Source organism: Mercenaria mercenaria, chromosome 15 (genome assembly GCF_021730395.1).
Source record: "Mercenaria mercenaria strain notata chromosome 15, MADL_Memer_1, whole genome shotgun sequence".
In the NCBI taxonomy this organism is placed as follows: domain Eukaryota; kingdom Metazoa; phylum Mollusca; class Bivalvia; order Venerida; family Veneridae; genus Mercenaria; species Mercenaria mercenaria.
Window position 1 is genome coordinate 16,398,708 of NC_069375.1, and position 61,973 is coordinate 16,460,680.

Sequence of the window (61,973 nt, forward strand, 5' to 3'; positions counted from 1 at the left end):
TATCTCCACAGGTGGCACTGCTGAGTAAACAATGCTACCAGTCTGCTGACTACAATATTACACAGTATATTCAGGGAGTATTTGGTTTAAATCAATGTTTTTAACCTGTTATTATATGAAAATTATTTAACAGAAAGAAATGTTTATGGATAATTTTGTTTTTATTACAGAACAATTATATCGAAATTTTAGCAAAAACACACATATTAAGTAGCTTTTTGTTATTTATAGGTACTTTTATACTTCTTCTTTTGTTAATTCTGATATCTTTAACTACATTTATCTCTTAGTCTAATTCTTTTCAATTAATATGATTTTCAAATTTTCAAAAAAAAAAAGTAGCATCTTTAATAATGGGAATTGCATGTCTAGTCCAAGACTATTATTATATCTTTTTAGAATTTTTATTTTTAGAATTGTGAGTATAGCCAGTCTATATCTAAGGTCCAGTATCATATGATAATATTTAAATCTGTAAATTAGACTGGCATTTGTCACAATAACATACATTTTAAAAAATCACATTTTTTTTTTATTTTGTGACAAGTTCTTTATTATCAGTCCTGCGGCTAGTCTAGTATAGTCCACCTACTTGTGATAGTCTTAAATTGTCTAATATTTACCCATTTCAACACAATAAACTGGAATGTATAAGTAAATAAAATTTCCATGTTCAAGGTTAAATGTATAGATTTAGGGTTTCCCTTTAGAGGAGTCTTACAGAATATTGACATATATATTTGTAATGTTCAGGGAGATTATTTGAGCCTATCATACTTATGGAAAATATATCAAACTTTCCATGACATTGAATAAAAGGCTAATACATATACACATCATTTTTATTACGAACTTTGCAAAGGCATATTTTATTTACTTTCAAGTAACTTTTTTTTTTTATTGCGAGGTGCAGTGAATAATGCATATATTATTCATAATTTGTAATTTTAAATGTGTGGCAAAATTTAAAAATTGTTTTACATTTATATATAATCTTATGCAAAATTTGTTTTTTAATGAGCAGTTATTTATACTTGTATAACACCTTTTACATATTGTTACATACTAAATTACATAATATATAAATAACTTCTCCAACTACTATGAAGCAAAAAAAAAAGTATAAACAGTACTGTCAACTGATGAATGCATTAGAGACATTTTCATCAATGTACAGTTTCAGTTTTAGATCATTGACATATACCCAATATTAAACTAAAAAAAATTATGGACATCTAAGTGTTGAATTAAATATATTTTTCAGGTATAGCATCATATGTGTATATAAAGTATCAGCACACATGAATGAATTGAGACATGTTTAGTGACCCTATGTATTGTGTTCAAAGGCTCCATCCAACCGTTCAAAGACACGTAAGTATACTGGCATTATAGCAGGTTTTATAATTATCCCCCTTGTATCAAGTCCAGACCAATATTATTATATATAATGGTTAAAAAGTACCAAATTAAGTAATCACTTGGCAGTCAACACAACTTGGGATGTCAGTGCAGGTGAACTGGTAGAAATCAAACTTGTTACTACTTATACAATAAGAGCAATGCATAAGTCCAACCTATTAATCACTAACCCAAAACATTGAAAATATCTGTCTGCCTTCATTGGAACCTTATTCTACCAACATTTGAAATCAAACTGAGAAATAAAGCTTCGTGAAAATGCAACAAGTATTGTTGTTACTTGCTTAAATCCGCAGTGTTGCCTATATCATACTGATTCATAGAGATGGACTACTTTAAATACCATGTAAGATATTAATTCTATTTTGAAACTATGAACTATGGACAATACTAATGAAGAAACTGCTTTAATGGTTTAATATCTATTGATACATTATTTCAACAGGTCATAGCAGTGGAGCAAATGGTGGCAAATGATGGCCTTGTGGTGGTTAGTGAAAAACTGGCAATCTACATTGGTGGTGGCAAACATTGACAGAAAATTCTGGACCAGCAGTGACATTAAGTTGAAAATAATGACATATTTTACACTGTATTGAAGATGTAATTGCGAAAATTATTTAATAAAAAACGTTATGGCTATCAGTGGAAAACATCGATATACTATAATAAGAGTGGAACTGACATTTTAACACTATTGTTTGAACTATTATATATCACCTAGTTCAAAATTCATAAGCATTTTTGTTATACTATAGACTTGAAAAACATAGTTATTTAAAGACCTAAATAATATCGTTATTGTTCTAAATTAGTTAAAATGCTGACTAATTTAAGAACAATCAAAATAAAAGGTTGATTTACATTTGTTGTTTCATTTTTATTGAGGTACCTTACATTTAGGTTTGTGATCACTTTTCTGTCTGTCCATAAATCTGTATCAGTCAAAATGATAGTCAGTTCTTAGATTTTGTATTTTTTTTTGTAAATTAAGGGTATATTTTTACTTGTCTTTTATTGTGTTTTAATTTTCTTTTAATGCTCTTTCATATGCAGACCTAACTGCAGGAAAAAAAAATAGGAACTTTCAATTTCTGCAAGCTTGCGCAAGCTTACGGCAAGCTTGCAAATTGAAATCAAATACAAGGGCCTGCAAGCTTGCGCAAGCTTGCAACAAGGTTCCAATTCTAAGCTTGCAGCAAGGTTCATGAACATAAGCTTGCGCAAGCTTGCAAATGAAATGAACTGCAAGCTTGCGCAAGCTTGCTGCGAGGTTCCAATTCTGAGCTTGCGGCAAGCTTCATCTGCAAGCTTGCAGCAAGCTTGCCGCAAGCTAAAAAAATAAGCTTGCGATTTTGGTTTGGGTTAATAACTGTAGCTTGATTCGTGTTAGTGGCAGACCTTTACCCATTAGTACTGGCTAATTACACAAAGCGCAATGTTTTATTCTACACAAATAATGTTGAAGAGTCAGTCAGCACAATGAAACCAACCAAAAGTGATTTACTTGCCATTGCAGATAAAAGTAAGTGTAACTTCTATACATCCTTTCTGGAATTTGGGATCAGTTTGAAAGATACCTTTAAAATCCAGACTCTAAAATATACTTTGCCTCGCCGTTACAAGGTGAACAATTTGACTAACAGAAACAACAAATATACACCTACCGCCAATGATAAATCAACACCACAGAAAAGAGCTACATCAAGAAAAAAGCAGTTTTTATAATGCCTGAGGAGTTCCATACTAGAAAAGGAAAAGCAGTACCAGAAACATGGAATCAATGTGGATAAAAGTTACAGGCTGTCAGGTGCGGAGTATAAATCAGCAGATGGAAAGCCAAACACCACTAGTTGAGCCAGTAGGCTGTAGCAACTGCAGACAAAATGTGACACAAAAGTTACATCAGAACAAAGGCAACAATTCTTTAAATCAGTTTGGTCATTGACAAATTATGATAGACAAAAAGATGTTTGTCAATTGCAGAAGAGACAGACACTAAAACATATCAAAGCCAAATCAAAATGAAAACAGGTGTCGAGAAGAATTTCTTTCGAAATTGAAAATAAAGGTATTCAGTCTGTAAGACGGTTTTTTAAAGATAACTTCAATAGGTAAGGCATAACTATATTGATCATACGTTGAAGAACAAAAAGGACGGACATTTTACAGGAAGTGCTTAGAGAGGAAAACAAACCCTTCTAACGTAATTTCTCAAAGTAGAATAGATGCAGTGAAAAAGCATACTGAATCGTTCCCACCCAAGTGCACATTATGTACGAGAAGGGAAAAGGAAACAGTTCCTTGATTTGCATCTCACACTGCCAAAAATGTATGACCTCTATCTGGAGGAGTAAAAACATTAAAACAAAGCCAGTTTTATTGGAAGGATACAGATTAATGTTGTACGTAAGAAGGACCAGTGCAACAGATGTAACCAGTTTAACATGGCACAGCAAGAATGAATTATGATTTATGAACAAAATAATGCTTTTGACAAACCTAATCAAAGAAAGACACCAAACCAAAATGGCAAGCTTAATTAAGTTTGCATTAAGGTCGCAGCAAGATTGCAGTTGCGATCTTAACAAACATGCAGCAAGATTGGGATTGGAACTATCGCAAACATAATTTAAGCTTGCGCAAAGTAATTTGCGCGCTTCCTGCAACCTGTTTAAGACCTTGCAAGCTTTTAAGGTTGCGCATGCTTGCGACTGGAACCCTAGTGATCTTAATTGCGACCTTGCAAGTTTACACAATCATAATAAGATTGCAAGCTTGCGCAATCTTGCAAACTCGCACAATCATAACGAGATTGTAAGCTTGCACAAACTTGCAAGCTTACACACACATATATCAGTGTACTGAAAAAACATTTGCAAGTCCCGTGCAACCTTGTTAACATACAAAGGTTTTGCAAGCTTGCAAACTCAACTGTCTTTCCAAACATTGTTTAGGTTTATGAGACAGTTTTAATAAGTTTAGGATGTAAAAATTTAATTATAAACAATTTTATAAAACAATATTTGTAGTGATCAGTAGATATTAAGACTCAACAATCAGGGACAATAGTTTTTAAAACAACATATTTTGACATAAAAAGTTTAATATTGAGTTTTATATATAACCTCCCTTTTATATGTATCAGTGAACTATGAACTAAAAGAGTTTTAAAAAGGTTATAGGTAATGAATTTGAAAAACTGAAAATGTTTCCCTCCAGAAGACAACAAGCAAATACTGTTGCCAATTAAGTATCATTCAAAGCTACCTATTTCTGCCGCAAAGAAAAAGTATCTATCGCAACTATGCAAGAGTGGTAATATTCCTGAATATTTCCATGTATTACACAGCTTTAATTAACAGTAAAAACAGTACCAGAGATTGTTTACCAGAACCAAATGCTGTTCAAGATTCAAGCAATGACTCCAATAGTAACTTAACACTGAGAGTCAGATAAATTTACCACTACATTTTAAATGTGACTGACAATGTGGTTTCTAAGACATAGCCCTCTCCTTTCTCTTGCATTTACGCTACTTTTTGCATCCCATCCCCTTTACTTTTAGTAAGTTTTCGTGGCTCCTCTTTATTTTGGCAGTCGAATCCTAAGACGGTACATGATTGTTTTTTCCTACTTGTGTGGGTGTGTTTGTAGGCTTGTGAGTCTACAACGGTGCCCTACTGTTTTCTTACGTGTTGCTTGTTTGTTTTTCTATGTTATTCAGTTGATCGTCGTTGTGTGTTTGTCTTTGGTACATGAGTGTCTGCTCTACTGTGGTTTAAGTTGTAGTGCGACTGTTTTTAAAGAACATGGCATTCCCTTGTATATTTGTCCTTGTTCAACTTTCCCCCTTCGGATTCCTCCCCTACCCCCGAGCCAGTTTCGCCCCTTACCGTTTCCTTCCCCTTTATCAATATTTAGCTTATATTAATATGTACTTGTTGGATGTTTGAAGCAACCGTCTGAAATTTTTCCATTACAGCTTCCTTTTGTTGTGGGCCTACTATGTAAATGCGTGGCTCTGGGGCTGTGTTTTTGGTGCTCTGTGCTTCCGAGAAATCTACCCTTGCCTATTATCTTTTTTAGTGTGTAACAATAATGATAGTTACATAGATTACAGTCATAAACATGTGTATCAAACTTTATATCTCTATTAATGCAGTGTTTATATTTCATAACATTACATTAATGTATTATGAAATACATAAACACATTAACTAAAACATTGTAGATGATTCTTAATACATGATAAGACAGTCTAATAAGAGCTAAATGGAGCTATATACATATAGGCTATTTGTGACTTGAAAAGTCTTAAGCTAAGACAAAGAAAGCATCATGCCATAAGAATCTATGTTTTTATAGAATGTATTTGTATGCCAAAAAAGTTACATTTATGTCAACTTTGCATATGCTAGAAGATTCTATTGCTTTATAGAATGTTTTCGACACTAACAAAAACTATGACATGTAACATCTTCACCAGCTATCAATTTATAGCATGTCCTGGCTCAGTATTGTTTCGAAAGTTTTAACAGAATTGTACATGCCAAAACCAGATATCTTTCAATGGAATGTTTTAGTTATTCTGATATTTGCAAATAAATGGCCTTTTAGTTGTGCCAAAACAATTTTTTTGGATTTGACCTAATTTACTAAAGATATCAACAAAATACATATATCATGTATTAAATAATGATAAAGTAAATAAAACCATAGTTTTGATATCTCAAAATACCCTACTATTAAAAAGAAAAAAGAAAAAAACGCTCTCCTGTAAAATTTTAAAAAATGCACATAGCAGGTTCTGGCACTTACCCCTCGAAATATCTCTGTTACTATCAAAGCTTTTGACATGACATTTAAAATAGTCATTCACTACCAGAGTTTACACCAGGAGAAACAATTCCCATAACTCTGAATTGAATTTTTACTTAGAATTTTTTGGTTAAGTTTAATAAAGTTTTTACTGGCAAGCTCTAATTCAGAGTCAAGCTCTGAGAAAAGTTGAGGGCACTGCCATCAGACAGCTCTTGTTTTTCAAATTTATAGGCTACTTTTCTTCTACTTTCATAATTGCTTATGCCTTGTATAATAATGTAGTTTGTAGGTCTAAATGTAGATTTTCTTTCAGAAATGTCATACAGAGAAAGTGATAGGGGAGAACTCCGCTGTATTTTATAACCTGGGATGTCAGAAAATTCAGGTTTATTTATAACATTTATTCAAAGTAATTTGATTGTTGTGTTTAACTAAAATAGTCAGTATGCCAACCAAAAAAACCCAAAATTGGAGTATGCACAAAATATTTTTACATATAAAAGTTCTACAACATGTACCTTCATTGAAACTGGATGATGCATCTTTGTCATCATTGAGCATTTTGAAATATTCAAGATGGCCACCAAAAATGCAAAGACGACATATCTCCTAAAGTACAGGAGACTATGACCGGATTGTAATGTATATATTATTTTTATTGCTAGAGGTGACATGATAAACATCAAATGTAAAATTTAAAGAAGTAGTTCATTTGAAAAAGTAAAATGGCAGTCAAAATGGCCGCCAATACAGAAAATCTCTATATATTGCATTAAACACGGAATGTGCTGACTTTTTCGATGATATATTGGTTTAACTTCTAAAATTTCAACACTTTAAATGTTTCTTCAATAAATTTATAATGAAAAAGTGGATAAAATGGATATTCTTACTCAAAAGCATAACATTTTGAACATAAAATGCATATAGTATAAGAAGTAGGTATGATTTGTGATCAATTTCCTATAAATGCCAGTAATAGTGTATCAAGTGTCATAAAAATGTTACTGCGTAAAATTAACTTATCCTTGTTCTGTCTTTGTATTATGTATGTTAAAAAGTACACTATAATTTATATGATATATTCTGTTTGACTTTCCAAAGAGAGACTGCATGATTGGCATGTATAAAGTTGTTAAGTTTTTGTATTCTCTGTCAGAATAACTAGCTCATCATCTACATCATTGAGTATTTCATCTACATCCTTCACCAATCTTTTCGACAGCTACAATTTTAATGGCAGTAATGTAATATTGTGCAGGCAAGGTGAGCCACAGAAAGACAGCGAGATGTTGCATATGGTTGTTCTTATCCAGAAAGGACAAGTGATTTGAAGTCGGCGACCTTAACCACTCCGCCACGGAGGCCCCCACTATTAATTTTTTAATTAATTTTAAATTAAACTGGAAAGTTTTGGAGAATGAATATGTATACAGGCCTAGTTTTATCAATTTCCAGCAAATAGTTTTCAAAGATATTGTTTAAAGAGAACATGTAACAGACTTATGACTGACAGACAAACAGACCTTGGACGTCAAGTGATCACAAATTGTGCTGTGGCAAGCTATAAATTTATGTCAAAAACATAAATACAGGCTGATAAAATGTAGTACTAAGGAAATTCTGAGCTTAGTTTTAGTCAGTAAGCCAAATGCCAGTTAGCTACCTAACTGAATTCTTGATGTGATGAAGCCATCCAGCTGACTTACGGAAGGTCGGTTGTTCTACCCAGGTGCCCGCTTGTGATGAAATAATGCACAGAAGGGCACCTGGGGTCTTCCTCCACCATTAAAGCTGGAAAGTCGCCGTATGCCATATTATGTGCCGGTGCGATGTTAAATCCAACAACAACAAAAAAAATTCATAATTATGTTTGTTTTTCTCCACAGTTATGTCACTTGGCAGCAAATGGCAAGAGAAGTGATGTAGATGTATGTCAAGGTTGTTGTGGTACTGACCTGTGTAATGCTGAACTGTGGTGTCCAGCTAGTAACAGTAAGTAGCAATATATATACTACTGAACTGTCCTGCTAGGAGTAGCAATGTCCTACTAGTAACAGTAAGTAGAATATGACTGTGTACTGCTGGACTATCTGCCTACAAACAGTGGGTAGAAATGTGTTTTAACTGAGCAATGTTCTGTCAGCAACATTGAGTAGAAATCTGAGTAAAGGATATAGATGTTTACTTTGCAAGCAACAGAGAGAATATATGTTTTTAAAACTGAACTATGCCCAGCAAGCAATTGTAAGAAGAAATCTTTGTACATCTGGTGTCTTCTGCTAGTCACAGTGAGTAGGAATTTGTGTAAAAACTAAACATTTTGCTGCTAGTAACAGTAAGAACAAATTTTTGTAAAACTGAAGTTTGTCCTGCTTACATCAATGAATTCTGTGTAGAACTAAGCAACAGTAAGTAGAAATTTGAGTAGAAATGAACTGACCTGCAAGCAACAGCAGGTAGTGTAGATCTGAACTGTCCTGCAAGCAACAGTAGGTAGTGTAGATCTGATCTGTCCTGCAAGCAACAGTAGGTAGTGTAGATGTGAACTGTCCTGCAAGCAAAAGTAGGTAGTGTAGATGTGAACTTTCCTGCAAGCAACAGTAGGTAGTGTAGATGTGAACTGTCCTGCAAGCAAAAGTAGGTAGTGTAGATCTGAACTGTTCTGCAAGCAGCAGTAGGTAGTGTAGAACTGAAATTTCCTGCAAGCAACAGTTGGTAGTATAGAACTGAACTGATCTGCAAGCAACAGTAGGTAGTGTAGAACTGAACTGGTCTGCAAGCAACAGTAGGTAGTGTAGATCTGAACTGTCCTGCAAGCAGCAGTAGGTAGTGTAGAACTGAACTGTCCTGCAAGCAACAGTAGGTAGTGTAGAACTGAACTGTTCTGCAAGCAACAGAAGGTAGTGTAGAACTGAACTGTCCTGCAAGCAACAGTAGGTAGTGTAGAACTGAACTGTCCTGCAAGCAACAGTAGGTAGTGTAGGACTGAACTTTCCTGCAAGCAACAGAGGGTAGTGTAGAACTGAACTGTCCTGCAAGCAACAGTAGGTAGTGTAGAACTGAACTGTCCTGCAAGCAACAGTAGGTAGTGTAGAACCTAACTGTCTTGCAAGCAACAGTAAGTAGAAATCTGTGTAAAACAAAACTCTTCAGTGCCACAAAATATTATGTATGTTCAAGTATATGAGTTTAATATACAAATGTAACTTAAATGAAATAGGTATTAGGAAATTGTTTATAGCCTTTGGACCCTGGTGTACAAAAGAAACTGAACTTGCTGCAAATGTGGCATAAATCAGGATGGTATCAATTTTATCTTACTATCTTCAAAGATTTTTTTCAATACTAAAGATGAAAATTCTGTTCAAAGCTAAATTAAAACCTATCTGTAAATAATTGGAGAAGAAATTATTGGACTCAATGATCCCACAGGACCAGAAAATATAATAAACATCAGTTGACAGCAAAGGCCACAACTCTTTAACATCAGCTCACAGCATAGGCATCAACACTTGTATTGATTGTACTGACATCAACATTTATATTGGCTGTACTGACATCAACACTTACAATCAGTTGACAACATGGGCCACAACACTTAAACATCAGCTCACAGCATAGGCATCAACACTTATACTGGCTGTACTGACATCAGCACTTACAATCAGTTGACAACATGGGCCACAGCACTTAAACATCAGCTCACAGCATAGGCATCAAAACTTATACTGGCTGTACTGACATCAACGCTTACAATCAGTTGACAACATGGGCCACAGCACTTAAACATCAGCTCACAGCATAGGCATCAAAACTTATACTGGCTGTACTGACATCAGCACTTACAATCAGTTGACAACATGGGCCTCAGCACTTAAACATCAGCTCCCAGCATAGGCATCAAAACTTATACTGGCTGTACTGACATCAGCACTTACAATCAGTTGACAACATGGGCCACAACACTTAAACATCAGCTCACAGCATAGGCATCAACACTTATACTGGCTGTACTGACATCAGCACTTACAATCAGTTGACAATATGGGCCACAGCCTTGAGAACCGCTTGACCCAGAATGTTGAAACTTCATAGGGTGATAGGACTTACAGAGTAGATGATCCCTATTGTTTTTGGGTCACTCTATCAAAGGTCAAGGTTGCAGTGGACAGAACATGGAAGTCCATTTCCAGTCAGTAACTTGAGAACCATTTGATCTAGAACCTTGCAATTATATAGGGTGATAGCTCTTACAGATTAGATGACTCCTATTGTTTTTGGGGTCACTCCATCAAAGGTCAAGGTCACAGGGGGTTAAACATAGAAAATTCTTTTCAATCAAGAACTTGAGAACCACTTTACCCAGAATGTTAAAACTTAATAAGATGATCGGACATGCAGAGTAGATGACTCCTACTGATTTTGGGTTCACTCATCAAAGGTCAAGGTCACAGGGACCTGAACATGGAAAACTGTTTCCAATTCATAACTTGAGAACCACTTGGACAAGAATGTTGAAACATAGTGGGATGATTGGACATGCCACGTAGATGATCCCTATTGCAGCCAACCATCAGTGTCTCTTTGACTTTTGCTCCTGTCCCCTATTGACTTCTTGCCTATATGACTATGCATTGGGGGAAACATGACCCCTATTGATTTTGGGGTCACCCTAATAAAGGTCAAGGTCACAGGGGACTAAATATGGAAAGCCATTTCCGATCAATAAGTTGAGAACCACTTAACCCAGAATGTTGAAACTTCAGAGGATGATTGGACATGCAGAGTAGATGACCCCTATTGGTTTTGGGGTCACTCTATCACTCTATTAAAGGTCAAGGCCAAAGGGGCCTGAACATGGAAAACCATTTCCAGTAATTAGCTTGAGAACCACTTGACTAGAATATTGAAACTTCATAGGGTGATTGGACATGCTGAGTAGATGACCCTATTGATTTCGGGGTCACTACTAAAGGTGAAGGTTACAGCTAATAGAACACAGAATCCATTTCTGGTCAGTAACTTGAGAACCGCTTGACCCAGAATGTTGAAACTTCATAGGGTGATAGGACTTACAGAGTAGATGATCCCTATTGTTTTTGGGTCACTCTATCAAAGGTCAAGGTTGCAGTGGACAGAACATGGAAGTCCATTTCCAGTCAGTAACTTGAGAACCATTTGATCTAGAACCTTGCAATTATATAGGGTGATAGCTCTTACAGATTAGATGACTCCTATTGTTTTTGGGGTCACTCCATCAAAGGTCAAGGTCACAGGGGGTTAAACATAGAAAATTCTTTTCAATCAAGAACTTGAGAACCACTTTACCCAGAATGTTAAAACTTAATAAGATGATTGGACATGCAGAGTAGATGACTCCTACTGATTTTGGGTTCACTCATCAAAGGTCAAGGTCACAGGGACCTGAACATGGAAAACTGTTTCCAATTCATAACTTGAGAACCACTTGGACAAGAATGTTGAAACATAGTGGGATGATTGGACATGCCACGTAGATGATCCCTATTGCAGCCAACCATCAGTGTCTCTTTGACTTTTGCTCCTGTCCCCTATTGACTTCTTGCCTATATGACTATGCATTGGGGGAAACATGACCCCTATTGATTTTGGGGTCACCCTAATAAAGGTCAAGGTCACAGGGGACTAAATATGGAAAGCCATTTCCGATCAATAAGTTGAGAACCACTTAACCCAGAATGTTGAAACTTCAGAGGATGATTGGACATGCAGAGTAGATGACCCCTATTGGTTTTGGGGTCACTCTATCACTCTATTAAAGGTCAAGGCCAAAGGGGCCTGAACATGGAAAACCATTTCCAGTAATTAGCTTGAGAACCACTTGACTAGAATATTGAAACTTCATAGGGTGATTGGACATGCTGAGTAGATGACCCTATTGATTTCGGGGTCACTACTAAAGGTGAAGGTTACAGCTAATAGAACACAGAATCCATTTCTGGTCAGTAACTTGAGAACCGCTTGACCCAGAATGTTGAAACTTCATAGGGTGATAGGACTTACAGAGTAGATGATCCCTATTGTTTTTGGGTCACTCTATCAAAGGTCAAGGTTGCAGTGGACAGAACATGGAAGTCCATTTCCAGTCAGTAACTTGAGAACCATTTGATCTAGAACCTTGCAATTATATAGGGTGATAGCTCTTACAGATTAGATGACTCCTATTGTTTTTGGGGTCACTCCATCAAAGGTCAAGGTCACAGGGGGTTAAACATAGAAAATTCTTTTCAATCAAGAACTTGAGAACCACTTTACCCAGAATGTTAAAACTTAATAAGATGATCGGACATGCAGAGTAGATGACTCCTACTACTTTTGGGTTCACTCATCAAAGGTCAAGGTCACAGGGACCTGAACATGGAAAACTGTTTCCAATTCATAACTTGAGAACCACTTGGACAAGAATGTTGAAACATAGTGGGATGATTGGACATGCCAAGTAGATGATCCCTATTGCAGCCAACCATCAGTGTCTCTTTGACTTTTGCTCCTGTCCCCTATTGACTTCTTGCCTGTATGACTATGCATTGGGGGAAACATGCACTTTTCTACAAAAGCATCTTCTATTTTTAGGTGTTGTTGCTGTGAAGGGTAATTTGGTTAATTCGAAATGTCTTCCATTGGTATGCACAGACACGGAATAGAAACATATTCCATACAGAATATATTTTCCAAACATTAGAAACTCAGTCATGCTATATATCAGTAGTAAGTGTTGTACTTAAATCTTCCATAATATGTAAAGAGAAATTGTTTTGTTTTTTCAACAGTATTTCTGTTATATTATAGTGCTCCTGGATTCTGTATTCTACATAAGTAACTGCCAATTTCTCCACATGGATCAGTGTTGAAGGACAAATGATTTCAGACACATGTCTTCCATCAGATCATCATGGAGAACATATAATCCATAGATCTATACCCCCTCAATTATGCCAAGTGAATGGGGTAAAGAAAGAAAGAAAACTGAAACTCAAGGTCAGTAATCAGCAGTTAAATGTTTAGACTACTCTAATACAAATGCAACTACGTGTATGGGTAGTTCAATGTAGAACACCATGTGGGAGCAATCCCTATGGACACTCTGGTTCAAATCCTGACCCTTGCACACAGAAGATACTTAAGTATTAAACTGAGTAAAATTAAAGCCTCATAATACCTTTGTTCATGATGTGGCTGCCACTTGTTTTGTTATAAACCCAAATTAACCTAGTTCTTGTTAAATCCTATTTTCAGTGTGTCATTTTCTAAAATATTTGTCACAGTCTGAATATTGAATGTTAACATAGTAGAAAATATCATTGAATCCATTGTTTATAATTACTACCCTTTATGGCTCTAACCTGATTACTGTAAAACACCTTTTATTCGCGAGAATTTAATTTTCGCTAATATTCGCGAGGTTAAGTACTCGCGAATTCAAAGTGACCGCGAAAAATAGCTTTACCTGTTCGTGTTTATCGGAAATTCGCTGATGTCCGAAATAGTGTCTGAACGATAAATGTTCGCACTTACGAAATTCAGTTATTGTGATATTTGCGTGATTCCACCATGGTTCAACAAGTACGGTTAAATGACTATATTATATACAAAATATACATGTATACAGCAAAGTATAATCTTTATTATTTAATAGTAAACATTTATCCAATTCATGACGTATCGATCAGCACAAGGGAAGAAACTAACGGTGTTACTGTACATGACAAAGTTATCTTCCATTACAATACTATAGTACATGTACTAAGTACTAGTAATTCTAAATTAAGCTGTGACGTGAATTCCAGCCTGAATCCAGCCACGCTGTACCATATCGGTGTCATTCTCAATTTTCTGCATGGTTTTAACAAGCCATTTAGCGTGCAGTGGTTTCACAGTGCACAAGCGCAAATCAACATTTACAGAGTCGATGTTACTATCCTTTAATTGGACGGCGATTTCGTTAGCATAAAACTCCTCAAACCACGCTTTCATGTACAACTTGAAATTGGCATACATACACGCAATTATTTTTCACGCCTAACGAAACAGTTTCCCTTTTCAAAAGACGAAGATAATTATTATACAAAATGTACCATTGTTTACCAATTTTACAATGGTTTACACCTTTTTCAAAACTGAAAGAAACTGTGAAAAGTTTGCAATGATTGGGTGCATAATAAATGTTCAAAGATCAAGCGTTCATTGTAAATATAGAGTCCCAGTCGAGCCATGATATTTTGTAATTACATTGCGATTATAGCCGGTTTCAAACCCAATCTGATACTTCTAACACTTGTAAATGTTACAGATATTAAAGCTTCGTAATAACAAAAGGAAGGAACAATTTATTGACGACTATACAACAGTGAGCACATGTGAGCACATATCAGATATTAAAGGCATTAATCTCCTATCAATAAAGAGCGTAACACGCACTAGCGGACAGGAGAATAAACTTTTAAAAGTGACGTCATACAGGTACCATAATTGCAGAAAGTAACCGAATGCAGTCGTTCTTCCGGATTCGCATTCGCGAATTTAAAATTACGATTTTAACATCGCGAATTTAAGATTTCGCGAAATAATAAAATGCCAAAAATCGGGACAAATTCGCGAAATAAAGATCTCGCGAATTTAAAGTGTTTTACAGTAGTTTGTGTCATATAATGAAAATAGTGATTTCTTATAATGCAACTTTTATTTTCACTCACTTTATCATTTTGCAGTGTCATATAATACATTCTGTGGCAAACTTGGTGAAAATGAACATGTTTAAAAGAATTTATCTTGGTTGGGCAATCAGATTCAAAAAAATCATCCAGTGACTATCTTATATGTGCTAAGTGAATATAAATATGTTATAATGATAAGTTGTTAAAATTTGGAGCAAATTTGATACCAATCCCAATGACCACCTTGAAAGTTTAAGGTCATCAAAATATTAGAGGTGATTTTTGTTGATTCCTTATCAGTCTATAGGAGCACTATGTTATCTTACTGTAGATCATTGATAATTAACAGAGCTTTTATTTCTCTACTAAAACATGATTAGAGTGACTATTTCTTAATCAGTTTTATCCATACTTCACTGCTAAATATGGTTAGAATAACTATTTTTTAAATTTTAGTTACCCATATTTGGTTGGAGTAACTATTTCTTAATTAGTTACTATGGTGTTCGATCCCTGTCTGTGTTACACCAAACGTGTAAAAAATGGTACTAGTAGCTTCCTCCCTTGGTGCTCAGCACTAAGAGGATAGTGCTAGGACTGGTCAGCCCGGTGTCAGTATAATGTGACTGGGTGGGGTATCATTTCATGCGTCTATGGCTTGATATTCCATTGAGGTAGCACTATAAAGTTGGGCATTGTGCTCACTGCTTTAAGTAGACACCGTCGGTTATATGATGGAAAAGTTGTTGAAAAAGACGTTAAACCTGAACAGACACACACACACATACACACTTCACTGCTAAACATGGTAAGAGTAACTGTTTCTTAATTAGTTACTCTTATTTCACTGCTAAAACATGGTGACAGTGACTGTTTCTTAATTTGTTACCCAAATATTTCACTGTTAAAACATGGTAACAGTGCCTGTTTCTTAATTAGTTACCCAAATATTTCACTGCTGAAACATGGTAACAGTGACTGTTTCTAATTAGTTACCCAAATATTTCACTGTTGAAACATGGTAACAGTGACTGTTTCTTAATTAGTTACCCAAATATTTCACTGTTGAAACATGGTAACAGTGACTGTTTCTTAATAAGTTACCCAAATATATGACTGTTGAAACATGGTAACAGTGACTGTTTCTTAATTAGTTACCCAAATATTTCACTGCTAAAACATGGTACCAGTGACTGTTTCTTAATTAGTTACCCAAATATTTCACTGCTAAAACATGGTACCAGTGACTGTTTCTTAATTAGTTACCCAAATATTTCACTGCTAAAACATGGTAACAGTGACTGTTTCTTAATTAGTTACCCAAATATTTCACTGCTAAAACATGGTAACAGTGACTGTTTCTTAATTAGTTACCCAAATATTTCACTGCTAAAACATGGTAACAGTGACTGTTTCTAATTAGTTACCCAAATATTTCACTGTTAAAACATGGTAACAGTGACTGTTTCTTAATTAGTTACCCAAATATTTCACTGTTAAAACATGGTAACAGTGACTGTTTCTAATAAGTTACCCTAATATTTCACTGTTAAAACATGGTAACAGTGACTGTTTCTTAATTAGTTACCCAAATATTTCACTGCTAAAACATGGTAACAGTGACTGTTTCTTAATTAGTTACCCTTACTTTTCTGCTAAAGATGGTAAGATTGACTGTTTCTAATTAGTTACCCTTATTTCACTACTAAAACATGGTAACAGTGACTGTCTATTAATTAGTTACCCTTACTTCACTGGTAAACATGCAGTTAACAATGACTGTTTCTTAATATGTTACCCTTATTTCAGTGCTAAAACATGGATAGATTGACTATATCTTAACTTCATTGTTAAAATTTGACATGTGTGACTATTTCTTAATTTGTTTATCTTATTCTCTGCTAAAACACTGTTAGAGTATAATAGCTATTTCTTTTAAGCAACCCTGTCTGAATAATTGTACTTTGTTGATATGTTCATATGAAATGGCACACCTTTTTAAGCATGTCTTATTGTTGAATGTTTTTCTTCTACCTGGGTGCAGGGATGCCAACAGTTTTTGAGGTCTTGAAAGATGGTCTTTAGTTAGTTTTAAGTAAGTATTCTCAAGGTAACCATTTAATGTAAAGGGATTTGGCCTGGGTTTTCTTCAGTCTCAATACCTACTGAAATAACAAGACTCAGGTGTTGTAAGCATACATAATATTCATCATCTCACTCCAACAATGGACAGCAGCTTCTCTTTGCCAATGCAGTTATCCATATTTGTTCTATTAACACTAAATTTATGCAGTAACAGTGTATATTCACTGCCGCATGTGAACATTTTGTATAATGTTTAAATTTTCTGCTTTATATGACTGATATGTAAAATAGAATGTCAGGTAATAATTATTATGGTAACATTAAGTTATAGATAGTTCATGAAGTGAATTCTTTGTCAAAAAGACACTGATAGGAAGGGAAACTGAGCGTAGCGGGGTGACTGACCGAGGTTTCCTTTTCTCGAAGAATTCTCTACATGGACTCTATCTGACATAGTGTAAAATCTACGTTTGACCAATCAGAATTGCAGAGTCAGTCGTGTCAACACTCTTCAGCCTGTAGAGCTGTTCAGAATTTTTGCTTCAGTCACATTGGTCTTCAGAAATAAGAAGCTACATTTTTTAAAAAATAACTCGCTCTGATTGGTCAAAACAGTAGGTTGCACACTATTGCAAGAAGGTGGACATAGCTTCAGCATTGGCCTGTATCACAAAAGAATAAGGCAGAAGTTTGTGATAATTATACACAGTGAGATAAGGTGTGCTGATAAAGAATGTCAACCAGTTTGCAGTGTTCAGTACAGTGTAGTTGTTGTCCTATTTTGGCATTATCTCAGCAAGCCATATATATGTTGTGCTAACAATGGCATATTCTACTGGAAAAGCTGGTAATGTTTTATCTTAATATAGCAAAAATTCTAGAATAATTCTCATACACCTTGTACACCTACCAATAGTAGTATTAAGCTCACTTTTCTAGGAAAAATAAACATTTAATTACAACATAATCTATTTGTGCACTTTAGAGAAATCATGTCTGGTTGTTTTCTCAGTTGTATAAAATTGGTCACCTCAGCATAGAAAGTGGGTAAGTTGTTTTTATGTAAACCCTAATTATCGTGCTGGACACAATTGACAAAATCAGGGGACAAAAGTTGGCTCTGATTTACTTGTATTGACTGGAAGAAATATTCTGAGGATGAATGGAATTTTCTGTTAGGTTGTCATGCAGGATGAGTGCACAGTTACTGGTAGAAATTGGTAATGTAATGAATGTACCAGTTCATCAGACAATCGTTGATGAAGTAATTGCACAATGCTGCTCTAATGTCATACTTTAAAGGCTGTTTATTACTTAATCCAAATGAAACAGTAGGCTAGTTGGTACTTGCAGGTGCCCATTTGTTGCTCTGATGCATGTGATGCCAGATAGTCTTTGATTCATAGAATTGATACACTGTTGTTTACAAAAAATGTCAGACATCCGAATTGAACTCTCGCAGGACGAGTAACAGTAACTGTTGTTAGTCACTAGTTCAACAGGATGAGTTGGCTCAGAAAAACTTTTCTCCCTGAAAATACTTATTGCATATCATAGTTACCTTTCTTTTAATGACTACATACCTGTACTTGTTAATTTTAGGCTGGACTGTAAAACTGCTGTTCTTTCTTTTGTATGTCCATGGAAGTCAAGGTAATGATATATTTTAATTGATATGTATTTCATGTTGATATAGATCATTGTATTATCGTACCTTTGGTTTTTATGCGAGCAACAAAAAATGATATAATATAATTATGAAGTGACTATATTAGGTATAAAGTGACTATATTAGGGCTGTTGGAGTCGCGTATATCTGTTCGACCATAATTCTTTGCTGCTCCATATTTTCTGAACCGCTAGGAAGATTTTCATAAAACTAGCATCGATTATTAACCTCATCAAAATGATGTGCAGAGTGCAACATCCAAGGTCAAGGTCATGCTTGGAGGTCAAATAGCTTAACTTTATGTCTGCTCCATATTTGTCTAAACCACTTTAAAGATTTTCATAAAACTAGCTTTATACATTTACCTTATCAAGATGACATGCTAGTGGATGAACAAGGTACATATAAGTCCAAGGTCAGAGTCACATTCAAGAGGTCAAAGCTTAAATATAAAAGCTTAAATTTGTGTCTGCTCCATATCTTTTAAACTACTGGGAATGTCTAGATATCTACTTCAAATGTAGAAAATTAGGGTCAAAAATGTTTTAACTTTACTTGATATATAAATCATGTCAAAACATTCACTTGAACTCGGACAATAATATATATTGTTTGATGGTTTGAACTACTGATAACTTGGAGAAATTTTGCCAGTCCCGTCGAGTTTGAACGAATGAGGTTTGACTGTAACTTGTTTATGTAGCACCACATTTCATGTACAGTAATAACAGTCAATTGTTGAAAAATACTTCCAGTTATTTTATTGGTAGTACATATTTATACTGTATTGAGATGTACATGTAGTAAGTGTATACAATTTTAAATGTAATGCGTAATACTGTTAACACATAAACTTGTTAATTTTATGTTTACATTAACTGTATAATATAGTGATTGTTTATATTTTCATAAGTGAAATTTGGGTCTAGTATAGTATTAACTTCATACAGTTGATATGAAGAGTGAACAGCCTTGGTCACTAGGTCATCCAAGGTCAAGGACATACTTAGGAGATCAGAAATCAAATACTGTTTTCAGTTTGTGACCACTCCATAATATTATATTCCTGAAGGATTTTCAGAAATGTAGCATCAACTGTTTACCTTGACAAGATAAAATGCAGTGCTCAACCCAGCTCTGTAGGTCAAAGGTCAAGGTCATACTTGAAGGTTAAATAACATGAGCACAGTGTATTACTTTTACTTGTATCAGAGTGGCATCTTGGGCATTAATCAGCCATAGTGATACCTCTATGTTTTTTTAGTTATGTTTTAAAAAAATAACTCATTACCCTTACAGAAGAAAAAGGCCTGCTGCGTACTCTTGCTGTGTACATACAGCGTATATGATGCGTACATGATGTGTACTGAAATCAATAGTACGCAGGATATACACCGCACATACACCAATAGTACGTTTGTAGTACACTTTTGACATGCAAATGAGCCCGCCCGCTTAGCTCAGTAGGTAGAGCGTCGGTCTACGGATCGCGGGGTCGTGAGTTCGATCCTCGGGCGGGGCGTATGTTCTCCGTGACTATTTGATAAACGACATTGTGTCTGAAATCATTAGTCCTCCACCTCTGATTCATGTGGGGAAGTTGGCAGTTACTTGCGGAGAACAGGTTTGTACTGGTACAGAATCCAGGAACACTGGTTAGGTTAACTGCCCGCCGTTACATGACTGAAATACTGTTGAAAAACGGCGTTAAACCCAAAACAAACAAACAAACAAAATTGACATGCAAATGAGCTCTGCCGCGTACTACTTGCTGCGTACATGCTGTGGACTACATAGTACACAGGATGTACGCTGGAGGAATTTAGTATGCGGGAAATAGTACGCAGCATGTACGCGGCACATACACTTTTCACATGCAAATGAGCCTGCGGTGTACTACCCCTGCGGCGTACATGCTGTGTACTCCTGCGGCGTACATGCTGTGTACTCCTGGCCCGAGTCCTGCGGCGTACATGCTGTGTACTCCTGCTGCATATATGCTGTGTACTCTTGTGGCGAAACTGCTGTGATAATGTAATTTCCTTACCCCACCAACTTTCGTATGCAAATGCTGATCATTTGGACAGAAAAAAACAGAAAAAAGATAAGTGACATGTATCAATAAGTATTTACCCTTACCAAAATAATGTAGATTGATGTTATCAAATAAATGAGTATGCTTTTCTTCATCCACTTTTCAATGAAATAAATCAGTTTTTGTAGCATGTAATTTGGTAAACATTTGAAGAAAATGGCGTAACTGCATCAAGGGGAAACAACTTTAATGCAACTAAATATAAGTGTTATGATTTATTATAGACGATGTGTGCGTAGTATGTATTTATTTTGATTAAAATCCATCTGAGAACAATCTAGGACTGGAATTATATAAGCATTTATACACTTTTACGTCCGTAAAAAGTAGCGCACCAAAAAATTTTGGATTGATTTTTTCCAATGGGGCGAGCGCAATTAGCCAAAAACGTTCTGAAAATATACGAGCGGCAAATCCGATGAACAACCTTTTAATTTGGTGAGGCCTTAATGAGTTAACATAATGAGCATTAAAGCCTTTATAAAACATGATAGAATGGTGTTTTGCTTAAGAGTATTCAAATAACAGTGAGAGCTATTAATTCTTCTCATTCGGGCGCTGTTGAGGCATTATCTTGGTAATTATTTCATGTATTACAAAATGTAATACAACGAAGTTCAAATAAGGCTTTTCAATTATCCAAGTTAGAAAGCTCCAGGATTAATTCAAAATGAAAAAGAATATACGGTAGATCTATTTTTACACTGCATGTAAGGTGCAGCTCAGAAATCACTAAGATGTAAGCTTCACAAATGAACATTGCAAATAGTCTGGCAAATTTTCATTGTTCAGAATACCGGTAATCTGAACTATTCTATGCTATTAAGATAAAAGTTACTCGGAAATCAAGTTCTTGCTTCCAAAAAAAAAAAATGTACAAGTCCTTCCTGCATGAAGTGTACTTCAGACTTTTACCTAAAAAAAATTCAAAGTATGAACACCAAAAGAAAATGAACAAGTCCCTCCCGCGTATATGAAGTTTACTTCAGACTTTAACTTATAAAAAAAAAACTAAGTATAAATGCCAAAAGAAATTGTACAAGTCTTTCCCGCATATATGAAGTGTACTGCACAAATTTCAAAGTATCTGCGGTGTACATGCAGTGTACTATTTTCTTGTACAAGTTCTTCCTGCGTACATGCAGTGTACTCCTTAAATTTCAGTCTGTGCTGCGTACTTGAAGTGTACTAGTGACCTCCTGCGTACATGCTGTGTACTCGTCGAAATAGTACGCGGCATGTACGCAGCATGCGGTGTATGTAAAATGTACTCCTCTGGCATACTACTGTGTTCGCGGCATATACACAGCAAATACGCAGCATGTACGCCACAGAGGCTTGCTTCTGTAAGGGTAGCTTTAATATTTTTGTATATTTGTTTTGGGTCAAGCACCATTTTTCAACAGTATTTCAGTTATATAATGGTGGGCAGTGAACCTAATCTGTGTTCCTTGATTCTGTACCAGTACTAACCTGTTCTTCCAAAGTAACTGGCAATTTCTTCACATGAATCAGAGGGGGATGATTTCAGACACAGTGGTTTTGGAGAACATACACCTCACCTGGGGGCTGAACTTACACCCCCACAGTCTGTAGATATATGCTCTCCCTGTTGTGCTAAGGGGATGGGCTATAATAGTGAGTAATAACACTATGAGAGTGATTCCACTAAATGAATTTCACTGCTTTGATCTTGGAAATTCATAAGATTTATAAGAAAGTGTAGAAAGTAATTACACCAGCTGTTATTTGGGAGCAATCTATCTGTTCAGTTTGTATATATAAACAGGTCTAAGATGTCATCAGTGTTCTGGAGTGACAGACCCCCACTTCTGTTCTATGGTTGTACACTGTGCTGCTGATGAGGTAAGATAATCTCTCTACAAACAATAGGTTTGATATGTCACCAGTATACAGGAGTGTCTGACTTCGACTATAGTTCTATGGTTGAAATTTGGCTTCAGATGAGGTAAGATCATCTATAGAAACTTGAAATTTAAGATTCCATCAGTATACAGGAGTGACTGACTTAAATGACGAACATTGGGCTTCTAATGAGGTAAGATAATCTCTATACAAACATAAAGTTTTCGATGTCACCAGCATACTGGAGTATACAGGAGTGATTGACAGGGTTATTGGTCAGTGGTAGTCCACTGTGCTGGTTATGAGGTAAAATATCTCCGTATAACATGAGGTTTCAGATTTCAATATACCACAGTGACTGGCTGTCAGCGATGCTTTTTTGTTTGAACATTACTGCTTACTTGCTTGCATTTTGTCAGAATTATGGCCCTTTCTGTACCTAAGAAAATGGAATTTCTTAATTAAAAATTTTTGTTTAGGTTCACTTTACTTTAATACTATAAGAGCAATATCTTTGACACTTTGCACTGCATACTTGTTTATCCTTATATGATTACTAAGTAGGTCAAGAACTTTAACTCTTGCATGCATTTATAACAATTATGGCCCTTTTATAACTCATAAAATTGTTTTTTCTTGGTTATTATAAGCTAGACTTTTAATAAAAATTAGGAGGGTTATTGCACTTGCCCCGGCCTCTGCACTTGGAAAAGTTTTTTTTATGAAGTCTTAAATATCTTCTTTTTGTCGAGCCCGCTTGCGAAAGCGAAGACATAGTTGTCCAAATGGCTGTTCGGTGTATGTGCGTGCGTGCGTCCGGATTTGTTTGTCCGGACCATAACTTTGACGTGCATGGAGCAATCTTGTTTATATTTGGCCTGAATGTTAACCTCAGTGAGACGGAGTGTGATGCGCAAACCGCAGGTTCCTATCTCAAAAGTCAAGGTCAAACTTTGAGGTCAAAGGTTAAATTCAATAATGACTTTGTTTGGAGCATTTCTTCTTCATGTATCGAGGGATTTTGATGTAACTTGGCACAAATGTTCACAACCATGTGACGGAGTGTCGTGTGCAAGAACCAGGACCCTAGGTCTAAGGTCAAGGTCACACTTAGAGGTCAAAGGTCAGATACAAGAATGACTTTGTCCGGAGCATGGGGGGATTTTGATGTAACTCGGCACAATTGTTCACCATCATGAAATGGAGTGTCATGTGCAAGAACCTAGAATTACTTCCCTTTGTTGTTACTATAAATAGCTTATATTGTAACTTTTTTATTACTGGTCGTAGGGAAAAATCAATTTTCTGTAATACAGTATGCATGTTGCATCCAATTTTGAAGTGTATTTTGACCTATCTCTTCTGGTAAAGATTTTTGTGTGGACTTAGATTTTTTTTAAAGATTTACTTCCCTTTGTTGTTACTATAAATAACTTATATTGTAACTTTTTGCATTCAGTTTTTATTTGGCATAAATGTTTGCCTCAATGAGACAGGGTGTCATGTGCAACTCCTAGTCCTTTTGACAGCTGGTGGGCTCGACATGCTGCCCGTGGGCATCTAGTTTTCTAAGGTCGTTGAATTGAAACTTGCTGTACTTGCTAGTAGTGATAATGTTCATGAATGTGACAAGTTTACCTACAATATTTTCAGACCTAGGTCTGATTTTACCGTGGAAATTTTAGTTAAGTTTTTATAAAGTTCAATGTTTTTTTCATTACATAACATATTCAGCTGAAACTTGCTGTACTTATCCATTGTGACAATATACATTACTTTGACAAGGTGTATTACAATACCCTCAGTATTTCCAGGGTTTTGCCCCTTATAGATTTTTTGTAAAGTTTTTCAAAGAGTACAACACACTGTTTTCAACTATTGTAGAACCTATGTGAAAACTTCACACTCAGGTTTCAGGTAATAACAGAAGGTTACGACTCTCAAGTACAGTTACAATAACATGAATGTTAACAAAATTTTATCCCGCTTCCTAGACTTAGCAAATCTTTGATGAAGTTTTGCGTACAGATTGCTGTTTCTAAAGTCAGTGCAGATATATTAAATGAAACTTTTTACAATTTATTCAGGTGGATAAAACATGATGAAAGTTGCATGTCCCATAACTCCGAAATTATTATCTCCCTAACAAGTGCAGGTACTTGGTTGAAATTCACAGAGATGTTCAGTTCATCTGAACAAGATCACAGCATCAAGTCTCATAACTCTTACATGAATTTGGACAATATGATTAATTCTTAGGTGAGTGCGGGAGGTCATGGGTTCGATCCCCGGCCGTGTCATACCAAAGACATAAAAAATGGTACTAGTAGCTTCCTCGCTTGGCGCTCAGCATTAAGAGGATAGTGCTAGGACTGGTCAGCCCGGTGTCAGTATAATGTGACTGGGTTGGGTATCATGCCACGTGTTTACGGCGTGATATTCCAGTGTGGCAGCACTATAAAGTTGGGCATTGTGCTCACTGCTACAAGTAGACACCGTCGTTTATATGACTGAAAAATTGTTGAAAAAGACGTTAACCCGAACACACACATAATTCTTAGATAGAAATGCCATTTTGCTCACAAGCCTTCAGATAAGATAGTTGAGCATGCTGTCTTGAGAGAGCTTTTGATTTGTTTAGGTTCACTTTCCTTGAATACTATAGCTTTGAAACTTGAATACAACTTTTGTCATCAATGGATGAGTAAGAAAGCCAAGAGTCAATTTTTTTCTGATTATAATCAAGATAGCATACCTCTGAAAAATAACACAAGTCTAAACATGGTTGTTAGGGTTATCCACGGACGAGTGCCTAAGGTCGCTGAATTCAAATCACTTGCCCCACAATCATGTGGGTTTGAACCTCACCTGGGGCTTTGAATTCTTCATGTGAGGAAGCAATCCAGCTGGCCTACGGAAGGTGAACGGTTCTACCAAGGGGCCAGCCTGTTATGAAATAATGCAGGGAGGGCACTTGGGGGTCATCCTCCACCATCAAAGCTGGAAAGCCACCATATGACCTTTAAATGTATTTGTGCAATGTTAAACCCAACAAAATAAATAAATACAAAATGTACTAGGTTTTTTTTCTACAGAAAATGTTACTAATTTACACCATGATGGTACACCCCAAAAAAGACATGTAAGTATTAAAACAAATTAAGGTTTTACTGTAAATATTTTTATGCTCCCTGCCCTACCCCACCTCTTTCAATAAGTGTGGTATTTTTTATTGCTCGTTGTCTGTAGTCAGTCAGTCTATTGGTCGATCTGTTGGTAGATCATTTGGCTTGTGATCAATAACTAAAGAATGCTTGAGTCTCCAGTAGCCAAACTTCATAGGATGATTGCTGGTAAGTCTGTAGATGATTATATTGCTATAGAGTTTAGTAGGTCAAAGGTCAAGATGACAGTTACTTAGATACTTACAATGGTAAAATGAGACAGAAAATCGGGCCTGATCAGTATCTCAGTAAAACACTGGGTCTTGTGGCTTTATAACTTCATAGGATGATTGCCTTTGTCAGTAAATGATCTCACCTGTTATTGAAGTCATTTGGTCAAAGGTCAAGGGCTCAGCATACAAAACCACTTACATTCCAACAGATAACCTTATGTTGTACAACAGCTGTTGTTCTTTAATATTAATAATAAAAACCCATTTTGTTCATTTGGTTACCTGTATCTGTTTTAAATATAAAAAATAAATAAATTAGTTTTGAACCCTTGAAAAATAGTGTCAGGCTCGGTTGTCCACTAAGTTGACATGACATTCCTTGTGCTCACAATATCTGCTAACACACTCAAATAAATAGTGATAATTAATATTGATACCAGCAATTTCTTACTTTCAAAACTTCTTATTATTAACATTCAGAAAGTATTACAATTACTGTATGAGGCCAGAGAACCACATTATTTCTTGAAGCTTCTGTAGGCAACTGGAATTGTCTTTTCAGCTGTTTTTCTGCTACAACTAAATGTATAAAATTCTGTAAATACATGTATTAACACTTTGGTGCCATGTGATCTCTTGTATCGAGATAGTCATTACCACCTGTAGGCAACTGTAATAACTATCTGTAGGCAACTGGAATAACTACCTGTAGGCAACTGTAATAACTATCTGTAGGCAGCTAGAATAACTATCTTATCTGTAGGCAACTGGAATAACTATCTGTAGGCAACTGGAATAACTATCTGTAGGCAACTATAATTCTGCTGGTGACTTTCCCATACTTAGGAGATACTTCAATTACTGACACCCAGGAATCATGTGATTTCTTGTATCCAGCTGATCATACCCATCTGTATGCAGCTGGAATTTTTTAGTTTGTCTGTTTATGGCATACACGTACATAATACTTTTGATTACCCGGTCACACCCTTGAATCACATAATTTCTTTAAACCAGATTGTCACAGTCACCTGTAGACAACTTCAATTGTTCTTTGTTTGTTTACTCTTGCAACCTTAACCCTTTTAGATACTTTTTAGATGTAATTCAGCTTGTGGATGTTCTTGCAGGAATGTCATACAGAGAAAGTGATAGGAGAGGAGTCTGCCGTATTTTATAACTCAGGATGTCAGAAAATCCAGGTATATAACTATTTATTCAAAATGACCTCTTGAAGGATTTTGCCAAAACTTAGATTATTTGTAAGTCTTTTACCTGGCTTGCAAGTTTGGGAAGTTAATGCTGTATCCCCAGTGTTGGCATCAGCCTGCTTAACAATTCAAGGCAAGGTCATAAGATGAATGAAATGCCTTACCTATGACAAAGCTAATAGAATGGCATAGGTTCATAGTTCTTTTGTAATGCAGAAAGTATGAACTTCCTATGTGTCTTTGCCATCATAATGCCAAGAATGTGAACTTCATTATGATATTAATTTGCCATTGTAATGTGAGAGTATGAACTTCATGCATGTCTTCCATAATAATGCCAAGAGTATGAACTTCATGCATGTCTGCCATCATAATGCCAAGAGTATGAACTTCATATATGTCTGCCATCATAATGCCAGGAGTATGAACTTCTAGCATGTTTTTGCCATCATGGTGTCAAAAGTATGAATTTCATATGTGTCTTTGCCATGATAATGCCATGAGTATGGACTTCCTGCTAAATGTCCGTGACATCTTAATACTGAAAGTATGTACTTCATGCATGTCTGTGATAACATAATGCCAAGAGTACGAACTTCATGCATGTCTTTGTCATGATAATGTTGTGAGTATGAACTTTATGTTTATCTTTGCCATTATGGTGTCAAAAAGATGAACTTCATACATGTCTTTATTATTAAATTTTTGACAGGTTGAAATGTAATTATTTCAATCAGATTTTTTAAAATCATCTTAATTGCTTTATTTATCTCACCAGTTATGTCAGTTAGCAGCAAATGGCAAGAGAAGTGACTTACATGTATGTGAAGGTTGTTGTGGGACTGACCTGTGTAATGCTGAACTATGTCCTGCTAGTAACAGTAAGTAGAATATATGTACAGCCAATACGTGTATTGTTGAAATATGTCCTGTTAGTAACAAAAAGTACACTGTACTGCTAAACTTTATCCCTGCTAGTAAAAAAATATAATGTACTGTTGAAATGTGTCCTGCTATGTAATTTTGCTTATAAAGTTGCATTTTCTTAAATTCCATCATCTTACTTGTAAAAAGATGTCTCTATTTCATTATATTTGCCTTTCTTTTAGATGTAAACAGACCTGTTTACTACAAGTTTGTTTTATTAACACCAAGTGTACACTGCCATGCAAAAATTTACTGCTTAACAAAACCTGAATCAGTAAGTAGCCAACTGGTTGCTTAGTTATAACTGCTGGAAATGTCCATAGGGAAGGAACTCTCTCCCAGATTCCCTTAGTGCTACACCAAAACCTTTGATTTTTACATTTCTATGTTTCAGAACTCTAAATCATAATATATCCATATTTTCCTCCTGTATGAAAGCATTTATCTTACTTTTGATTTTACCATTCACCTTATTTTCAATGTAATATTTACCATTATTACATATTGTAACATTTACCTGTATTATTCATTATACCATAGGTACATCTCCAGGCATACAATGCTATCAGTGTGATCAGGTAGATTCTCCACAGGACTGTCACAATAGAGTTACCTGTGCTGATGGGGAGGTAAGACAATAATTCATTCATTACCTAGAACAAGTTGAAAATCTTGTGTTGATTTTTTACCGAGACAAGTGGAAAATTAATTACCTCAAACAAGTTAAAGTATTTAACCTCAGAAAAGCAGAAAGTCTGTTACATAAAATTTGAAATCTATTACAATGTTAATTATTGATTTGACAAAAATATATTTGCATGTTTTTCCAAGTAAATTTATATATTACCAGGTACTTTTATGTTTCCGGGTATATTTATATATATTTTGTGGTGCATTTATATATTTCCATGTACATTATATATTTCAGCAATGTATTGTACAGGAGTATGCTAATGACAAGATGGAGGTGAAATACAGTCTCGGTTGTGAGACCAAACAGGTTTACATTTTTAATCTTTTGGAAGAAAATAAATGGGACATAGAAGTGGTTCATCCTTCCAGCTATCTTTCTGTCACATTTTATGTCTAATCCATACTTTGGCCATCCATCAAGGGATTTTTGTATTACTTAATTCAAGTGTTCCAATCTAGAAGACAGCTTTTTCCATATAGGTTTGAGACCCTTTGCTCAAATTTAAGTCAAGGTCATGCTTTGAAGTAAAAAACATTTGGTCAGTTTTTAGCTCGACTTTTCGAAGAAAAAGTAGAGCTATTGTACTCGCCCCGGTGTCGCCGTCGCCGTTGGTTAAAGTTTTTGATAAAGTCAAATATCTCTGTAACTATCAAAGCTATTGACTTGAAACTTAAAATATTATTTACTATCAAAGTCTACACTAGGAGAAACAATCCCCATAACTCTGATTTGAATTTTGACAGAGTTATGCCCCTTGTTAACTTAGAAGTTTGGTTAAAGTTTTTGATAAAGTCAGATATCAGTTACTGTCAAAGCTATTGACTTGAAACTTAAAATATTATTTACTATCAAAGTCTACACCAGGAGAAACAATCCCCATAACTCTGATTTGAATTTTGACAGAATTATGCCTCTTTTTAACTTAGAATTTTTTGTTAAAAGTTTTGATAAAGTCAAATATCTCTACCGGTATTACTATTAAAGCTTTTGACTTGAAACTCAAAATAGTTATTTACTATCAAAATCTACACCAGGAGACACAATTCCCATAACTCTAATTTAAATTTTGACAGAGTTATACCCCTTTTTAACTTAGATTTTTTGGTTAAAGTTTTTGATAAAGTCAAATATCTCTGTTACTATCAAAGCTTTTGACTTGAAACTTAAAATACTTGTTTACCATCAAAGTCTACACCAGAATAACCAATCCCCATAACTCTGATTGAATTTTGACAGAATTATGCCCCTTTTTAACTTAGAATTTTTTGTTAAAATTTTTGTTAAAGTCAAATATCTCTGTTACTATTAAAGCTTTTGACTTGAAACTCAAAATAGTTATTTACTATCAAAGTCTACACCAGGAGACACAATTCCCATAACTCTGATTTGTATTTTGACAGAGTTATGTCCTTTTTTTTACTGGCACAGCTCTAATTCAGAGTCAAGCACTGAGAAAAGTCGAGCGTGCTGTCTTACGGACAGCTCTTGTTTTAGCTCAGCTATTCGAAGAATATGGAGAGCTCTACTACTCACCCTGGCGTCAGCATTGGTTAAAGTTTTTATGGAATGGTAATATCTTGTATACCATCAAAGATATTTACTTCAAGCTTGGAACACATGCTTATTATAACAGTCTCTACCTGTTAGCAAGGTTAGAAATTAGTTCAGAATTTGTACAAGTCCATGTTTTGTAAAAACTGTTTGACATGTGGCATTGAAAATTTGAATACTTGTTTTTTTAGCTCACCTGTCACAAAGTGACAAGGTGAGCTTTTGTGATCGTGCAGCGTCCGTCGTCCATCCGTCCGTCCGTCCGTGCGTGCGTGCGCCAGTCTGTAAACTTTTGCTTGTGACCACTCTAGAGGTCACATTTTTCATGGGATCTTTATGAAAGTTGGTCAGAATGTTCGTCTTGATGATATCTAGGTCAAGTTCCAAACTGGGTCACGTGCCTTCAAAAACTAGGTCAGTAGGTCTAAAAATAGAAAACCTTGTGACCTCTCTAGAGGCCATATATTTCACAAGATCTTCATGAAAATTGGTCAGAATGTTCACCTTGATGATATCTAGGTCAAGTTCGAAACTGGGTCACGTGTCATCAAAAACTAGGTCAGTAGGTCAAATAATAAAAAAACCTTGTGACCTCTCTAAAGGCCATATTTTTCATGGGATCTGTATGAAAGTTGGTCAGAATGTTTGTCTTGATGATATCTAGGTCAGGTTCGAAACTGGGTCACGTGCTATACAAAAAACTAGGTCGGTAGGTCTAAAAATAGAAAAACCTTGTGACCTCTCTAGAGGCCATATATTTCATGAGATCTTCATGAAAATTGGTCAGAATGTTCACCTTGATGATATCTAGGTCAAGTTCGAAACTGGGTCACGTGCCTTCAAAAACTAGGTCAGTAGGTCAAATAATAGAAAAACCTTGTGACCTGTCTAAAGGCCATCTTTTTCATGGGATCTGTATGTAAGTTGGTCTGAATGTTCGTCTTGATGATATCTAGGTCAAATTCGAAACTGGGTCACGTGCAGTCAAAATCTAGGTCAGTAGGTCTAAAAATAGAAAAACCTTGTGACCTCTCTAGAGGCCATATATTTCATGAGGCCTTCATGAAAATTAGTGATAATGTTCACCTTGATGATATCTAGGTCAGTTTCAAAACTGGGTCACGTGCCTTTAAAAACTAGGTCAATAGGTCAAATAATAGAAAAACCTTGTGACCTCTCTAGAGACCATAATTTTCATGGGATCTGTATGAAAGTTGGTCTGAATGTTCATCTTGATGATATCTAGGTCAAGTTTGAAAGTGGGTCACATGCCCTCAAAAAGTAGGTCAGTAGGTCTAAAAATAGAAAAACCTTGTGACCTCTCTAAAGGCCATATTTTTCATGGGATCTGTATGAAAGTTGGTCAGAATGTTCGTCTTGATGATATCTAGATCAAGTTCCAAACTGGGTCACGTGCCTTCAAAAACTAGGTCAGTAGGTCTAAAAATAGAAAAACCTTGTGACCTCTCTAGAGGCCATATATTTCATGAGATCTTCATGAAAATTGGTCAGAATGTTCACCTTGATGATATCTAGGTCAAGTTCGAAACTGGGTCACGTGCCTTCAAAAACTAGGTCAGTAGGTCAAATAATAGAAAAACCTTGTGACCTCTCTAGAGGCCATATTTTTCATGGGATCTGTATGAAAGTTGGTCTGAATGTTCATCTTGATGATATCTAGGTCAAGTTCGAAAGTGGGTCACGTGCCCTCAAAATCTAGGTCAGTAGGTCAGATAATAGAAAAACCTTGTGACCTCTCTAAAGGCCATATTTTTCATGGGATCTGTATGAAAGGTGGTCTGAATGTTTATCTTGATGATATCTAGGTCAAGTTCGAAACAGGGTCATGTGTGGTCAAAAACTAGGTCAGTAGGTCTAAAAATAGAAAGACCTTCTGACCTCTCTAGAGGCCATATCCTTAAATGTATCTTCATATAAGTTGGTCAGAATGTTCACCTTGATGATATCTAGGTCAAGTTTGAAACTGGGTCACGTGCCTTAAAAAACTAGGTCAGTAGGTCAAGTAATAAAAAAAACCTTGTGACCTCTCTAGAGGCCATACTTTTCATGGGATCTGTATGAAAGTTAGTCTGAATGTTCATCTTGATGATATCTAGGTCAAGTTTGAAACTGGGTCAACTGCGGTCAAAAACTAGGTCAGTAGGTCTAAAATTAAAAAAATCTTTTGACCTCTCTAGAGGCCACATTTTTTTAAATGGATCTTCATGAAAATTGATCTGAATGTTCACCTTGATGATATCTAGGTCAGTTTCGAAACTGGGTCATGTGCGGTCAAAAACTAGGCCAGTAGGTATAAAAATAGAAAAACCTTGTGACCTCTCTAGAGGCCATATTTTTCATGAGATCTTCATGAAAATTAGTGAGAATGTTCACCTTGATGATATCTAGATAAAATTCAAAACAGGGTCACGTACCTTCGAAAACTAGGTCAATAGGTCAAATAATAGAAAAACCTTGTGACCTCTTTACAGACCATATTTTTCAATGGATCTTCATGAAAATTGGTCAGAATTTTTATCTTGATAATATCTAGGTCAAGTTCAAAACTGGGTCACATGAGCTCAAAAACTAGGTCACTATGTCAAATAATAGAAAAAACGACGTCATACTCAAAACTGGGTCATGTGGGAAGAGGTGAGCGATTCAGGACCATCATGGTCCTCTTGTTTATATTAGTCTCTACCTATAAAGTAGAGTATATAGATCTTTCAAGTATCTTGGCTGAATTATGGCCCGTTTTGGACTTGGAAATTGGTTTAGTTTTCGTACAAGTTAACATTTTGTCAGAACTATTTGTTGATTTGAAACTTTGAACACGTGTTTATTACATTAGTCTCTACCTGTAGGCATGAGTACATAATTATATTCTTTAAATTATTTTGGCCGAGTTATTGCCCTTTTGGACTTTGAAACTGGTTCAGTTTTTGTACAGGTGCATGTTTTGTCAAAACTATTTGACATGTGGCTTTGAAACTTTAAAAACTTGTTTATTGTCATGATCTCCATCTGTAGGCAGTAGTACATAACTCTGTCAACTATTTTAGTAAATCAGTTCAGATTTTGTACAAGTCCATGTATTGTTAAAACTGTTTGACATGTGGCTTTGAAACTTTGATCACTGAATTATTATATTAGTCTCTACCTGTAAACAAGAGTATATGAATCTTTCAAGTATTCTGGCTGAATTATAACCAGTTTTGTACTTGGAAATTGGTTCAGTTTTCAAACAAATCAACATTTTGTCAAAACTATTTGATATGTGGTTTTGAAACTTTGAACACATGTTTATCACTGATGATCTCCATCTGTAGGCAAGAGTACATAACTCTGTCAGTTTTTCAGTTTAATTATGGCCCTTTTTTGACTTGGAAATCAATTGAATTTTTCATACCAGTCAATATTTTGCCTATCCTGTTTGTCATATGGCTTTGAAACTTTCACTACTTGTTTACCATCATCATAATTCTACATATGTAGGCAAGACTACATAACTAGGACAAGGACTTTAGCCTAGTTATGTGGGGTAATTACCAGTTTATCGAATTTTCTTGTTGACATAGAAATTAGTTAAGTTTTGCATACCATTCCGTATTTTGTCTGAACTGTTTGATTTATGGCAAAGTCTGAAAACTTACTTACCACTCGTGGTCACATTATCCACATCCACAAATATAGGTACATTGTTTGTCTTATCTTTTTTTTGTCTTTTGTCTAAAAATCTCTGGTAATATTTTGACCCCATACTTCCATCCATTCTTTGCATAGTCTAGTGCGCTGTCAACAGACAGCTCTTGTTTTGTCTGATCAATCACTTTGACATGAGTGGATCAATATTCAGATGCTGTGGCACAAAAATCATCTTGTAACAAGAAAATGTGTCATTTGTTATACCTAGCTTCCTTCCTCACAGGTCAAGGTTACACAAAATTAATACGTTAGACGTTTTAAGTTTTAGATGACTTGCATTTGAATTTTTAAAAAACATTTGATGAAATCAGCAATATTGCCTGATTTAATATTCAGACTGTAAGCTACACTATTTTTAGACTATAGGACACTTTCCAAAGCATTTTCTAGACCTGAACTACGTCCTTTTTAAAGTTAATTATCCCCCGCAGATGAAATCGGAGTGGGGTATTGAAATAACGTTGTCAGTCCGTCCGCAGCCATTTCTCAGTAACTAGCTGGTAGAACTTCATGAAACTTGAAATAAACATGAACCAACATACTGCGATGATGCCCGTCAAGTTTTTTTATTGGATTGGTCAATTTCCCTTAGAGTTATTGCCCTTGATTTAATGAAAAATGTCCGTCTGCAGCCATTTCTCAGTAACTATCAGGTAGAATTTCATAAAACTTGAAATAAACATGCACCAACATAGTGCAATGATGCCCGTCAAGTTTTTTTTTTTGGATTGGTCAATTTCTCTTAGAGTTATTGCCCTTGATTTAATGAAAAATCCACGTCTGCAGCCATTTCTCAGTAATAAGCTGGTAGAATGTCATGAAACTTGAAATAAATATGAAACAACATACTTCGATGATGCCTGTCATTTTTTTTTCAATTTGTCAATTTTCCTTAGAGTTATTGCCCTTTAATTGTTTAAAAATCTACAGATATGTACATAGCAAACCAACCAATTGGTAGAATTTCTTTAAACTTCTTTCATTCTTTTCCATGAAAATTCATTAAAAACATGAAGTTTTGTACCCACACCTGGTCACCACCTTGCCTTGGTCACACCCCCTCCCCCCCCCCCCAAAAAAAAAGCAACAACAAAAAATAATTAATTCCTTTTTATTATTATTTCTTTTCAAACCTTCCATGAATATTTATCAGCATGCAAAGTTGTACCATTCCCCCACCTCACTCTCCACTCAGGCTTGCCCACCACCCCGATCATGCATCCCTATCCCCCACCCATTTTTTTTTCATCATTTTTAATTTTCCATCAATATTTATAATCAACATGTGAAATGTTGTACCCCTCACCTGGTCACCCCCGCTGCCCCCCCCCCCCCCCCCCCCCACTCTCCCCAGAAGAAAAGAAACCCATTCATTTTCTGTTAAAATGATTTTGACTAATGAAATAATTTATTTGCTTCTTAGTAACATCCTTAACTTTTTTCCGGTTAATATACATTTTGCCATTCCTCACCACAAGCCCTTCCGGCTGGGGATATCAATTCATCAAATTTGCTTGTTGCTTTAGAGAAAAGACTATTTTGGTTACTTCCCATTTAGTCAAACATGCTCCTTTTTAAAAAAGTATACACTTTGTTTAGATTCACAGTTGTTATTTTATTTATTCCATACAATAAATTCAAGTTTATTTTTGATGTTCACAAAATGCTTTACTAATCAAAAAAGAACAGCTACTGTACAGGTGTTGACATAGGTGTCAGCATCATTGTTGCAGAAGCTTTCAGGTTAAAGCCTTATGGCACTTTTCCTTTCTCCCACTGTTTTTGAACAAACAATCTCACATGTCTGTCAGCCCATCTTTTAAGTTTTTGTGTTTATCTGTAAGAAGCACACTGTATTCCAACAGTTTTGTTGTTAAGATGATCAGATTTTAGTTTCTTGGACAGATGTTATACAGAAGATCAAGGCTCAACATTAGAAGATTCATTTTAAAAAAAATTCAGGTAATATGTCCTTAAGCGGGGTCTTTGGTTGATATTTCTGTTATAGATAACTTCAAATATTCCTCATCTTATCTGCTTCAAGAGAAAAACATGTTCATCGAATGGTAAAACAAAATGTACACACTTTTAATGAATTTTATTCAGCTTTTTAGACAAATAATGTTTTACCACTTTTGTGGCCATTCAAAACTTGTATGATAACCATCTTTTTTGTTTACCACAGAGGTGTGGTCTCCTTCAGAAGCTTGGTAAGCGTTCCACCACACAGATCTGTAATGAGTGCTGTGATACCCCAGGCTGTAATAGACATCTATGTGAAAATGGTATGCATTTCAATTTATTCTAATGATGGTAAGTCCTTCTCAGGTTAAGGATTTATGTACTCTTATACTCTAGTTGGGTCCATGGCATTCAATAACGGACTGAAATGAAAAGTTCGGCAGTTTGCATCAAATAACTAGAAGCAAATCAATCTTGAGTAACATTGACAACTCTACGAGCCTGGCACATGAATGATGTTCAGTTTCTATTACAGTTAAGTGTCTTACAATGAATCTATATCAGCTGTGCCTACCCAAGTAGCCAGTTGTGCCTGACTAAGGTGAAAACCACAACTGAAGATCAAACTATTGTACCTTGGATTCCTCTCCAGCCTGTATCATTAAACCTGTTTTAGAATATTAATGAAAATTAGATGGAATGTTTTTCCTGTGAAGGCAACACGTGCCAGTTGCACTGACCAAAGCTAAGGTGACAGTTGAAGGACAAATTTTGAGCCCAATATTTAGTGTTCATTCCATATTTTCTAAACTGCTTTAAGGATATTTCTTGTAACTTATTGAATGTACATCTTATCACTAAAAAGTACTAGACCCATGTACCAGTTATGTAAGCCTAAAGCCTGAAGTATAGGTCATCTCTGAAGGTCATACATTTGAGCATTATTCATTTTTCCTTTGGTTTATTCTAATTTTATACCATATAATGCTTTATTTACTGTAAAATTATCTGTCATGAAATAAAACCATTTATATACTGGGTAATCCTTATATGACATTGTAATGCTAGTTTCTGAAACAAGTTGCCTAAAGTATTGTTTTTTACAAGGCTTAGACCAACTATCCAATACTTCTGTGATAAATTGACAACAATTGAACCATTGCAGCTGACAAATACATGGTCTGTAGAAGTTACCAGTTAACTGAATATGCAGGTTCAGCGTATTCCTTCTCTGATTTAGTTAGTAAACTGCTCTAAATAATAGCTTTACATTTTTTTTTGTCTGAAAAATGTAAATGTTTAGATTTTACTGTCAAATTTTGTCAAGCCTTTTTTTGTCTGAATCTTGTAGGGAATTCAACAAACAGTTCATGCAAAGATGAGCCAGACATGGACTGTAAACTAGCAGACGACACACAGAACATCTGTGCAGATAGGACCCTTGCTGCTGTCAAATACTGTCAGAAGTACTGTGGGTATTGTTCAGGTACTGTCCATCACATTACACCAGTCTTTCTTATTCTTGTTATTAGGGATGGCAACGAAAAGCATTTTTGGTATTCGAATATTCGGTCAATCTTCCGAACGAATATTCGATTTTTCGGTCATCAACTGATCAATAAATCAACTAATATCCTAAGTGTTTATCATACCCTAATCAACAACATGCATAAATTCTACTTTCATTTACTCCGGAAGTAGTTCAGTTGGCAAATTAGATAAACAAACATTTTTTGTTCTTTCATTTGGTTTTTAGCTCATCTGATTTTTTGAAAAAAAATGATGAGTTATTGTCATCACTTGAGGGGTTGTCGGCGTCGGCGTCGGCGTCGGCGTCAGCGTCTGCGTCGGCGTTGCCTGGTTAAGTTTTATGTTTAGGTCAGCTTTTCTCCTAAACTATCAAAGCTATTGCTTTGAAACTTGGAATACTTGTTCACCATCATAAGCTGACCCTGTATAGCAAGAAACATAACTCCATCTTGCTTTTTGCAAGATTTATGGCCCCTTTTGTACTTAGAAAATATCAGATTTCTTGGTTAAGTTTTATGTTTAGGTCAACTTTTCTCTTAAACTATCAAAGCTATTGCTTTGAAACTTGGAATACTTGTTCACCATCATAAGCAGACCCTGTACATCAAGAAACATAACTCCATCTTGCTTTTTGCAAGAATTATTGCCCCTTTTGGACTTAGAAAATCAGTTTTATTGGTTAAGTTTTATGTTTAGGTCAGCTTTTATCCTAAACTATCAAAGCTATTGCTTTAAAACTTGCAACACTTGTTCACCATCATAAGCTGACCCTGTACAGCAAGAAACATAACTCCATCCTGCTTTTTGCAAGATTTATGGCCCCTTTTGGACTTAGAAAATATCAGATTTCTTGGTTAAGTTTTATGTTTAGGTCAACTTTTTCTCTTAAACTATCAAAGCTATTGCTTTGAAACTTGCAACACTTGTTCACCATCATAAGCTGACCCTGTATAGCAAGCAACATAACTCCATCCTGCTTTTTGCAATAATTATTGCCCCTTTTGGACTTAGAAAATCATTTTCTTGGTTGAGTATTATGTTTAAGTTGACTTTTCTCATAAACTATCAAAGCTATTGCTTTAAAACTTGCAACAGTTTTTCACCATCATAAGTGGACACTGTACATCAAGAAACATAACTCTATCCTGCTTTTTGCAAGAATGATGGCCCATTTTATACTTAGAAAATCGTGGGTAGGACAATATTTCTATTACACAAAAAAAAAATCAGATGAGCGTCAGCACCCGCAAGGCGGTGCTCTTGTTATTTGTTTTTTATACTCTTATATTTTTCCCAATATTTGAATAGTGAAACAGTTGAATATTCGATGCAGTGAGTGAATATTGGTTGCCATTCCTACTTATTATTATATCCCATTGAAGGTGAAGGGATATAGACTTGGTGTTGTTCATCCAGCTGTTTGTCCGTCCTTGAATGCATTCATCTGAAGGTGAAAATGCTTATAGTCCAAAATATATTTCAGCTAGAATCACCAAACCTTACACACATTAATTATCATGTGACCTTTCTCACATTTAGTATCATATACTTAATTTGGTAAATAGACGGATTTGTGACTTTATTTTAGTGACCGATCTTCATGAAACTTTACGCAAATGTACATCACTGTAATGCAATGGGCAGTTTTGCTAGGATCACTTCTGTAAATGCAGAATTATTGCTGTTTAATTGTTTTATAATCCATAAATTTCTACATAAGTATGTAATCCTTTGATGGGTCTTCAAGAAATTTAATACAAATATAATGTATACATCACTATGGAGCAGCGGTGTGTGCAAATCTGTCATCTAGATTTTTTCTGTTACTACAGAGTTATTGGCCTTTAAAATTGACATATTGTAATATTATGATATTGTTTTAAAATTCATAAAAAAAATCCCACAAAACAAAGAAACCCATTCATGCAATCTGGTCAGGATCTATGCTGTTCGCTTTCAAACTTATTATAACTAGAGAAAGCCCTAGCGGACAGCATGGATCCTGACCAGCTTACACAAATATACAGGCTGGTCTGGATCCATGTTAGTCGCAAACAAACTATGTTGGTTTCTTCATGATGTGGCTCAAATGATGTTTACAGTTATGATTTCCCTTTGTATCAAGCATGCAATTTTCATTTCTGCAGCTGCTCTTAATTCACACCCTACCACCATAGTCAAAATTGATTCACTAAAACTTTAACATGTACAACTTTTCATAGAAAAAATAAGAGTTATATTGCAATAATACATGTACCCCATCATTCATTTGACCATGTTTTCAGCTGATGGGTCTACAATGCCTCCACCTACAGGAACTACAGTAGATACATGTAAGGATAGCGGCGATTTAGACTGTAAACAGATGAATGACTCACTCCATTTATGTGCTAAGAAAGATTCCCCACCCGCTATCTTGTATTGTCCAAAATTCTGTGGTATTTGCACACCAACTTCACAAAGTGGGTCCACAGGACCTTCAGGTTGTAAAGATTCTCCAGATGTAGACTGCAAGATGGCCAATGAAACACAGAACATCTGCGCTCTCAGAACTCTAGCTGCAACCAAATATTGCCCCAAGTTCTGTGACTACTGCTCTGGTATGTAATTTTTTAGCTTGCATCAAGTACTGCCCAAGTTTTGTGATTATTACTCGGGACTGAGGGATTTACTTCACTGTCCCAAAATCTGTGATCACTGCTCCTGTATGTGATTTACTTAGCTTGCATCAAACATTGCCCCAAGTTCTGTGATTATTACTCTAGACTTTGGGATTAATTCACTGTCCCAAGATCTGTGATCACTGCTGCAGTATGTGATTTACTTGGTTTGCACTAAATACTGACCACGTTCTGTGATTATTACTCTAGACTTTGGGATTAATTCACTGTCCCAAGATCTGTGATCACTGCTCCTGTGTGTGATTTACTTGGTTTGCACTAAATACTGCCCAAAGTGTTGTGATTATTACTCTGGACTGAGGGATTTACTTCACTGTGTCCCAAGACCTGTGATCACTGCTCCTGTATGTAATAGATACAGTACCAGTTTTTCTTCAAAAGTGTCCTCTTACAGACGTAAGAAGCTGTTTTGCTAGGTTGAACACAAATATTGTCCGAGGCGAAGCCGAGGATAAAATTTGTGTTCGTTCTAGAGAAACAGCTCCTTACATCTGTAACAGGACACTTTTGAAGAAAAACAAGTTGCTGTATCCGACTTATACGAAAATAAGTGTACTGAATATATTAATGAACGAATGAATAAATAAATAGATAGAAGTAAATTTTTCAAAAGATAAACATAGAATTTTTATCAGGTGCCTTTCTAAATTTATTGTATCAGCTAATGGTACTACCCGAAATTTTCGTGCATTCAAATTTCAAACGGGTGGCAGTACATGTGTTTGTACATTGGTATACATCACCACATGATATACAAATTGTTAAAAATAACAGACACTTTTTTGACGAGGAAACAAATGAACAAGACGGAATTCTAGACCTCTTAGTAACATCCTTTACTGTTTACATTGAGGCATCGGAGCTCCGTTGCTGGATGTGTCATTTTGTAATGTAGGTACGATGTATTGAATCTGTTTATATATATTATGTTTTAACAGTTTAATAGAGGATTGTTGTAAATTTAATCTTGGACTTTGTAAAAGGTGTCTATAATATTTGTTAGCAATTCACTTGCCTTAAATGTTTTAAAAACAGTCTGTTAAAAGGAAAAAGGTCACAGAAGTAAAGTGAGCTATGTGGGCTCACAAACAGAATGGTTACTAAGCTCACCTGAGCACATAATATTCTTTAAGGATAGATGCATGCCTGGTTCACATTAACATTGATTACACTCTAATGTCACCCTTGCTAAATCATTGTGTATCTAACCTGAACACAATATTCAAACAAATATCACCAGGCAGAGTGTTATTTATAAACAAATAACAGATTGTTTACTGTGCTCGAGAAAAATTAAAAATATTTAATATAAATAATAATTAGGTCTCGAAAACGGATGTTTGTTTCGCAAATCTGAATGACCCGTTTCCAGGCTATGCCTATAGACACAATGTCTTAATAATTGCGACGTCAGAATAGTGAATTGCTGTGTAATAATTCACTGTTTTTTGCCTTCTTTGTTTAATAGGAAAATGAATCGGATCGTGTTAGAATAGTAATTCTAATATGTTTGTCTGTGTTAAAACACGCTTATGCTAGAATGACATCACGTTTACCTGCGGTGACGTCAAAGTTTTTGTTGCGACCAAAAAAGAGCGTTATTTCATTTTATCTACTGTTTTAAGATTAAGGGCATTTTAGAATGGAAAAAGTATGTAGCAAACCGTGTTTTAACACTTATTTATACACTCGGGCGGTAATACGCCGTACAAATAAGTTCTGCGCATGATTGACAGGAAGGCAACAGTACGATGTTGAAGAACGAAGATGCGATGGCGAAGCAAGACATAACCATGGACTATCACCATCATACTGTCGCGCTTCGCCGTCGGACTGTTGTGTTATTGCCATCGTACTATCGCGCTTCGTCATCGTACACTCGTACCTTTGCCTTCGTAGGGAGCAGGCGCTGACCCTAACGGAACACTGTAGTTTTCACATCGCACGGCCTACTTAATTTTTAATTTGTCAGATACTGCAGATGTTCTATGCTGACTGCGGCATAAAGCTATCATTGCCGTTCTGTTTTCAGGTGGATTAATAATTCGTTCTTGTGTTGTTTATAAAGCTTTATTTACATTGCAATTCAAAAATATTGATACCTTCAACAGAAGATCGCCAAAACTTATTCATCTTGAAACTGGACATTCTTTACATCAGGCACAGTTTATGACTTTTTATGACAGTTTATGACTTTGTTCACGAACTTCACATGCAGGTAGTTAACTGATAGAGTGCGTTCATACAAGACAGTTCTATTTATAAAGTGTCCCCTTACAACCGTAAGAAGACACTTTTACAATAGCTCTGCTGAGGGTATAGTCGTATCACTTTACTTAGCTTGCATCAAATACTGCCCAAAGTTCTGTGATTATTTCTCTGGACTAAGGGATTTACCTTTACTGCCTTAAGTTCTTTTATCACTGCTCTGGTACGAGGGATGATCCAGAAGTAATGTCTCTGTACTACAATACAAACTTTAATCTGTGGATAGGTCACTATAGTTTCACGGTTGACTTACTGAAAGACAGAACTAAACATCATTATAATGATGTGTTGTTTTGATGTCAGTTGGTAATTGTCTTTGTTTTTTGCTGTTTATGAAAGAAAATCTCTTTTTGCTTGTGGCGAAATGTCTTCAGGGGTGAAATTTTAAGTTCTGTATATTTAAAATGAAACAGCTCAAGAAAATGATAATTACTCATGTAATCATAATTGAATCAGCTTACATCTTTGTGTACTTTCTATAATAAAACAATGGCGAATCTTGGTTTGCACCAGATTCTGCCCCAAGATTTTTTATTTTTTTCTTGGCTTATTGATTTGTTTTTCAGCCCCAAGATCTGTGATTACTGCTCTGGCATGTGATTTACTTGGTTTGCACCAAATACTTCCCCAAGTTTTGTGGTTATTGCTCTGGACCTTGAAATTAATGATCTTAATTTTTGTGATTATTGCTCTGGACCATGTAATTTATGTCCTCAAGTTTTGTGATTATTGCTCTAGACCATGTAATTTATGTCATCAAGTGTTTTGAATATTGATCTGGACCATGTAATTTATGTTCTTGATTTTGTGATTATATCTGGACCATGTAATTAATGTTGTTAAGTTTTGTGATTATTGCTCTGGACCATATAATTTATATCCTTAAGTTTTATGTCCCAAATTTATGTGGTTATTGATCTGGACCATTTAATTTATGTCCTCAAGTTTTATGTCCCAAATATTTGTGGTTATTGATCTGGACCATGTAATTTATGTCCTCAAGTTTTGTGATTATTGCTCTGGACCATGTAATTTATGTCCTCAAAATTTTGTGAATATTGATCTGGACCATGTAATTTATGTCCTCAAGTTTTGTGGTTATTGATCTGAATCATGTATTTAATGTCCTCAAGTTTTGTGATTATTGCTCTGGACCATGTAATTTATGTCCTCAAAATTTTGTGAATATTGATCTGGACCATGTAATTTATGTCCTCAAGTTTTGTGGTTATTGATCTGAATCATGTATTTAATGTCCTCAAGTTTTGTGATTATTGCTCTGGACCATGTAATTTATGTCCTCAAAATTTTGTGAATATTGATCTGGACCATGTAATTTATGTCCTCAAGTTTTGTGGTTATTGATCTGAATCATGTATTTAATGTCCTCAAGTTTTGTGATTATTGCTCTGGACCATGTAATTTATGTCCTCAAGTTTTGTGGTTATTGCTCAGGACTATGTAATTTATGTCCTCAAGTTTTGTGGTTATTGCTTTGGACCATGTAATTTATGTCCTCAAGTTTTGTGATTATTGCTGTGGACCATGTAATTTATGTCCTCAAGTTTTGTGGTTATTGCTCTGGACAGTGTAATTTATGTCCTCAAGTTTTGTGGTTATTGCTTTGGACCATGTAATATATGTCCCCAAGTTTTGTAGTTATTGATCTGGACCATGTATTTTATGTCCTCAAGAAAATTGATCTGGACCATGTAATTTATGTCCTCAAGTTTTGTGATTATTGCTCTGGACCATGTTGTTAATGCTCTTAAGTTTTTTGATTATTGCTCTGGACCATGTTATTAATGTTCTTAAGTTTTGAGATTATTGCTCTGGACCATGTAATTTATGTCCTTAAGTTTTGTGATTATTGCTCCGAACCATGTGATTTTCTGCCCTTATTTGAGACTGCACAGATGTGCAGGCTGAACATGATCTAGACTGGTCGCAAAGGCAGAATCAGTCATGTCCAACATAATATGGGTTATAATTGAAAATCTCATCATTCTTTTTTATCTTTGTTTTATCTGTTGGTGTCTTTAGATTACAATATAATAAAATGTTGATATTGTTTCCATGGCAGCTGATGGTTCCACTCATGCTACACTTCCACCTCCAACTGGAGTAACAGCAGACCCATGTAGAGATAGTGGAGACATGGACTGCAAGAAGATGAATGATTCTCTCAATATCTGCTCCAAACCCAACTCCCCACCTACACTGCTGTACTGCCCCAAGTTCTGCGGTTTGTGTACACCTGCATGTTCTGATTCAGCTGATGTAGACTGTAAACTGGCAAACGATACACACAACATCTGTGCACAGGGAACAATTGCTGCGAAAAACTACTGCCCCAAATTCTGCGGATACTGTAGTGGTGAGTTAAGTTATCTTTATATTGGTCAAGATGTATTATGTATTAAGTTAGTAATTATGGCTCCCACCACACAGTGGTGTGAGAGACATATTGATTTACTCCTGTATGTGTGTCTGTCTGTCTGTCACAAATCTTGTCTGCACTCTGTGGAAAATTTCTCATCCGATCTTCACCAAACTTGAACAAAAATGTGTTTGCCAATAAGTCCTCAGCCAAGTTTGATAACCATCCAAATCGGCCCAGGCACTTTAGAATTATGGCCCTTGAAACTTGTTTTTGATAATCAAAGCACTGAAAGTCTGATAAGGCAGTTGAGGTCTTGTGCATGGTTAACTCATATACTACTATCCAGATAATTAAGCAGTTGTTGGAGACCTGCGCTTTTCTCAAAAGCAGCTCTGGTTCAATTATAGAGTTAGTAATTACATACCAGATTAGTTCTCTTTCATGATGAGTAGTAATAGAACTCTTAATAGATGAAGTCTGCCTGCTTAGCTTGGTAGGGAGATCTAAGGATCATAGGGTTGTGAGTCCAGGAGCAATGGAGACTGAGTTTTGGATTGCATAGGAGATCACTAGAGCGAAAATCACTGTTACTGAAAATAGAAAAAGACCTGTTTCCGCTCAATAGATTAAGTTTGCATTGATGTACTGAAATTTAACTTGGCTTATAGCTAACTAAAAGAGGAACCATTGGGTTGGGATTATGTTTAGTTTAGTTTAGTTTAATCATATTTTATTGTATATATATATTCACACATGTATACATCACATTTAATACAAGCATTAAATTAAATACATACAAATGGGTTGGGCCAAAAGTTATTCTAACATTATCTAGGACCCTCCCCAGAACAGTCAGTTTATAAGTAGCTCAAAAGTAATTTGTAACGGTTGTGTGATTGGTTGTACAATTTCAAGATTTAAATAAAGAATTTTGGAAAATATGTATCGAAAAAAAGTATTGAAAAGGAGTTTAATAAATATTTTGCTAGATATCAAACAAAATGTTAAAAAGAGTAAAAATGATAAAGAATTAAACAAACAGGAAGATATACCATTGTTTAGTTGCCGCTAGTACTGACACCACCGCCCCCAGTTTTCGCTAAATAAGTTTGCAGCAGTTACATGTTTTGATGAACTCGAGTTAGCGTTTTTATTATTTGAATCTTTTGCTCTCCTTAATATAAGTTTGTACTTCTTTGAACAGTATTTCATTCTGGGATTCTGTTAAAGTGTCAGTGCCAAATAAAAGTTTCTTTGCGCTAAGAGGATGAAAGGCTCTAGTATTAATGAATAATTTTCGCCTCTGAAGTGTATATCGTTTGCAAGTTAAAAAATAATGCTCAGCATTTTCATTCTCAGCACCACATTCACAGGACGGGCTCGGAAGGAGATGATTTTTATACAAATCAGAATTTAGATTACTGCAGTTATTTCTTATACGGGCATGATGAACGGCTGAAAATCTTTCGCCTTTAGTGAAAAAAGATGGAACAAGGATTATGTATGGGTTCATTTGAATCAAGTCGAAGGTCAGCATAACTTGAATCTGCATACTTGAAAATTCAACCAGGGCACATGGGGTTAAAGTATTTATCTTGTACCTTTTGAAATGTTGAACAGGGGGTTTTTGGTTCAAATCCTGATTCATGCTCATCTTTTTTCATAATGAAAAATGGTCATTTTGTCAAGGCCAAGGTCACTATTACTTTTTCAACCAGGGCACATTGGGTTAAAGTGTTGATCTGTTGTACCTTTTGAAATGTTGAACAGAGGGTGTTTGGTTCAAATCTGGATTCATGCCTAACTTTTTTCAAAATAAAAATAGTGGTCATTTGGTCAAGGCCAAGGTCACTATTACTTTATCAAAGATAAAGCTTAGGAATGAATTTTGGGGTCACTCTGGTCAAGGTAATCACTGTCACTAAACTTTTTTAAAAAATGCTAATGCAATAACTTTAGCTTAGACCGAGACAACTTAATTAATATGCATACTTTGAAAGTTCCGCTGTGGTGCAGTGAGCTACAGTTGGTCATTTGAGTTAAAAGTGAGTAATTGTAATGAAACTTTGTATGTAGTTAGCTTGCATGGAGACAAATTAGGAATATATAATCATGGGTTCAGCATGACCATCTTTTAACAGAACATGATGGTGTGATGCAAAATGCAAAATTTATAAACCTGGTTTTTATGGAATTTCAATGTTTCTTTTTTATGTATTTTGATGTAAGTGAAATGTGAGTCCTACTGGCAGCATGTAGCCAATACTGTGATAATGTTAGTAAAATCCAAATCTTTATAAAGCAGAATTACTGACATTAATGTTCAAACTTAAGATACAGCTGTGAAGTATCAAATTATCAGTAATGTACAATGTAATTAATATGTCATAAATTAGGGATCCCAATGATAAATAGTTTGCTTTATTCTACAAAATCGCCAGTGTATGTGTGGAACCATCAGCTGTCAATAAAATGGCAGTTCAACAGATTGCCCTCACATGCAAGTGATGTATGTTTGGAACCATCAGCTGACAATATTGAGGTAATTTAAGACTCTTGGTTTCCGGTCAATAACTCATGAAAGCCTTAACAGATTTAAATAATTTTTTGTACACAGGTGTAACTTCATAAAATACAGGTCAAGTTTGACTTTGGCTACAAACCACCATTTTGTGACGAGTCCATTTCTTCCTTATGGATGCCATACTTCTGTGACAAGGCTGTATTGTGGAGGTATTATTCATCACTCCTGTGACAGCTCTAATTGACAGGTGATGGTTCCATAAATACATCACTTTATAATGGTGTCACTCTGTTAAATTGTTGTTGTTGTTTTAAATTGACATCTGATTGTTCCACTGTTCCATACAAACACGCCACCCAGTGGTGGCACTCTGTTAAAACACCCTTTTATTGACCACTTATAGTTCCACACATACAACACCTCCAAGTAGTGGTACTCTTTTAAATTGCCTTTTTTGTAGCGGCTGATGATTCCAGACATACATCACTTTCCAATGGTTGGTGCAACCATTACTTTATCATTGTCAGCAGATGGTTCCACACATAAATCACTTGCAAGTGAAGGCAATCTGTTGAATTGCCTTTTTATTGACAGCTGATGGTCCCACACATACACTGCCTCCCATTTGTGGCACATTATTAAATTGCCTTTTTATTGACAGCTGATGTTTCCACACATACATCAACTCTCGATATTAGCACTCTGTTTATTTGTCTTTTTATTGACATCTGATGTTTCCACACATACATCAACTCTCGGTGTTAGCACTCTGTTTATTTGTCTTTTTATTGACAGCTGATGTTTCCACACATACATCAACTCTCGGTGTTAGCACTCTGTTTATTTTTTCTTTTTACACAGCTGATGTTTCCACACATACATCAACTCTCGGTGTTAGCACTCTGTTTATTTGTCTTTTTATTGACAGCTGATGTTTCCACAAATACATCAACTCTTGGTGTTAGCGCTCTGTTTATTTGTCTTTTTGTCCCCCCCCCCCCGACAACAAAGTTGTAAGAGGGGGGTATATTGGTTTAAGGTTGTCTGTCTGTCTGCCCGTCCATCTGTCCGTAGACACAATCTTGTGCGCACAATCTCTCCTTATCCCCTTGACACAATTTAATGAAACTTCATACAAGTGATCAGTAACAACAGTAGTTGTGCATGGGGCATGTTAGGTTTTTTTTCAGAAAAAAAATTGCAGAGTTACGGGACTTTGTTTTTTGTTACTATACTGTATACATAGACACAATCTTGTGCGCACCATCTCTTCTCATCCCCTTGACACAATTTAATGAAACTTCACACAAGTGATCAGTAACAACAGTAGTTGTGCATAGGGCTATTAGGTTCTTTCAACAACAAAAATTGCAGAGTTATGGGACTTTGTTTCTTGTTAACATACTATGTACATACAGTCTGCATATGCAATCCTGTGCGCGCCTAATCTTCCGAACCCTTGCACACAATTTAATGAAACTTCACACAAGTGATCAGTACAAACCCTAGTTGTGCCTGGTGCATGTTACGTTCTTTTAGATAAATATTCTGCATAGTTATGGGACTTTGTTTTTTGTTACTATACTGTATACATACAGTCTGTATACATACAGTCCACATAATTATGCAATCTTGTGTGCGTCAAATTGCAATGTACTGTGTCAGTGCATGCCGAGGAGGGGGGGGGGTACATTCATCACCTTTAATGATAGCTCTAGTTATTGACAGCTGATGTTTCCACACATACATCAACTCTCTGTGTTAGCACTCAGTTTACTTGTCTTTTTATTATGCCCCCCTTCGAAGAAGGAGGGGTATATTGTTTTGCAGATGTCGGTCGGTCGGAATGTAGACCAATCCGTTTCCGGATGATATCTCCAGAACGCTTGGACCTAGGATCATGAAAGTTGATAGGGAGGTTGGTCATCACCAGCAGATGACCCCTATTGATTTTGACGTTAGTACGTCAAAGGTCAAGGACACAGTGACCCTGAATAGTAAAACGGTTTCCGGATTATAACTCAAGAACACTTGGGCCTAGGATCATGAAAGTTGATAGGGAGGTTAGTAATGACCAGCAGATGACCCCTATTGATTTTGAGGTCAGTATGTTAAAGGTCAAGGTCACAGTGACCATGAACAGTAAAACGGTTTCCGGACGATAACTCAAGAACGCTTAGGCCTAGGGTCACGAAATTTGATAGGGAGGTTGGTCGTTACCAGCAGATGACCCCTATTGATTTTGAAGTCAGTATGTGCAAGGTCAAGGTCACAGTGACCAGTAAAATGGTTTCCAGGCAATAACTCTAGAACGCTTGGGCCTAGTGTCAGGAAAATTGATAGTTAGGTTGGCCATGACCAGCAGATGACCCCTATTGATTTTGAGGTCATTACGCCAAAGGTCAAGGTCACATTGACCAGGAACATTTAAAACGGTTTCTGATCTTCTTGTCCAAAACCATAGGGCCTAGGGCTTTGATATTTGGTATGTAGCAAAATCTAGTGGTCCTCTACTAAGATTGTTCAGATTATTTCCCTGGGGTGAAATATGGCCCCACCCCGGGGGTCACATGGTTTATATAGACTTATATAGGAAAAAACTTTGAAAAACCTCTTGTCCAAAACCACAGGGCCTAGGGCTTTGATATTTTGTATATGACATCATCTAGTGGTCCTCTACTAAGATTGTTTAAATTATTCCCCTGGGGTCAAATATGGCTCCGCCCTGGGGGTCACATGGTTTACATAGACTTATATAGGGAAAAACTTTGAAAATCTTCTTGTCCAAACCACAAAGACTATGGCTTTGATATTTTGTAATGTAGCATCATTTAGTGGTTCTCTACCAAGTTTGTTCAAATTATCCCTCTAGGGTCAAATATGGCCCCGCCCCAGGGGTCATATGGTTCATATAGACTTATATAGGGAAAAACGTAGAACCTTCATGTGCATAACTTACATCATTCAAATTTAGACCACATGTATAGTTTTGAGTGGCAAGATGAACCTTGACATGAGTTGACCTTGATGTTGACCTAGTGCCGTACTTTCACATTTCTGTAGCTACAGCCTTCAAATTTGGACCATATGCATAGGTTTGTGTACCGAAAAAACTTTGACCTTGTTATTGACCTAGTGACCTACTTTCACAATTTTGAAGGTACAGGCTTCAAATTTGGACCATATGCATAGTTTTTTGTTCCAAAATAAAATTTGACCTTTATTTTGACCTAGTTACCTACTTTCACATTTCTGTAGCTTACAGCCTTCAAATTTGGACCACATGCATAGGTTTGTGTACCGAAAAAAACTTTGACCTTGTTATTGACCTAGTGACCTACTTTCACATTTTTGAAGGTACAGGCTTCAAATTTAGACCACATGCATAGTTTTTTGTTCCAAAATAAAATTTGAACTTGATTTTGACCTAGTGACCTACTTTCACATTTCTCAAGCTACAGCCGTCAAATTTGAACCACAAGCATAGTTTTGTGTTCCGAAATAAAATTTGACCTTGATTTTGACCTAGTGACCTACTTTCACATTTCTCAAGCTAGTATATCTATAGCCTTCAAATTTGAACCACATGCATAGTTTTGTGTACCGAAATGAACTTTGATCTTGAGATTGACATAGTGACCTACTTTCACATTTCTGAAGCTACAGGCTTCAAATTTGGACAGCGTGCATATTTTTGTGTTCTGGATTGAAATTTGACATTGATTTTTACCTATTACCTACTTTCACATTTCTCAAGCTACAGCCTTCAGATTTGAAGCACATGTATAGTTCTGTCTACCGAAATGAACTTTGACCTTGAAATTGATCTAGTGACCTGCTTTCACATTTCTCAAGCCACAGCTTTCAAATTTGGACCACATACACATTGTTTTGTACCGAAATGAAATTTGACATTGATTTTGACCTTGAGCTAGTCTTGAAATTTGAAACATTCAAAAATGGCCCAGTGGATGGCGCCAAGAACACTCTGTAATCTCTTGTTAGGTTAATAGGTTAAAGGTCAAGATCAGATTAAACCAGAATGGTAGAACTTTTGTTTACAGTCAGCATATAATTTCTGTTCCTTGTGCAATTACTGAATGCATCAAGGGGGGCATTTCGTGTTCGACGAGCTCTTGTTGACAGCTGATGTTTCCACACATACATCAACTCTCGGTGTTAGCACTCTGTTTATTTGCCTTTTCATTGACAGCTGATGGTTCAACACATACACCACCTCCCCATAGTGGCAGTACTGCCAACCCATGCCAGGACACTGGTGATGTCGACTGTAAGCAGATGGATGATAACCTTGGAATTTGTGCCAAAAAGGATTCTCCTCCCACCCAGATGTATTGTCCAAAGTATTGTGGCATTTGCCAATAAACAGACAAATAAAATTACATTGTGATTCAGTTCAAATGATTTGTTTCTTTTTTATTAAGCCTAAAAACCTGTTTTAATACAGAAAAATAAGAAACCTGCTAAGTACTATATCTAGTCAAACGGTACTTTGAGCATATCAAATTATGTGTGCATTTCTTCTTGCGAGTCAGTCGACTGTGTATGCATTATTTCGTCTAAGCAAATCGAATGTATATATTTCTTACTTCATCCAGGTTAGTCAAATGTTTGTGTGCGTTATTTCATTCGAGTGAGTCAAAATGTATCTGTACATAATTTAATTTGAGTGAACCAAATTTATATCATTCAATGTGCATTTCTTCATCAGGGTAAATCAAGTGTGTAGTGTGTTCATTCTTTCTTTCAAGTAAGTCAAATGTTTATGAGCGTTACTTAGTCCAAATAAGTCTGTTTGGGTTTAATGATTCATCAGAGTCAATCAAATGTACGTGCCCATAAGCCAAGTGCTTCATCCGAGTAAGTCAATTGTTTGTGCGCATTTGTTTATCCGTGAACGTCAATTGTGTTTCTTCATATGAGTAAGTTAAATGTGAGTGTGTGTTACGGCATTCAAGTAAGTCCATTACGTTATTTCAAGTGTATGTACATAGCATCATCCAAGTAAGTCAAGTGTGTTAGGTCAGGTGTATATGTATTATACCGTACGGGTAATGCAAGTTTATGCGTGCATTACAATGTGCAATGCAAGTGTTTTACATTATTTGACATACAGGCCTTTTGAGTTAATATAATGAAATAACAACTTTAGTGTCACTTTCAACATCGGTTAACTGAACTAACTAAGAAATAAAATACTAAAGTATAACGCACTTGTTCTGTGGATGTCCAATAACTGATTGCCATGCTTTCTACGAGAATGTTGCATTATTTCTTGTCTTATAATTTACAATTTTTCAACAAATGAAATCACAGATTAGTATCATGACAATCAGTACATGCAAATTATTCTTATACAACATTTCTTTAGATCTTATAGTGACAGTAGTGGCATTTTCTTGTTCTGAGCAATTAACAATTAATTAATCAAAGTAGTGGCATTTTCATGTTCTGAGCAATTAACAATTAATTAATCAAAGTAGTGGCATTTTCTTGTTCTGAGCAATTAACAATTAATTAATCAAAGTATAGTGGCATTTTCATCTTCTGAGCAATTAACAATTAATTAATCACTGCAAGAACAAAGACATGCTGAGAAGATTATCTGCATACTTCCTAATCTTACTCTTCTTATATTAACAGATAATCAGCTTGTCAGATATCAACATATGTACAACAAATATTACTGAAAATGATTTCAAAACTTAGCAACAAAAGTTTACAGCAGGACTCTATTATACAAACTGCTAGAATGACCAAATGGTATCTGAGACACAACATGAAATGGATGCACATATTGTTGGGACTTTCATATCCAGCTACCTTTTACTGTATTGAGTAAAGGCCTTTTTCAGACTAATAGAAGTATTACGATAACGGCAGTTTCCATCCACTTTAATTGAAACTTGGTATACATTATTAACATGTAAAAGGCATGCGTGTATGATGGGACTTTCATGACGTATTATTTTTCATGCAGTACCTTATAGCATTTTTTGCCTAACTACATGTAGTTTACTCCTCCAATAGCTTCTGTCCAATTCAAATAGAACCTTATCATTAAGCAGACATGTAAATTTTGTCTTGATTTTAATATCTTATTTTTAGCTTTCATGAGCACAAAGTGATCAAAATGAGCTAGTATGACTGATCATTGTCCGTTGTCCGAGGCGTCAACATTGTAACGTAGCACCTCCACTGACTCAGGTGTGACAAACAAATAAAAAGTTAATAAATTTTCATTTCACTTTTAATCGATCGTATAGTGGTATTTTACTAATTTAATATCGATCCATTGTCATAATTATAAAGCATACTATTAAAAAGTAAGACAAGAACCAAAAAGATACCGGTAATTATAAATGCAAAACCAAAGACATCTGCCCCTTTAAAGACCATTGCACCATTTTATAATACCCTAACTACATTGACAGATAGGTGGGAATAACTTGAACTAATCAAAATCTATCTAACATAATTAAAAAACCAATGAAAAAGGTTTTAACATTTTCTGATGCAATTCACCCGTGATATTTTGGAAATATCGTGTTTAAAATGTGTTGTCAAAATATATGTGAATGAGCCAGTTTGACCAAAAGTTTATTATATGTGTCAATCATTTCAGATAAATGTTTAAGTACATCTTCGTATATCAGGTAGGTGAACTGAAGAAACCAAAACAATTCTGTAAGAGTGAAATGTCATCTCAACATCTCCCAAACGAAAAAGGCCCAATAAACCCTGTCAGTAAACACCACTTAAACCATGATCCGCAAGCGAGTTGTTAATCCAATAAACAACATCAAAACCGTGTTCTAATTTCACATGCAAATGAGCTAATGGATTGCTAATTAACATAAATGTGTCATTTAACAACACGCTAATGGAGCGCACAATAGATCGCTCAATGGAACGCATAATAGATCGTATAATGGAACGCATAATAGATCGTATAATGGATCGCTTAATGGATCGCATAATGGATCGCTTAATGGAACGCATATATAATGGATCACTTACTAAGATCACTCAGTGGAATGCGTTTCATCAAATTGATAAATTCCTAACTACAGGCTGTATTTAATTGAAACCTGATGCATTCAGTTTTGGCAAATCGTTTATGTGACTGGGTATAGCCTGGATTTGCAGAGATATGCAGTAACTGTTGAAAAGGTCTCTCTGTTAAACTTATTCAAATATTAATTTGTTAAATAATGTATATAGCAATCATTCAACATTTTCATGATCATTTGGATGCAGTTTTATACAAATCATTTGATAAATCATGCATTTAACAGAAATTCCATCTTAAATTTTGTGAAATATGGATAGACAAAGAGAAACATATATTTATTAACTAGTTTCAATATAAGAAAGTAATATACAGGTCATTTAAATTTGAATCAGCATTTCAAAAACTATTGTGTTATGCATTTGATAAAACTTTGAATTCTAACATACAATGAAATCTATAAAGAATCACAATGTAAACATGCATTTATATATACTGAATTGTAATTACATGTATTAAGAAAATACCTTTAGTTGTAAATCATAGAAATTAAATGAAATAACAACCACCATTTTCTCTTCAGTAAATCCACATGTCCAACCCCTACACTTACAACCTACAAAATGCACTAATTTCTGTCCCTCTATATTATACCTTAGATGAGATTACATAACATAACCATAGCAACTAGAAGAGCTGCTGTTACGGTACATTCGATGGATTAAAACCATATGTTTCCTGATAAAAGAGGAGAACTTAGCCTTCTGAATGGCTCTGTAAAGTTAATAACTCACTTCAAAATCGCGATCCATTTAATGGAACACGTTCCGTTAGCGATCCATTGCAACCATTTCTTGATTGTTTCAATGGATCACTAATGGAACGCACTAACAAACACCAAAAAAGCGGTTTTGATAGTGTTTATAAGGTGTTTTTATAGTGTTCATTAGAAAAATTTTTTGTTTGGGCTGTCTTGGCCAGCGATCAATTGCACTTGGCTCCGAAGCAAGTCAGACTTTTAAAATGTCAAATACAAGTTTAATACTATAACATGTATAAAAACAATAATTATAAAAAACATGCAAAACCCTGAACGAAATGCATCTTTAATCAGGTACTCTACTTAATTAATTAGTGAAAAGAAAGTAATCAACGTCTCAAAGTAAACATGTGTAAAAGTGCACCCGTAAAAAGTCATTATGTAACATACGCCCAACACTTTTTTTAATTCATACACTTTGAGTAATTTTAAACCACATTTATAAATAAAATAACATTATGGACTTTTTATCAAGGTTGAAACATCACCATAACATTTTTTTTAAACAATATCTTGAACTAATTAATTCCACTATAATATTTTTGCATAATTTGTACATCGTCAACTGTTTGGTCTGTTGATTTGGTAATGTTTGTCGTCGTCGTTGTAGTTGTTCGTGAAGTTGTATTGTTTGTTTTTTCCAGTAACGTATTTACTTCCGGACACGTTAATAGTTTATATACATCGGCAGGTATAGCGAAAAATTTAATATTGTTATCTTCTGCTGATGATCCTATCTTGTTGGAAAATTCACATTGTTTCACCACACAAATGTTATTTGGTTGAATTGGTATTTCTATTAAGTAGAAATTACTTAAAAGGTGTTTCGAATAATCCAATTTTGTTTTGTTTATTGATGTTGTCTGTCATTTTTAGCTCACCTGTCACGAAGTGACAAGGTGAGCTATTGTGACCGCTTGATGTCCGTCGTGCGTCGTCATTCGTGCGTCGTCTGTCAACAATTTCTAAAAAAATCTTCTTCTTGAAAACCACTGGGCAGAATTACACCAAACTTCACAGGAATGATCCTTGCGTGGCCCCCTTTCAAAATTATTCAAAGAATTGAATTCCATGCAAAACTTTAAAAACCTTCTTCTCAAAAACCAGAAGCCCTAGAGCTTAGATATTTGGTGTGAAGCATTGCCTAGTAGACCTCTACCAAGTTTGTTCAAATCATGACCCCAGGGTCAAAATTGACCCTGCCCCAGGGGTCATTTGATTTTACATTATAAGGAAAATCTTAAAAAAATCTTCTTCTCAAAAACCAGAAGCCCTAAAGCTTAGATATTTGACATGTAGCATTGCCTAGTGGACCTCTACTGAAGTTGTTCAAATCATGACCCAGGGGTCAAAATTGACCCCGCCCCAGGGGTCACTTGATTTAAGATAGGAAAATCTTCAGAAAAATTTCAAAAATAAACTAGAAGGCCAAGAGCTTAGATATTTGACATGTAGCATTGCCTAGTGGACCTCAACAAAATTTGTTCAAATCATGACCCCGGGGTCAAAATTGACCCCGCCCCAGGGGTCACTTGATTTTACATAGGAAAATCTTCAAATTTTTTCTAAAAATAAACCAGAAGGCCTAGGTCTTAGATATTTGACATGTAGCATTGCCTAATAGACTTCTACAAAATTTATTCAAATCATGACCCCCAGGGTCAAATTGACCCCGCCTCATGGGGTTTCTTCTTTGTAGATAGAAAATCTTCAAACTTTTCTAAAAGTAAACCAGAAGGCCTAGATCTTAGATATTTGACATGTAGTATTGCCTAGTGGACCTCTACAAAATTGGTTCAAATCTTGACCCCCAGGATCAAATTGACCCAACCCCAGGGGTCACTTGATTGTACATAGGGAAATCTTCATAAATTTGCTAAAAATAAACCAGAAGGCCTAGATCTTATATATTTGATATGTAACATTGCCTAGTAGACTTCTACAAACTTTGTTCAAATCATGACCCCTGGGGTCAAATTGGCCCCGCCCCAGGGGTTACTTGATTGTACATCGGAAAATCTTCCAAAAAATTTTTAAAAATCGTCAGTTTGACATCTGAAACATGTAGCTCATATTACTCAGGTGAGCGATCCAGGGTCATCTTGACCCTCTTGTTATTATTTCTGCTTCATTAATTTCTTCTTGCAACGGTTCTATTGTAATTACGGATGACGCTGGATTTGAATCTGGTTCTTCATTGTTGATAAAACCAAGATAGTGTGTTTCCTCTTGTAAGAAATTACATTTCTTAAGCTAAAGGTGGAGTGCGACCTTTAAAAATCTTTTTAATAGATCTATGAAAAATTAACGGAGGAAAATTAAGGATATTTCTGATTTATTCCCGTTTTCCATTTGGCTCTTATTTAAGCCACATTTGTTTTGTGCTCTGTCAAACTTGGCCACTAACGGCACTTTTTTTGCGTCATTTCTTGGCGTCAATTTCATTGTTTCTCTAAGGTTTTCAGCATATCCCTGTTTTAGTTGGAAGCGGACACGAATGAAATTAATATATTTTTAAAAGATTTAAAATTTCCTTTCCTGTGATATAAATTTCGTGAATGATCTATGACGTACGTAAAGATTATGACGCATTTAAGCATCAGACTCACACAAAGCGTAACGTAGAGTTTTGCTGGAAAATTGTCCGTTTTTCGTGTGTAACATTTTTTCGGGTCGAGGAATTTTGTTTAAATTTTAATCATAAATGCGCAAATATATTTACTTGAGTTTGATTAACAAAAAATTGTATGTCACCGAATTTGTTTTTTCAGTACGACCGGTTTTGTTTCCTCACCACCATGCTAAAATGCGACGTTATTTGGTGGTATTTTTAAAATTACGCTGAAGGTTTCGGACGATTTCTGAAAACTTGTACTATGGAACAAATTGTCGACATTTTATCGTAAAAATATACATTCAATGAAAGCATATACTGAAATATAAGAAATAACTCATATACGGTAAATCGAATTATAATATAAAAAAGAAGTGAACGCGTATAGTTTCGGACGATTTTGGAATATTTGTACTATGGAGCTTATTGTCGACATAATTTCGTTAATTTATACGTTTAATGATAGCATATTCTGAAATATAAGAAAATAACACATAGGCCTGTAATACGAATTATAAAAAAAGAAGTCCCGGCTAGTTTTGAACTATGAACTTTAGTGTGTTTTCTTTTTCATTTATAATTAACTTATTTAGCATTCGAGTTTAATGCGTGATTATGATTGAATTACTCCTGTCAGAAAGCGCATCATATGAAGAAAAAAATGCTTTTCAACTTTATTAGTGTTCGATTAAAATGTGGGATTTACGGTGTTCCGTTAGGGCCAGCCCCTACTCCCTATAAGCGGGAAGCACGAAGGTACGACGATGGCGAAGCGCGACAGAACGATATCGATAACACGACAGTACGATGGTGACAGTCTGTTTTTCTACTCTTCGTAATCAACTGTCGCACTTCACCATCATAGTGTCGCGGTCCGCGATTCACCATCGTAGAATCACCATCCTATTGTTGCGGTTTACCATCGTACTGTCGCGTTTCACCGATGCACTGTCGCAAGTGTATTTTTCATGATGATAATTAACCTTGACAACAAATATTTTTAACGTTCCATGGCTTGCAATATAAGAGCCGTATAAAAAATTTCTTTCAAAACAATTAATTACAATTACATGTATTATTATTTTTTTTCCAGCAGAGGGCTTAATTTTGAATACAATATTTTGTTTACAAATTATATTCGGTCGGGTGGTATTCGTTTGAACAACACCCTATCGGTTGATATTTATTTTTTTAAACCTCATGAAAACAATAGACAAACGAACAGTACATTGCAAATAAGGTATATAAACAGAAAAAAGAGTGTAAAGCGCGAAAGTACGATGGCAAAGCTCAATAGTTCGATAGTGACACTGCTATGGAGAAGCATGACAGAGAGATGGCGACGCGTGACAGTACACTGGTTACACTGCGATGGAGAAGCGTGACAGACCGATGGCGACGCGTGACAGTACGATGGTGACACTACGATTGAGAAGCGTGACAGAGCGATGGCGAAGCATGACAGTACGATAGTGAAGCGCGACAGTGCGATGGTGATGCGCGACAGTGCAATGGTGACACTACATTTGTCAGGCGTGACAGTGTGATGGTGACACGAAAATGGTTAAGCGTGACAGTGCGATGGTGACACTTTGATGGTGAAGCGCGACAGTAAGATGGCAAAGCACAACAGTACGATAGCAAAGCAGTACTGCAGCACTTCTCCATCGCACTCTCACACTTCGCCATCATTTTTTGTTTGGCTGATTGTTTGATATGACATTTTTTTCCATTACATCTCAGCTGAGCTACAAATTTCTGAGTGCCAATCGCGGTTCTCTGCCACATTATTTGTGAACTTAAACACATCTTCTTTAACTGAATACTTAAGTGTTGCTTTTCGATCAACCCTTGCCGCTTCATTCACTTTAAAGAGTGCATATGCATCTTAAATTCGACATCATAGTGGGCATGATATGTCTCCTGCAAGAACTCAGAGTACAATATCTTAAAGTTTTCTTTCTAATATGTAATGGAAGAAACGTCATATCAAATCGAGCTCGAATTACAAACAGAAAATCAGTGATGAAAAATATAGAGTATTTCTTTAAATTACAAATGATTAAGTTAACAAACTCCATTAACAGTAAAAATTCAACTTTTGTAATTCTTTACCTTTCATACATATTGCAACAATCTAAGGCGTATAGTAGTAATATTTTACATTGATATCATCCATGTATGTACAGTCTCGTTGTGCTTTAGAAAATTTTGAAATGGTAACATGCATGAATCCATTATAACACATGTTCACATCGAATACTAATAATGAAAATAATAAATTATTCTAATGATGCGCTTTTTGACAGAAGTAATTCCATTAAAATCACGTATTAAAATCGAATGCTTAATAAAGTTTATTAAAATTGAAGTAAAATCCAAAAGTTCGTAGCTCAAAACTAGCCGGGACTTATTTTTTCTATTATAATTCGATTTACCGTACATGTGTTATTTCTTATATTTCAGTATATGCTTTCATTGAATGTATATTTTAATGATAGAATGTCAGCAATATGTTCCATAGTACAAGTTTTCTGAAATCTTCCGAAACCTTCAGCGTAAATTTAAAAATACTATCAAATAACGTCGCATTTTAGCTCGGGGTGGGGAAACACAATCGGTCGTACTGAAAAAACGAATTCGGTGATATACAATTTTCTGTTAATCGAACTTAAGTAAATATATTTGCGCATTTATGATTGAAATCTAAACAAAATTTCTCGACCCGAAAAAATGTTATACTCAAAAAACGGACAATTTTCCAGCAAAACTCTAAGTTACGCTTTGTGTAAGTCTGATGCATAAATGCGTCATAATCTTTACGTACGTCATAGATCATTCACGAAATTCATATCACAGGAAAGGAAATTTTAAATTTTTTAAAAATATATTAATTTCATTTGTGTCAGCTTCCAACTAAAACAGGAATATGCTGAAAACGTTAGAGAAACAATGAAAATGACGCCCAAAAAGTGCCATTAGTTGCCAAGTTTGACAGCGCACCAAACACATGTGACTTACATAAGAGCCAAACGGAAAACAGGAATAAATCAGAAATATCCTCAATTTTTCATAGATCTATCAAAAAAAATATTTTAAGGTCGCACTCCGCCTTAAGTTTTAACCCATATAGTCTTAACCTGTCAAAGATCAGTCTTAAATGTTTAAGGTGATCTTTCAAAGTGGGACTAAAAATCAGAATGTCATCTATGTGAGCTGTAGCAAAATCACTATAACCAAGGAGAACAACCGACAAAAGCTCTTGAAACACCGCAGCAGCATTCGATAGACCAAAAGGCATAACACGAAAATGAAACGAACCTCTATGACAAGCAAAGGCTGTTTTCTCTTTATCCTTCTCATTCATTAACACCTGCCAATAACCACTTTTTAAATTTAAAGACGTAAAGTATTTTGCCTTTCTTAACAATGCTAAAATATCATCTGTGCCCGCCCGCTTAGCTCAGTAGGTAAGAGCGTTGGTCTACGGGTCACGGGGTCGCGAGTTCGATCCTCGGGCAGGGCGTATGTTCTCCCTGACTATTTGATAAACGACATTGTGTCTGAAATCATTAGTCCTCTACCTCTGATTCATGTGGAGAAGTTGGCAGTTACTTGCGGAGAACAGATTTGTACTGGTACAGAATCCAGGAACACTGGTTAGGTTAACTGCCCGCCGTTACATGACTGAAATACTGTTGAAAAACGGCATTAAATCCAAAAAAAAAAAAAAAAAATTCATGAATTATGCCCCTTTTTACTTAGAATTTAAGGTTCATTTTGATGTATTTTCACTAAATCTCAGTTACTACTGAATGGATTTGATTCAGACTTGAAATAGATGTTCCACCTCATCAACCACATCATGTGACACAAGGTGCATAACTCTGACACCAATTTTTCTTAAATTGTGTCCCCTTTTATATGTGGAGAAGTTGGCAGTTACTTGCGGAGAACAGGTTTGTACTGGTACAGAATCCAGGAACACTGGTTAGGTTAACTGCCCGCCGTTA

The 61,973-nt window shown here is 35.6% G+C and overlaps 3 protein-coding genes and 1 long non-coding RNA gene across 5 annotated transcripts in view; 3 read left to right on the plus strand and 1 right to left on the minus strand.

Annotated features, from left to right (window-relative positions):
- Positions 1-2,287, plus strand: part of LOC123557007 (uncharacterized) — a 2,706-nt gene extending 419 nt beyond the window's left edge. Inside the window, exons 2-3 of one of the 2 annotated variants that reach the window (XR_008367355.1) lie at positions 1,265-1,374; positions 1,868-2,287. This is a non-coding gene — a long non-coding RNA (uncharacterized LOC123557007). Of the gene's footprint in view, positions 1,375-1,867 lie in introns of both variants that reach the window. The other variant, XR_008367354.1, reaches the window with a different exon arrangement.
- Positions 1-8,249, plus strand: part of LOC123545857 (lymphocyte antigen 6S-like) — a 22,523-nt gene extending 14,274 nt beyond the window's left edge. Inside the window, exons 4-5 of the mRNA XM_053524083.1 lie at positions 6,560-6,631; positions 8,136-8,249. Coding sequence (XP_053380058.1) covers positions 6,560-6,631; positions 8,136-8,249 — 186 coding nt within the window. The remainder of the gene's footprint in view (positions 1-6,559; positions 6,632-8,135) is intronic.
- An 86-nt stretch (positions 8,250-8,335) lies between these two features.
- Positions 8,336-10,111, minus strand: LOC128548713 (uncharacterized). The gene is made up of 3 exons (XM_053524084.1): positions 10,096-10,111; positions 8,690-9,379; positions 8,336-8,409 (listed from the first exon to the last, which is right to left on the minus strand). Exons 1-3 carry the CDS (start codon positions 10,109-10,111, stop codon positions 8,336-8,338), a joined length of 780 nt encoding a protein of 259 aa, XP_053380059.1.
- Positions 10,112-17,744: 7,633 nt separating this feature from the next.
- On the plus strand, positions 17,745-51,915 carry LOC123545841 (uncharacterized). Its single transcript, XM_045332142.2, has 12 exons — positions 17,745-17,874; positions 18,630-18,680; positions 22,581-22,657; positions 27,185-27,256; positions 28,044-28,146; positions 28,733-28,821; positions 29,121-29,192; positions 36,331-36,430; positions 37,459-37,593; positions 39,923-40,237; positions 44,670-44,963; positions 51,707-51,915. The coding sequence occupies exons 1-12, from the start codon at positions 17,850-17,852 to the stop codon at positions 51,877-51,879; spliced, it is 1,506 nt and encodes a 501-aa protein (XP_045188077.1). The 5' UTR covers positions 17,745-17,849; the 3' UTR covers positions 51,880-51,915.
- Positions 51,916-61,973: the final 10,058 nt, after the last annotated feature.

Bases quoted from the DNA above. Each gene is read 5' to 3' on its own strand.
- LOC123545841 (XM_045332142.2), top strand. From the start codon at position 17,850: ATGGCATATTCTACTGGAAAAGCTG. The intron at 37,594-39,922 runs GTACTGTCCATC...CCATGTTTTCAG, and splicing joins GTACTGTGGGTATTGTTCAG to CTGATGGGTCTACAATGCCT. The intron at 40,238-44,669 runs GTATGTAATTTT...TTTCCATGGCAG, and splicing joins GTTCTGTGACTACTGCTCTG to CTGATGGTTCCACTCATGCT.
- LOC128548713 (XM_053524084.1), bottom strand. The intron at 8,410-8,689 runs GTCAGTTCATTT...TCCTTTACTCAG, and splicing joins CTACCTGCTGTTGCTTGCAG to ATTTCTACTCAATGTTGCTG.